Here is a 72,089-nt window from a genome sequence, read left to right on the forward strand (position 1 = left end):
TCATCCACCTTCTTCTTCCACTATTGGGCAGGCTCCAGTTCTTGGGTATCTGAAGTGAAAAAGGAACAAGGGTTAAGCTGTGGTGTGAAGACAGGGACTTACACCATCTGAAGCTTGTGAGACAGAGAGATTGTGGGATGACAGAGAAGTGGGAAGAGAGTCAGGGAATTTATTATGCACATACTCTTATTATCAAACCCACCAGTGTTGCCAGTGCCTACAGCCTCAACAATGCCCCTTTCCACGAAGGTTAACATGGCTCCTCCATGGGGGTTAATGTGTGCAAGTGTGCTTGTTCTCCTCCAGGCCATTGCTGATGCCTCTTGTTACACAGCACCTTTCCTTGCAAGAAAGAGGGAAGTGTGTCAGTGAATGCTCGGCAATGTATTTGGGTGATGTGCCTGTCATGGTTGAATAGCTGTCAGTGTGTGCAAGCAGTGCATTGTGGGTGTGAGGCTTGCAAAGACGTTAAATGTGTGATGGTGTGCTTTAGCACATGAATTGAAGGGTCATGTGCTGATTGACCAAGATTGTTGCGCTGTGGAAGATGGGGTAGTGAATTGAGCGGTTACTGAGGCTAGTCATGCAATGAGTAGAATGTGCCATTTGAAATGTACTCACCTTTACAACTCATGTTGAATCATTAACTTCTTCCTGCACTGCATCCACATTCTTAGCACAGCATGCATTTTTGTTGGTGCTCATTGAAGTCAACAAAATAAGAGTCAGGACAGATGATTTAACAGCCACATAAAACCATTGCGCAAAGTCCAGATCTACCCCAAAGAGTCTTAAAATAGCATATTTGGGTCATACTGTGTATAAAATGCATTTCCCATAAATGTAGATATAGCCCTGAATGCTGTTACAAATACAAATGCCAGTTACACTATTAATGGATTATTTAGTCACTGTAATTAAACATTGAAAGTCCAATTTAATTTGGTGCTGTCACTATTGTCTGGTCAAACTCTAAGTACCTCATTAATTGCTAAATGGTGGGTTTATGCTACAAGCTGTTACTTAACCATGAAATACAACATTGTCCTTGGACACCTATGGGACACAGCATTACGTTTTGTCATAACTATGGGAAAACGATTACAGACTTATTGCATCCCCTGTATAAAAGACAAACATAGCTACATTGCTGATGAGTGGAAAGAACCACTTGCTGGATATTGATGGACACTGGAACTCTGTGCGTGTTGTTACCAGTTGATGTGTAATACAGTTTAAAAGTCATAGGCAGCTCTCCTTTGTTCCTCCAAGTGATTCATAGTTCACATTCCTACCTCGTTCAATAATGTCAAATGAACTACTTCATAATTGTAGACCTCCATTTTCATTTCAGTGTGACATTGACAGATTAATTGCAAATGGTTGCCCCATTCTTATTATTCTTTCTAACTGCAGTCTATATTTGTTATCAGGTGCTCCATCAAGACTGTTAAATATATATTTTAGGCTCCATCCATGTAACCACCTACACTGTCTAATTCTAGACTTTGTGTGCTTTTTTACTGGGGAGGTTTGGAACCTCCCAGGTAGAAACTGTGCAGAACTTGCATGTTATTTTAAAGCTACTAATAAACCATTATTGGAGATCTTTGTTCAACACCCAATGTTTATTCCATAAACATAGTCTGCATGATAAAGTACGTCAACTGCGGGAAATAAAATGCAAAATAAGTTGCAGCATTGTAATTAGGCAATTTATTGCATCCAGTGAAATACATACTGTGAATAAATTGGAGGCACCAAAATCCTGCATAGAGTTGCCACCCAAATTAATTTTTAAAAATGAATTTAATTTTCTGCAAGTTTCAGTGTAGCTTTTTACTAAAATGGAGGATCCTAGTTGGAGGGTCAAGGCCACACAGCAGGACATTTCCATGGCTGCAAAATAGGAGAAATATGGTAAATCAGGAAGTAGACTTCGGAAGCTAAAAATTACTATCGATAAGAACAGTGTACGACATATTTGATGTGTTCCTATCTCAATCCTCTCCCTGCTGTTTTAAGAGAGACCTTAACCCAGGGGTTGTAGCGATTCAAGAAGGCAGCTCACCACCACCTTCTCAAGGGCAATTAGGGACAGGCAATAAATGCTGGCCCAGCCAGCAAAGCACATGAATAAATATTTGGAGGCTGAAATGATGCCAAGTGGGCAATCCACTCCACCAGTCCACCACCCAAGTGGTGATAGGGAGAATGGCCCTCTAGGTTCCACTGCTTTGAGATTCTAGGAAGGAAAGAAATAAGGTAGGATATGGTAGAATGAGTTTTGGTTTTAGCATGGAGAGAAGAGGTAGAGTAAGCTGGATTATATGTTTTCAGCATAAACAAGAGGGGAAAGTTCAGAAGAAATCTGAGCATAGTAGTATTGACAAAATAGAGGAGGAAAAGCTGTGATGAAGTGAGAATTTGAAGGTATGAAAGGAGTCATTTATCACCCTACAACCAGCAGTATTGAATAGGTGTTAGAAGAGCCACCCTAAATATAGGAAGCAAGATTCAAGTCTTTGGCAGATTGAGCTTTGCAGATAGTTCAGAATTGTTGAGAGGCAAGAAAATGTTTGTCATGAAAGAGAAAAGCAAGCTTCTTAACTATAGAGTTATGACTAGAAGGGATGTAGGAGTTTAATTTGGAATCAGAGAAGATAATAAAGCAAAGCGAAACAAGAGATGAAAAGGAACTGAGGATGAAGCCATCAAAGGTAGCAGGTGCTGGCTATGTGACACAAGAGTCTTTGAAGAATTGAAAGAGGTAATTTCATTATAAGTATTAATTTAACATGTTTTTCAGGCTTTAATCCATTGACAGGAAAAAATAAACATAGCAGTCAAGTGTTACTTTTAAAAGGAGAAAACTCTTAATGGGTGGTCGAGGGAGCACAAAATTCTGCTCAACCTGAAATTCCGTTTTCAAACACAATCAAATAATGCAACAACTTGCACCTATGTTCTGTCTTTAACATAGGAAAATGCCCTAAAGCGCTACTGCAATAAATCCATTTCAGCCTCAAGAGCAGCTTTATTGCTACCATCATTCGATGTCACCGCCATATTATTATTTTATTTAGCTGCCTTAAACCCAGTACTGTTGTAAATTCTATATGACTGATATCTGCCCTATAATTGCTCCCATCAACCCTACACTACTGCCCTAAATCTTATATTACTTCTGTAATCCCTATGTTGCTATCATATGCCTTACATTAGTGCTCGATATGGTGGTGTAGTGATTATTAAATTGGACTAACAACCCAGAGTATTCCCGCCATGGCAAATAGTGAAATTAATTTTAATGAATTTGTAAGTTGATGGGCAGGGGGGTAAAAAAGAACAATGTTGGGAGGGGTGTGACCAGTGTTGCACAACATTGTATGGATTTCTTGCTTGGTAAGTTTGGTTAAAATTACACTTAATTATGTTGTAAGATTATTGTAAAAACCCCAAATGGATCACCGATGTCTTTCACCCAAGAGAGCTGCCACTCTACACAATCTTTCCTGAAGTGATCTAACAAAGTGGGATGGGTGGCTGGGGGGGGTCAGTTGTCTAGTTACCCAGGAGTTAGAATAGGATTTTTCTGTCTAACATTTCCTGGGTAACTATTCAGGTAAGTAAGCCGGAAATGTCCAAAGTCTCCAATTGTAACTCAGTGGCAATTCCCACGGAGTCACTGTCCCAGGATCTCTGTGGATCTTTTAACCAGCCTGCTTTGCCACCCGCATGCCTCCGTCACTGCCTTGGGCCTGCCCAGGGAGACCACAGACCCAAACCATGCCCACTTATGTCAGATGTGGAAGGATATGACAGGGCTGGGATCGCGAAGCTGGGAAATGGCACAACTCACAGTTTCTGATGCTGACAGGAAGATCTAGCCCCATATTTGTCTGTTTAGGCTGAAGATACAGATCCCATGACACCATTTGAAGAGGAGCAAGGAGTTCCTTGGTGTGCGGATTACCATTCTTCCAGCAACCAATACCACAAAAACAGATTAACAGATTGTGAATCTTACATAAAGCTTGTGGGATCTGGGTGTACAATTTGGTTGCTATACTTGTCTACAAAACAACAATGTTTACATTTCAAAATTAATTCATTGCCTGCAAAGCTGTTTGTGACATCTTGAGGAAAATATGTAAAGTATGCTGCATTAAAAATGTTCTTTCTTTCACATGCTCTTTATTGCAATTAAATGGAATTAGAATTGGTGGAGCTAGTTGTTTACCAATCATACATTTGCTTTTAAAATTTCTATGAACAAATGTTTTCCTTTTCCAATGCGTTTTAATAGAATAGTATTTTTCAAGTCTTCGTACATCTCTTGGAGCAATTAACAGACTAAATTAGATAGACATAACATAGCTGGCTCTCCTAAGGCATGTTTTTATTGCTTGCAGGCATTCTCGAAGGCCAGTCCTAAATATACTTGTCAAACCAAAATTCTGGTTGTAGTTTCCCGATACCCTCATCAAGTTACTTTAATCTTCATGTATCTGTTGAAATGTAACAATGACAGTTCAGATGCCCAGTCTGAAAGATAAAAGGCAATAGATTACATAAAGACCAGGAGCAGTAATGTGACAATGATGAATAACCAGCATGATGTAAAGTGTTGCAATGCATTCAGTGTCATTTCTTCATGTTAGAATTAATTAAAAGTAGCTCGCTTCACTGAAAGAAGAGTCACATATTTTGTGTTCAAAGGCTTCAACTTTCTTCATGTTCAGGTTTGAGACTCTGTAGGCCAAGGTTCAATTTAATCACTGACACAAAATGATCAATTAATTTTACAAACTCAATTAAGAAATTGTAAAACTCTTCATAGTGAGCCACTTAAGAGTTTATGAAGACTTGGTTTAATTCTCTCATTGTGAAAATATTTCAATTCTCCAGCAAACATATTTAATACATGCAAAATCTTTTATTGGAATGTAACAGTTTGGAAGCTGTGGATGAATTATCACTTATCTATAATTTACTTGATAATGAAATAAAATTGGATGGAGAGTTTTCTTTTAGGAGCTCCAAAATATACTGATTGTCATTTAATTGTTGATCAACTCTTTGCAAACTAAACATGCAGGGGGCATAATTGGTTTACGCCAGCAGAGCGGAATAGATTTGTAGGGAATTAGCAGCCGATTTTTCAGTTTTTATTTTCCATTGGCTTGGAAAATACTGTGTTATGGCCATATGAGGAGGGGTAAAATTGACTCCCATATTGTACCACCCCAAGTCTGACCGTAAAATGTTTTGTTGTGAATTTAGAAGGATGAAGGAATTTTTCAAAAGTCTATGTTTAAACATTTATGTACTGATTGCAAGGAAACAAGTTTGGTGGGTTTCCTTGAGTTTTAAAACAAAAGGAGGTTAGTTGTTATTGAGTTAAAAACCCAACCAGGTAAAGATATAAAAGATATTCAGAAAGATAATCCCACACAACTTGATGTTTCTTGATGTTTTGAGAACCACGTTCACACACACACACAAGCATGCTTAGTTTTACAGGTTATACTGGAGGTGGCTACTTCTTAGCCAAATTAAAGTTCAATGCCAAAAGTTAAAAAAAATTGAGGGTTCACTGTTTATAAACCCTTGGCTATAGCAGACAGTTTTGCAGGTTCCTTTAGATTCCAGGAGTTGAGTTGAACCTCATCTAAAACTGCAATTGCTGGAGACAATTTATTTTTAAAACATAATCTGCCTTTTCCAAAAAGTCGAATATTTTCACACCTGAGGTTCCTTTCGATGAAAAATTCTCTATCTCTGTGCTGGATTTTTAAACTAAGAGAGATAGGGCCTTGACCTGAGGGAGAAAAGAAGGGAACTCTTTACTGTTGTATCAGCAGCCTTTCCAGACTACACTACTGCTGTCTTTAGCAGCTTGTGTGCAGCTTCAGTCACATGAGATCTCTGTCCTCATAATGATATCAGAAGGGGTTTGTTTAGCTTTTGTTTCATGGCCAGTGGAGGTGGGGGTGTGGGGAGGTGGGGGGGTTATTAGATTCTGATATGTCCCAGCCATTAACCTTCTTGATGAGATAGGAAAACATCTTTCATATAACTACTGTTCTAGCAGACTTTCTGTCTCTGCTGGAAAGGTAGTCTCATAGAAATGTGAATGTAATGTCTAGTAGATTTCAGTAAATCCTTTCAAAGTCATTAATGGCATCTTCAGGTTGAAATTCCATGGAAGGACATGCTGTGGCATGTCTGAATTGTATGTCACATAGGAATTTTCCAGAAGCTGGTCAAATTGCAATACCAGACATCAGATGAATTGTGGCGGCCATCTTAAGTCAGTGTGTTTTCTTGATTTTAAAAAGAAGACCTTTTTAAACAGTTCAATAGATGTTTGGTCAGCCGATGAAACTATAGATTAGTATCACTCATGCACAAGTCACATCATCATGCCAAAGGACTGGAGAATTGCAAATGTTACACCCTTATTTAAAAAAAGGGTGTAAAGATAAGCCCAGCAACTACAGGCCAGTAAATTTAACTCCAGTCACAGAATCACACAGAATCACAGTACAGAAGAGGCCCTTCGGCCCATCGAGTCTGCACTGACACGTGACAAACACCTGACCTACCTACCTAATCCCATTTACCAGCACTTGGTCCATAGCCTTGAATGTTATGACCTGCCAAGTGCTCATCCAGGTACTTTTTAAAGAATGTGAGGCAACCCGCCCCCACCACCCTCCCAGGCAGTGCATTCCAGACTGTCACCACCCTCTGGGTAAAAAAGTTTTTCCTCACATCCCCCCTAAACCTCCTGCCCCTCACCTTGAACTTATGCCCCCTTGTGACTGACCCTTCAACTAAGGGGAACAGCTGCTCCTTATCCACCCTGTCCATGCCCCTCATAATCTTGTACACCGCGATCAGGTCGCCCCTCAGTCTTCTCTGCTCCAACAAAAACAACCCAAGTCTATCCAACCTCTCTTCATAACTTAAATGTTTCATCCCAGGCAACATCCTGGTGAATCTCCTCTGCACCCACTCCACTGCAATCACATCCTTCCTATAATGTGGTGACCAGAACTGCACACAGTATTCCAGCTGTGGCCAAGGTTCTATACAACTCCAACATGACCTCCCTACTTTTGTAATCTATGCCTCGATTGATAAAGGCAAGTGTCCCATATGCCTTTTTCACCACCCCACTAACTCTGCCTTCAGAGATCTATGGACACACACGCCAAATTCCCTTTGTTCCTCAGAACTTCCTAGTGTCATGCCCTTCATTGAGTACTTCCTTGTCAAATTACTCCTTCCAAAGTGTATCACCTCACACTTTTCAAGGTTAAATTCCATCTGCTACTTATCTGCCTATTTGACCATCCCGTCTATATCTTCCTGTAGCCCAAGACACTCAACCTCACTGTTAACCACCCAGCCAATCGTTGTGTCATCCGCAAACTTACTAATCCTACCACCCACATGGTCATCTATGTCCTTTATATAAATGACAAGTAATAGGGGACCGAGCACAGATCCCTGTGGTACGCCACTGGACATTGGCTTATCTCTACAACCCTTCTTAAATAGCGGAAGCACATTAGCTGTTCTCCAGTCCAGTCGGTGGTGGGGAAACTTGTAGAAACAATAATTCAGGACAAAATTAATAGTTACATGGACAAATGCAGGTTAATTAAGGAAACCAGCATGGGTTTCTTAAGGGAAAACCATGTTTAACTAACTTGCTGGAGTTTTTTGAGGAGGTAACAGAGAGGATTGATGAGTACAATGTTGTTGATGTAGTGTATATGGATTTCCAAAAGGCATTTGATACAGTGCCACATAATAGACTTGTGAGAAAAGTTATAGCTCGTGGAATACAAGGGACAGCAGCATTTGGGCTGAAATTTTCCGGCCCCTCCAGCTGGCGGGATCTTCTGTTCTCCTGAAGCCAATGGGCTTCTAAATGTCTCCTCGCCTTTTCTGTCCCCGTCCCTGCCGTGACTGGGCTGGAAAATTCCGCCTACGGAGACGGAATTGACTGAGTGACAGGAAACAGAGGGTAGTAGTTACTGTATCTTTTGCGTGCTGGAGGAAGGTTTGTAGTGGAGTTCCCCAGTGGTCAATGTTGGAACCCTTGCTTTTCTTGATACATGTTAGTGACCTAGACCATGGCGTACAGGACACAATTTCAAAGTTTTCAGATGATACCAATAGCAAAGAGTTACAGACCTTCAGTTGTCTCTTTGGAACTTCTGGCCTCTTGTAAGTTGTTCTTGCTTTAAATCTGCTTTCTGCAACTTTTGTCTCTTTAAATCTGAAGCTTGGAGCCTTTCTCTCTGCCCCTCACTCTTAACTTCACTTAACAAGACCTTTTCCCAGGTTCCTGTCCTTCCTTTTGACTATAAGGTTTTCCTGGGGCTTCCTCCTGTTCCACTCCCCTGGATTTTGGGGGATTTTCTTTAACTTGGGACTGGCTATCTGTCCCTTTTGCTCCAGTCTCTCCTGGCAGCTGTCTTCAAAACCAACTGAACTCAAACAGCTTCCAAATCAAGCTGCAGTTTCTAGTTTCTTCTATTTGTGTCTGTGGGAGGGACCTGCCTCACTGGGCCCCTGTTGCTAGGCTACAGCCCAGTTTCTCTACTGTTGTTTGCTTAACTTAGCTGCAACAGTCATAAAACTCTCATTAGAAATGCAAGCACCTTTTAAAGTGAAACTAAAACTCAATTTGACCTTTTCTTAACACACAGACACAGAAATACAAATCAAACTAAACATTAAAGCTAAAACTCATTCCTAACACCCACAAATACAAATATAACTTACTTAAGCTATCTCTATTTCCTAACATTAGAGTTTGCCTGAGAGTGAGGTGGGGAGGCAAGTTCAACTGAAGCATTCAAAAGGGAATGAGATTGTTATCTGAAAGGGAAGAATATGCAGGGTAATGGGGATAAGGTGGGGGAAAGGTACTAGGTGAGTTGCTCATTCGGAGAGCTGGTGCAGACAAGATGGGCCAAGTGGCTTCCTTCTGCATCGTAAGAATTCTGTGATTCTGTGAAAAGAACCAAAAATAGTTTTTATATATCAGTACATCACTATCTCATGACATCCTAAAACATCATATCAGTATTTCAGGACATTTTAAAGCAGTCCACAATACATTAATTAGTTTTGAACTGCAGTCCCTCTTATAAAGTTGGTGCGTGCTGCAACAAGCAATGTTCAAAAATGCAAATAATCAGTTCCTGATAGTGTTGGTTGAGGGAAGAATGTTGGCCAGGATCTTGAGAGAACTCTCTACTCATTTTCAAAGAGTACCGTGGGATATGTTTGGCCTAGCTGAAGAGATTTCCTCAGTCCAACATCTCCTTCAAAAGATGCCCCTCCAGCAATGCGGCAGTCCTACAGGACTGGGCTCATAGATTAAGCCCAGATTATGTGGTTACGTCCTAAAATTGAGCTTTAACCCACAACTCTCTGATTGAAAAATGGAAGTGTTACAGACTGAGTTGAGCTGAGACAAGGGTCAAGCTTCACCTGATAGCAGACTGGGGAAATGTGCTTCTGTAATATTCCTCCTTGTTCTAATGTAACACTACGGAAAAAATAAACAGGTTACTGACAATATTGAAACATTACACCAAGCAATGTTAAGCAGATTCATTCCCAGAGAAAATTAAACTCCCCTGCTGTAGTCATCACTGCCATCTGGCCTGGGAGTTGCCGCTAGTCTTCTAATAAGTTAGAAAGCAAAATTTCTGCAACTGATTCCAGCAGCAAATGACATTTGGAATAATTCTGCTTGTTGATGTCATAAAATTCTTTGATGCTACCATTTTGAAGGTTGAGGTTGAGTTTTGCATACAATCTGCTATCATGAACACCCTCATCCTATCCATGGCACCACTCACCGCCCACACATGCCAGGCATACTTATCATCTGGCCTGGCAGGTGTCCTGCTTACAGTCTCTCCATCTCTATTCATGCAGGACAAGTTGGCACACAGCAAGAGGGAGAGGTTGCAGACTGGTGGAGGAATGCCTGAAATTAGGGTCCTGACAGACTTTGAAAATAGAGTCATACAACTGGTCGGCAAAGATCTGGACTGTTCCTGTGCTGACGGTGAGGTCGGCGCTGCTCTACCAAGTGAGATCTAGCAGTGCAACATCCATCAGGCAACCATGCTGTGAGTGATGTGTCCTCTTTCACAGGCCACTGCCACACACTAGTTATCTCTCCTTGCTTTCGCAGGCACACCTGGGAAACAGCCGAGGGAGTCCATGACCCAGGGCCTCCAATCAATCCCTGAAGACACCAGAAGAAGAATCTGAAGGCACCCTCGTTGAAGACCTGTCACAGCGCTCACCCACACCCTCCACCAGTGCAGAGACACACACCTCAGTGGGGCCTAGTTCTAGAGTAGCCTTGGGATCACAATCTGGTGAGCACAATTGCACTGCCTGATCCACAGCAGGTGGCGGCAGGGACTACCCAGGTGTCTGGCACTCGGAGGACTGCTGGAGGCCAGAAATTTGCTGAGTCCGAGTCAGATGAGGAGCCTCTGGACTCGGTCATACCTCAGTTGCTGGAGCTGCAAAGGCAAGCTCAGGAACATCAGGGAGGGATGTCCGCTGCACAATGGAGGAGTCTGTCCACCTTCAGTCTGAGGTGATAGCGCTGGCATGCCAACGCACTAAGGTCAACACTGGCAGGATGGTGGGTGCCACAGAGACTTTGGTCCAGGACATCGGTCCTGCACTGCTGCGCAGGCTGAGCTCCATCGCTGATGCCATAGTTGGCCCCCAATGGTGTCAACGCGAGAGGGGTGTGGGGCAGCTCTATCTCACTCCAGCTACCTCTTCTGCTCAAGGAGTCAGCCAGGGGCCCTGGGGCACCCATAGGGAGGAGGATCACCAAGTGCACACTCTGGTGCCATCCATCCAGGTGACTCCGGGAGTAGTCAGCCCATCCAAATCCCCTCTTCCCTGTGACCCCAGCAGCTCAGCTTCACAGGCCAAGGAGGGAGCCACTGTCTCACAGCAGGGCCCTGAAAGCAGGCTGGGGTTCTCCAGGTCTTGGCCCTCCAGAGGATGCCTGCCAAGGTCATCACACAGAGGGCGTCACAGTCAGCAGGCTGCCTCCACCTCCGCTGTGGATGTCCAGGGAGCACCAAAAGTAGCGGCAGGGTAACGAAGGTAAAGAAGATGTAGTTGCACAACATGGGTAGAGGTGTTAATCACTTGTGCATAATATTTACTATTGCAAATAAGCTCCCAAGAATGTCTCCCTGCCCATGGCCCCTTGTTCTGATGAGCAGCGCTTGTGTCACTCAGATGTGAAACCTTTCTGCACAAAATAAAGGCAGGTGATTCAGTCCAGGGCCTCTTCCCTGTGCTTTGCCCAGCCTTCAGACTACGGTGATGGTCTGGCCTCACACTTACTGGACACATTACTGATGCTTGCACCTCGATGATGCTGGTCATTGCTGCCAGAATGTCATGGGCAGGTGTCACAGAGATCCATCATTCTCTCTGTGTGCTCTCAGCACCTTTGAGATGGGGCTGGGCCCCCATCTCTTCAGCATCTGTGACCAGTGACATTGTGCTCCTGAAGGGCCCAGGTGCTGATGCCTGACAAAGGATCAGGTGTATTTAAACTTTCACGGTTGTGTCTCTATGATATGACCCTGACCACAGAACCCAAGCAAGCTGCCTTTGGCCAGACAGGAGTCAGACATTCTCAGAGGCTATGTGAAGATCTATGGTGTGTCCTCACTGCATATCGTCATCATCCTCCTGTGATCAAGTGACTATTAGGACCTCCACTGCATCTCCATGACAGGAGCTTTATCACAGACAGTGTGTGTGCTGCCGTCAGCAAGACTGGAGTCAAACATTTACAGATGCGATGTGAGGATCTATGGCGTCTCCTCACTGCATGTCACCATCATCCTCCACAAATCTAGCAACTATAAGGGCCTTCTGAGCGCGCCTGTCTAGTCTGGCCAGTGCGATGGCCTCATTGCCATCACCCTTGCCTTTGAGGACCTCCTCTGTTGCTTGAGTGGGCGTTGCTTGAGGCCCGATTCCACGCATGTCAATGTGGCTGCACCTGAACTGTCTCAGCTGTGGAGGAATGGTCACTTTACACAAGGTTTCTCTAATGCTTGGCCGTTTCCTTCCCCCCACCCAGCATGTGCTTGTGCACAACCATCAACCGCAGGGCAGCCCTTGCCCCAGCAATGCACTGTCAGCCAGCTGGAAAAAGCAACTTGACTGTGCCCTCTCCTGAATGCATGGCATCTGAAACTTGAAGTCCAATGGGCGACCCTGGCAAGCGCTGCGCAACGTTACTGTGCATTCACCTCCAAGTTCCCCTCGAAGCGCAGCCCGCCAAGTGCACACCTGATATACGCTGTTGTGAGACACGTCAGCGTGATTGCACGCCGACATGCTTGGAGGAATTAGCCTGGGGAATGATCCTGGTGAGCTGGGCTTATAATGATATGCAGATGTATTACAAAGAAGTTCCCAATGTCCAACAGCAGGAAATGTGGCCCGCCATCGACGGGCATAGTGGATGATTGCAAACTGGTTTCACAACGCCGTGAAACCGATTTTTGGCCTTCTCGCCATTTTGTCCACTCACGCCGCCAAACACGCCTGCCGCCAATGGGCATGAAAAATTCCACCCGTATTCAGTGTTTTAATAAAGGAAATAACTCCCACAAACACTAATCAAATAAATGACCAGATTAACTGTTTTGTGTGGTGGTTGAAGGATAATTATTGGCCAGGACACTTGTAAACTCCATTGCTGTACTAGAATAATGCTGTGGGATCTTTTATGTCCATCTGAGAGGGCAGACAAGACGTCAGTTTAAGATCTCATCCTTAGGAAGGCATCTCTGACAGTGCAGCACTCCCTTTGTACTTCACTAAAATGCCAACGTAGGTTATGTGTTCATGTCTCTGGCATGGTTGAACTCACAACCTTCTGACTTGGAGGTGTGATTGTTAACATTGAGACAAGTATATTTTGTATGGTGACAACTATCAAAAAAAATCAAAGCAACTGTTGCTGAGGGTGTACAAACACCTACAGATAGAATTGAAATGATGAGTCCTTTTCTGAAGCTGAACAGTCCCCGTCATCTAATGTAAACAATATTTAATTTTTAAAAACCATTTCAAATACCTGTTTCCATATCATTATTAGAGGTTAAGATGTTTTTATTATACTTCAGAAGCAGCCCATCAATATTAGGATTATAAAAAGATTTGAATTGGCAATATTAGCGTTGAATGCAAGGATGTTTAAAGTGTTACTAAGAGCTTTAATTACACAGAAGTAACAGCACAGAAACAGGTCATTCGGCCCAACTTGTTCTACTAGTGGTTAAGCACCCACACAACCCTCCTCCCACCCTTCTCATTACTTTATCTCACCTTTCTGTTTTAAAAGTTTTACGCTTTTTTTAGAGCATTGGAGTTGGCTTCTGCTCATTCTCGATATTGCTGTAGCTTGAAGTCATTTGTAGTGGTGAGGCATTCAGTTCTTTTGTTTTGTTTACACAGATTCTTTGAGTAATGGTCTAAATTTAAGATAAGTTAGAGATCATTTTTTGAGGCCGAAAGAGTCCTGTGATGTCTTGTGAGATTGAAGTATGGGTTGATTGTAGGGATTTGATACCATAATACAACCTGTATTCCCATCCAGGAGGCCCCACCATTCAAATCAAGCCTCACAAAATTATTCTTATTAACTATGTAATGATGTAAGATAAGAACCTTTAGTAATGATATATTCATTTCTGCAATAAATAGAAACTGTATTAAAAATATACATTTTATACATTAATATATATTAACATATAAAATATACGTTAACATAGCTTGAGAATTTATTTCTTTTTTGCTTTTACTTCATCTTACTGTGAAAAAGTGCTCACACTTAGAAATAAATTTTAAAAGCTTAATATCTATTCAGTGAAGCGCAAGGTTTTAAAACCATAAAAAAGTCACAGTGCAGAAAGGCCATTCAGCCCATCGTGCCTGCGCCAGCCAAGAAGAGAAAAAATAAGCTAGCCACTGATTTTAATCCCATTCTCCAGCACCTGGTCCGTAGCCTTGCAGGTTACAGCGCTTCAGATGCAGTTCCCGGTACCTTTTAAATGAGTTGAGCATTTCAGCCTCAACCACCAATTGAGGCAGTGAATTCCAGACGCCCACCACCCTCTGGGTGAAAAGTTTTTCCTCATGTCCCCTCTAACCCTTCTACCCATCACCTTAAATCTATGCCCCCTGGTAATTGACCCCTCAGCCAGGAGAAATGGTCTTTCCTGTCTACACTATCTAGGCCCCTCACAATTTTGTGCACCTGTGCTGCCTTTTTTATATTTGGACTGTCAGTATTGTTTATTGTTCTATGAGAACTGATTGAACTTTCTAGTGGTGGGCAGGAGAACTGCCTGCCTGAGGAAATGTGTTAGCCACCACTGTAACTATTTGTGCAGCTGGAGGCAAGATCCTGATAATTTTACAGCGGTGATGTCAATCCTGTCTCCTATCTTACCATCATATAGTGTGTGGGGCACTAGGGGATGGGCAGGAAGCCAACGGCTATGGACAGTTCCTTCAAGATCCTGGTGGCAAATGGTTCTGCATTGTATTGCTCTTGACGCCTTGCCCCTGGGTCCCTCAATAGGCCAGACGTCCATGCCTGCAATATACCTATATATTCTGACTAACAGGAAGAACCCCAAGTACAATGTTCTGGCATTACAAACATGAAACAGGAGCAGAAGTAGGCCATTCGGCCCCTCGAGCCTGCTCCGCCATTCAATAAGGTCATGGCTGATCTTCTTGTGTTTTGATTTCTACATTCCTGTCTAACCCCAATAACCTTCGATTCCCTTGTCTAACGAGAATCTATCTACCTCTGCCTTAAAAATATTCAGTGACCCCACCTCCACTGTCTTCTGAGGCAGAGAGTTCCAAAGTCTCACAACCCTCTGACAGAAAAGACAGTGCTCCCTAGTTCTGGACTCACCTACAAGAGGAAACATCTTTTCCACACCCACCTTGTCAAGACCATTTAGGGCTTTATATACTTCAATCAGGTCACCCCTCACTCTTTCAAACTCCAGTGGAAACAAGCCCAGCCTTCCACCCGATCCTCATAAGACAACGTGCTCATTCCAGGGCAAAACGCTCATTAAGACCGGGATAATGAGGAAAATGTGGAGTGACTTCTCAAAAACTACACTTGCTGGTGTAGTATCTCGCCCATTGGAAGGCAGATTGGAGCACTGTGTGTGTGTAACAGGTCCATTTTGTGACACTGCTCATTTTTCAATCATTAAAATGAACCAATGAAAAATTTTGAGCTTTGTGAATCAAGCGCACTTGTGATTTTCCAATTTGTACTCCTGTCTAGTGAGAACTCTTGGCTGAGGGAGAGGAGACTCTGGAAATTTACTTTTTGTTGTGATATTTAAAATGATGCTTTATAATGAAAGTCATGGGGTTTGAATTCAATTAATAAAACAAAGGAATTGATAGAATATTTGTTGCCTTATTAATAAAGCTGCCAGTAGCAACTTTAATAGGAAAGATTTAAAATATTTACACCTTTAAAAGGCAAAGAAAGAAATCTTAGGAAGATGGTCATCAGGCAAAGAAACATATGGACACATGAAAGTGACAGACAGAAAAAGGCTAGCTGGCCCATCAAGCCTAGCCCACACTAATGAAGCCTGGAGCATCATGATTAGACACATTCTAACCCTCAGCAACCCCGTGATCTCCTGGGAGAAGAAATACTCTGGAAAATTCCTCTCCAGCTCCCTCAGGTAATCAAAACCAGTCCAGGAGGCCACAATGACCATGCTTATGTCAACTTTTAGTAATAATTGGAAAAACAAATCGCACAAAGCAACAGACTGCAGCAATGCTACCTGCAGAATCTGGTAGATGGAGGAAATCAGTGTTCATTCCTTTAAATGCTATCTTAGGGCCAATGTTCTGTAAGATGGAACAAAGGAATATCCCCAGTGTAACACTTAGTAAATAAATTTCAGTATTATATTTAGGACCATTCATATTTCCTATCACTTGAGGGTGTGAAAATTAAACAGACTCTTTTTGTGAAAGCTTAGTGAACTCCTCTTTATCTAAACCCATATTCACAATTTATGGGTCCTGGGGCAGATCTTCTGCAATGCTTGTAACTTGTATTCCTAATGCAGCTTCACTATTTTATTACTGATGGGCCATCATGAACATTATAACATATGGTCCTAAACCTATCCAGTGTTTCAGGGATATAAAATTCCCTTTCATATATGAAGATAATTTCGAGAGTGTTTTCCAACTAGTTCATTTTTACCGTGAGACCTACCTCATGCTCCCTCAAATCCATTCTCACTAAACTGCTGACTAACCACCTTCTCTTCCTGAGACCATTCTATTTGTCATTGTGTTAAGAAACGCAATATTTAACTTAATTTTAAGTCGGCAGTCGGAAGCTGGGGCCTTGGGCCTAGTGCACATGCGCTGGCCTGGAAATGGCCGCATATGCGCTGTTGACGTCTTTTACTGTCTTTAGGTAGAGAGCTGACCCTGCACATCTGTACAGGAGAAAGGAAGAAAACAAGTGAAACAGCGTGAAGCTGCAGGTCAGGTGACCTGAACCGGCGCACCAGTGTGCTGAGTGTGTCCAAGTGAGCAGGACATGGGAAGGGGATGGAGAAAAGGTCTCAAACTAGACAGTGGGACAGAAAGAAATCCCAGGAAAAAGTCCCAGGCAGGGACAAAGGCAGGGATCAGAAAGAGGTCCCAGAAGTGAAGTTAAAAGGACAGAGCAGAGCAATAGGCTCTGAATTAAAGGGTGAGTTGAGAGGAGCAGATTTGAAGCAGTGTCGGCTTGAGAGAAGAGAGAGGAGATTGAAAACAGAGCGAGAGGAGAGACAGCTGGGAGATTGAAAACAGCACGAGTGGAGAAACAGTCGGGAGATTGAAAACAGCGTGGGAGGAGAGGCAGTCGGGAGATTGAAAACAGCGCGTGAGGAGAGGCAGTCGGGAGATTGAAAACAGCGTGAGAGGAGAGACGGTCAGTAGATTGAAAACAGCGCAAGACGAGAGGCAGTCGTGAGATTGAAAACAGCACAAGAGGAGAGACAGTCGGGAGATTGAAAACAGCGCAAGAGGAGAGATGGTCAGGAGATTGAAAACTGCGTGAGAGGAAAGACGGTTGGGAGATTGAAAACTGCGCCCGAGAAGAGAGAGTCAGGAGATTGAAAACAGCGTGGGTGGAGAGACAGTCAGGAGATTGAATACGTTGTGAGTGGAGAGGCAGTCGGGAGATTGAAAACAGCATGAGTGGAGAGACAGTCGGGAGATGAAAAACAACGTGAGAGGAGAAGCAGTCAGGAGATTGAAAACAGTGTGAGAGGAGAGACGGTTGGAAGATTGAAAAAAGTGCAAGAGGAGAGACAGTCGGGAGATTGAAAACAGAGCGAGAGGAGTGACAGTTGGGAGATTTAAAACTGCACCCTAGAAGAGACAGTCGGGAGATTGAAAGCAACGCGAGAGGAGAGACAGCCAGGAGTGGGAAAATAGTGTGAGTCCTAAAACACATACATGTGTAATTCTTTTTTTATTCATTCACAGGATATGGGCTTCACTGGCTGGGCCAGCATTTATTGCCCATCCCTAGTTGCCCTCAAGAAGGTGGTGGTGAGCTGCCTTCTTGAACCGCTGCAGTCCATGTGGTGTAGGTACACCCACAGTGCTGTTAGGGAGGAGTTCCAGAATTTTGACCCAGCGATAGTGAAGGTGATATATTTCCAATTCAGGATGGTGAGTGACTAGGAGAGGAACTTCCAGTTGGTGGTGTTCCCATCTATCTGCTGCCCTTGTCCTTCTAGATGGTAATGATCGTGGGTTTGGAAGGTGCTAAGGAGCCTTGGTGAATTCCTGCAGTCCCTCTTGTAGATGGTACACACTGCTGCCACTGTGCATCAGTGGTGGAGGGAGTGAATGTTTGTGGATGTAGTGCCAATCAAGCGGGCTGCTTTGTCCTGGATGGTGTCAAGCTTCTTGAGTGTTTTGGGAGCTGCACTCATCCAAGCAAGTGGACAGTATTCCATCACACTCCTGACTTGTGCCCTGTAGATGGTGGACAGACTTTGGGGAGTCAGGAAGTGAGTTACTCGTCGCAGGATTCCTAGCCTCTGATCTGTTCTTGTAGCCACAGTATTTATATGGCTAGTCCAGTTCAGTTTCTGGTCAATGGTAACCCTCAGGATGTTGATAGTGAGGGATTCAGTGATGGTAATGCCATTGAATGTCAAGGGGTGATTGTTAGATTCTCTCTTGTTGGAGGTGGGCATTGCCGACACTTGTGTGGCGCGAATGTTACTTGCCACTTGTCAGCCAAGCCTGGATATTGTCCAGGTCATGCTGCATTTGGACATGGACTGCTTCAGTATCTGAGGAGTCATGAATGGTGCTGAACACTGTGCAATCATCAGCCAACATCCCCACTTCTGAGCTTATGATGGAAGGAAGGTCATTGATGAAGCAGCTGAAGATGGTTGAGCCGAGGACACTACCCTGAGGAACTCCTGCAGTGATGTCCTGAAGCTGAGGTGACTGACCTCCAACCACCACAACCATTTTCCTTTGTGCTAGGTATGACACCAACCAGTGGAGCATTTTCCCCCGATTCCAAATTAGCTCCAGTTTTGCTAGGGCTCCTTGAGGCCACACTTGGTCAAATATGGCCTTGATGTCAAGGGCAGTCACTCTCACCTCACCTCAGGAGTTCAGCTTTTCTGTCCATGTTTGAACTAAGAATTAAAAATTAAGAAACGGATAACTTTTAATTCATTTGTGGTTGATGCTAGCATTTAATAAACACAGTAAATTATAGTATACATAGGAATTATTCTAAATTAATTAACAACATATTTAAAATTAATTAGCAAATAAATACTGTAGTAAACACTATATACAGTTTAAGGTATGTCAGCGCAGCTTGGCCATGTGGGATGTGCATCCTGCCAGATGTGGGAATTTGTGCAGGCACAAAGTGTCCTTGATGACTACACCTGCAGGAAGTGTCATCAGTGCAGAAATTGGAGCTCTGAGTTGTGGAGCTTGAACAGCAGCTAGAGTCACTGTGGTGCATCTGCATGGCTAAGGATTACGTAGATAGCACATTTAGAGAGCTAAGAAGTACACAGGCAGAGAGGGAATGGGTGATTGCCAGAGTGCCTAAACGAAAAAAGCATGCACTGCAGGAGTCCCCTGGGGCTATTTCGCTCTCTAACCGCTTTTCCATTTTGGATACTTGTGAGCAAGATGGTTCCTCAGAGAACTGTAGCAAGAGCCAAGTTTGTGGCACCACAGGTAGCTCAACTGCACAGGAAGGGAGGAGGAAGAGTGGAAGTACTATAGTGGTAGGGGATTCCATAGTTAGGGGTGCGGACAGACTCGATGGCCATAGTCCAGACTTCAGGATGGTATGTTGCCTCCCTGGCGCCAGGGTTAAGGATATCACAAAGTGGCTGCAGGACATTCTTTTGGGGGAGGGTGAGCAGCTAGAGCTCTTGGTCCACATTTGGGCCAATGACATTGGTAAGAAAAGGGATGAGGTCCTGATAGCAGACTTTAGGGAGTTAGGAAGGGAATTTTAAAAATGGGCCTCAGGAGCAGTAATCTCAGGATTAATCCCAGTGCCACATGCTAGTGAGCTTAAGAATAGGAAGATTGAATAGTTCAACAAGTGAATGGAGAAATATAGTAGGAGGGAGGGCTTTAGATTCCTGAGGCATTGGGACCAGTTCTGGAGCAGGTGGGACCTGTACAAGAAGGACGAGTTTCACCTTAACAGGACTGGGGCTAATGTCCTCACGGGGAGGTTTGGTAGTGCTGTTGGGGAGGGTTTAAACTAGATTGGCAGGGGGATGGGAACCTGAGGGGAAATTCAGCGTGGAGAGGAGAAAAACTGGCAGTGGGAAGTAGAGAAGTATCAATTGATAAGAAGGATATATTAGAGAGTGGTATCAAGGTAAATAGAATACTTGCAGTGTTTGATAGAATTAGAGTAGGCAATAGTAAGTCATTAGATGGGGTCAGAATAAGGGGGAAAATAAAAAAGCCTAAATCAGGGTTAATGTGCATGTATGTGAATGCACAAAGTGTGGTTAATAAGATTGGTGAACTACAGGCACAGGATGACAAATGGAATTATGATATTATTGCTATAACAGAGACCTGGCTCAAAGAAGAGCAGGACTGGGTGTTAAATATTCCTGGGTACAAGGTATTTAGGAGACACAGGAAAGGAAGAAAAAGGGGGATGTGGGTGAGTGGCAATAATCATTAAATATTGCATTACAGTACTGGAGAGAGAGGATGTTCCAGAGGGGTCAAGGTCAGAATCTCTCTGGCTAGGGGTAAGAAATGAAAAAAGTGCAATAACATTGATCAGTGTAGTATATAGACCACCAACTAGTGGAAGGGATGTGGAAAAACAAATATGCAAAGAAGTTACAGAGAGGTGCAAGAATTATAGGGTAATCATAATGGGGGGCTTCAATTATCCAAATATAGGCTGGGATAGGAATAGTCCAAAGAGACAAGAGGGGCGAGAGTTCCTGGAGTGTGTTCAAGATAATTTTCTGCAGCAGTATGTTTCCTGTCCAACGAGAGGACATACACTTTTGGATGTGTTTCTGGGGAACGAGTTGGATCAAATATCAGTGGGAGACCCTCTAGGGGACAGTGATCATTGTATCATAAGGTTTAGGTTGGTCATGGAAAGGGACAGGGCACAATCCAGAGCAGGGATAATTAATTGGGGGAAAGAAAACTTCGATGGGATGGGAATGCATCTGAGCCAAGTGAGTTGGAATCAAATGTTGACAGAAAAGGCAGTGGGGTGAACAATGGGCCACCTTCAAAGAAAAGATATGCAGGCAATGTCATGATATATTCCTTTGAAGGGGAAAGGTAAGACAAATAAATCCAGAGTGCCTGGATGACGAGAGAGATAGAGATGAAAATGAAAAGGCAGAAGTGCGTGTACGACAGACGTCAGGGAGAAAATACAATGGAGAATCAGGCTGAATATAGAAGGACAAGAGGGGAAGTGAAGAAATTAATAAGAAAAGCAAGGAGAGAGCATGAAAAGAGGCTGGCAGCTAACATAAAAAGGAATCCCAAGGTCTTCTATAAGCATATAAATAATAAAAGGATGGTAAAAGGAAGATTAGGGCTGGTTAGGGACAAAAAAGGGGACTTGCATGTGGAGGCTGGAGAAATAGTGGCGGTATAAAACGAGTACTTTGCAGTTGTTACAAAGGAAGAATATGCTACCCAGGATGAGATGAGAGAGTGGTATTGGGTACATTGGAAGAATTTACAATTGAGAAGGAGGAGGTATTAGAGAGGCTATCTTTACTTAAATTAGGAATACAGTTAACGTTTCGAGTCCGAATGACTCTTCTGATGAAACGTTAACTGTATCCCTCTCTGCAGATGCTGTCAGACCTGCTGAGTTTTTCCAGCTATTTTTATTTTTGTTTCAGATTTCCAACATTTGCAGTATTTTGCTTTTACTTAAATTAGATAAGGTACCAGGACAGAATGATATGCATCCAAGAGTACTGAAGAAAGTGATTGTGGAAATTACAGAGGCACTAGTGATTATCTTCCAGTTTTCCTTAGATACAGGGGAGGTGCCAGAGGACTGGAGAATTGCGAATGTTACACCCTTGTTCAAAAAGGGGTGCAAAGGATAAAGCCGGCAACTACAGACCAGTCAGTTTGGCCTCAGTGGCAGGGAAACTTCTGGAAACTATAGTTTGGGATAAAATCAATAGTCACTTAGACAACTGCAGGATAAATAATGAAAGCCAGCATGGATTCATTAAGGAAAAACTATGTGTAACTAACAAGCTGGAGTCTTTTGAGGAGGTAACAGAGAAGGTTGATAAGGGAAAGGCTGTTGATATGGTGTATATGGATTTTCAAAAGGCATTTGATACAGTGCCACACCACAGGCTTTTGAGCAAAATTCTAGCTCATGGAATAAAAGGGAAAGCAGGCACTCAGATAAGAAATTGGCCGAGTGATAGGAAACAGAGAGTAGTGATAAACGGTTGTTTTTCAGATTGGAGGAAGGTTTGTAGTGGAGTTCCCCAGGGGTCAGTGTTGGGACCCTTGCTCTTCCTGCTATATATAAATGACCTAGACATGTGGTATGCAGGGCACGATTTCAACATTTGCAGATGATACGAAGATTGGAAACGTTGTCAACTGTAATGAGGATAGTCTTGAACTTCAAAAAAACATAGACATGTTGGTGAATTGGGTAGACAGTTGGCAGATGGAGCTCAATACAGAGAAGTGTGAGGTGATTCATTTTGGCAGGAAGAATATGGCGAGACAATATAAAATAAAGGGAGAGCCTCTAAAGGAGGTGCAGGAACAAAGGGACCTCAATGTTTATGTACATAGGTCATTGAAGATGACAGGGCATGTTGAGACAGCAGTTAATAAAGTGTGTAGTATCTTAGGCTTTATTAATAGGGGCATTGAGTACAAGAGTAAGGAGGTCATTTTGAACTTGTATAAGACACTAGTTAGGCCTCATCTGGAGTACTGCGTCCAGTTCTGGGCACCATACTTGAGGAAGGATGTGAAGGCATTGGAGAGAGTACAGAGGAGATTCACAAGAATAATTCCAGAGATAAAGAACTGTAGCCATAAGCAGAGATTGGAGAGGCTGGGACTCTTTTCCTTGGAGAAAAGAAAGCTGAGGGGAGACTTGATAAAGTTATTCAAGATCCTGAGTGGTATGGACAAGGTAAGTAGTGAGAAACTGTTCCCTGTCAAGACAGCATCAAGAACTACAGGACACAGATTCAAAATAATTGGCAAAAGGAGTAAATGTGATGAGAGGGAAAAATGTTTTCACCCAGAGTGTAGTTGGAGTCTGGAATGAGCTTCCTGAAAGGGCGGTAGAGGTAGGTTCGATCGAAATGTTCAAATGGGAATTGGACTGCTACCTGAAAAGTGACCTTCTTTGTGACCTTGAAGTATGACTGTCACAGAATACTCATGACCCATCAACTAATTTACTACACGAGGCTGACAAAACTACTAGTTCTGAAATATTCACTCTGTTTTTTCTTCACTGAAGAAGAATGAATGGGCGCTTGGTTTTGCAGCTTTGCCTGTCATCCAACAGGTGCCGGACATTATTGACTGCATACATGTGGCAAATAAGGCGCCCATAGTTCAGCTAGGAATATTCATCAGCTGTCATGATGCTTTTGGCAAATTTAGCAACCACTCCTTCGCTTCATTCATCCAAGTCATTTATATAAATTGCAAAAAGTTGAGGTCCCAGCATTAGTCCCTGTGGCACACCACTCTTCATATCCTGCCAACCAGAAAAAGACCCATTTATGCCTACTCTCTGTTTCCTGTTAGCTAGCCAATCTTCTATCCATGCCAATATGTTACCCCCTACACCATGAACTTTTATTTTCCCCACTAACCTTTAATGTGGCACTTTATCATATGCCTTCTGGAAATCTAAGTGCAGTACATCCACCGGTTCCCCTTTATTCACAGCACATGTGTTGTCCTTTAGCAGACCCATATACACATGTATGTGCAACTACAAATCTTTACTCCTTTCCCTAGCTCTTCTATGGTGCAACTCCTGTAGCTTCAGCAGAGGTAGAGACAGACTTCTCAGATCCCTGTTCTGACTGCCGAGATGCTATTAGCCGATGCCATCTGGGTTTTTCAGCCTGTGAGGGTCCAGCTATACACTCCTCCACCTGCATTTGCAACCCCGGCCACATCGGGACATGAAGCAGCTTGTAGGACACTGACTAGGGTGAGGGTTGGGCAATAGGTGAGAAGTGGAAGCACTTTGTGCCACGCCCCCACTTCCATGTTCTCAATCACCATCATCCCTCTCATGACCCACCCCCAATTTCCTGCTAGCAATGATCTAGAGAGGACCTTGTGCAGATCAATGGAGTGATGAATGGCCAAGGCCATGGTTTCAATAATTATACTTAAAGTGGTATTGATAGTGTGCAAACCATTGGTGAATGCCTGCATATGCTCATTTGATTGCTGCATTAATGCTTCATGCCCTTGGCCACTCCTTCCCTGGATGAAGACATCAACGCAAAGGCCTGCAACATTATGGCACTCATGCTTGAAATGGTCCCTTCCAATCTCTCTGCACAGCATGGCTGGAAAGCCTGCCAGTACATTGCACATTCCTTCCTACTGCTCCAGAAATATTCTTCTTCTGGCACTGGCTAAGCATAAAAATTGCTGGTTATGAAATCTGAGCCTGAGACTTCTATTTTTACAATCTCACTAGATCTTAAACATCCTTCCGTGACTAGCAATGTAGAAAATGAACCACACTGCCAAAGAACATCTAAAACACCAAAAATAAGAAAGTAATCCATTTTAAGCCTTCATTCCATTTCCGAAGGTGCTCAAAGCCCGTAACAGAACAAAGAAGAAGCAACACATCTGACAGGAACAAAACAGTTAGTGGCCTGTCATTTCACCACTTGTGAGGGTTGAATGCTGCAGATGGCTTTCAGTGACACTTCCAGTCTCCACAAGAAGGTTAAAATTATGCATTCTTTCTTGTGAACTCATCATCCATTTCTCTAATGGACACGCCTGAATTTGCCTGGGCCACATGAATCACCCAATATATAGATAATTGCAGTTGAGATCAAAAGAGTATTTTGAAAAAGAATACAAGTGATCTTTCTTTAAAGTTGTGCACTCTAATTTGTGTGTAAACACACAATGGCTAGTGGTGATTTAGCAAAACATAAATTAAAGAACAGGGATGAACAAACAAATTGCTTTTGCTTTCAGCTTCAGCTCTTTGGCACTCAGTTTTGGCAGGGTTTGAAACTAAGGATTCAGCCTTCACCCTGTGAAATTGTGCTTGCATTTTCCAATACCGTGTGAAATATGAATTGCTTCACCCCAGCTAACCAGCAAGGAAATAAGAGTGAATAATGAACAGATAGTGAAGCAGAGAGATGGGATATAATAACAGACAATGGTGTAAAGAAGGGAGGGATGGGTTTAGTTAATAGAGAGAAGTATAAATCAAAGTCAAAGCTAACTATGGATGAGGAAGGACATTCAGCCCATCTTAACTCATCATCCACAATAAACTTACACTCTGGCAATCACCTATTTAATTGGTTCTCAAAATGATTCCAGGGTGGGATAAAATAACAGACAATGGTGTAAAGAAGGGAGGGATGGGTTTAATTGATAGAGAGAAGTATAAATCAAAGCTAACTATGGATGAGGAAGGACATTCAGCCCATCTTAACTTATCATCTACAATAAACTTACACTCTGGCGATCACCTATTTAATTGGTTCTCAAAATGATTCCAGGGTTTTTGCCTCCAACACTCTGCACTGATGTTTTGATCATTCTGACTGAAGAAGAACATTCTGATACAAAAGCAAAATACTGCAGATGCTGGAGATGAGAGACAAAAGAGAGAGGGACACACATATGCACAGAAAGAGACAGAGAGGCACAAAGATAGAGGGAAACAGAGAGAGTGAGAGGCAGAGGAAGAACGAGACAGAGAGAGAGAGAGAGACAGAGAGAGAGTTAGAGAAAGAGTGAGACAGAAACTGAGAGGCACAGAAAAAGAGAGACAGCAAGAGAGAGAGAGAGGAAGATGACAGAGACAGAGAGAGAGAGAATCTTAAAATTACCTTTTACAAGTTTGAACCTGTGTCATCTTGCCAACTTCACAGAGATCATGGCAAAGCAGGATTAACTTTTCTTTTACTGTTTACTGTTTTATAAGATTACATCTCAGATAGCTACATTCCAGGCTGCAAAGCCCACTCTCTTCCAGTTACTTGAACCACTGGCACTAAAGATCAGACTCATGTCTCTTTGCATTGCCTCCAATGCTTAAATGTTTCCCTTACTTCTTGGTGATCAACACAAAATACGGTTCTCCAGGTTCAGTCTGCAGTTCCTTTGAATTAATGTATGTTGCATTCAACACTCAATTGCCTTCATTGATTGGTGCTTAGCATTAATTCTACACGTCGAGTACTAAGACTCCTTAGTCTACCTCAACTTCATGCTTAGCTAACCGTTCATGGAGCGTGTGTGTTTCTATTTTTCCTTCCTATTGCAGTACTGAGCACAAAGTAGATAATTGCCCTGGTATTTTCTGTACATAAAAAGCAGGACAAATTGTACCGAGCCAATTGCTGGCTTCTCAGCTTATTCTCAATCATCAAGAATGTGATGGAAGTTATCCATGGCTGTGTTATGATGCAGCACTTACTCACCAATAACCTGTTCACTAACACTCATTTTGGGTTCTGATAGAACCACTCTGTTCCAGGCCTCAATAGTACCTTGGTCTAAACATAGACAAAGGAGCTGAATTCTGGAGGTGAAGTAAGAGTAATTGCTATTGGCATCAAGGCAACATTTGACTGAGTGTGGCATCAAGGAGTCCTAGAAAGATTAAAGTCAAGGGAATCAAGGAGAACATTTTCCACTGGAAGGAGTCGTAACTACACAAAGAAGATGGTTGTGTTGGTTGGAGGCCAACCATCTCAGTCTTAGGGTATCTCCATAGAAGTTCCTCAGTGCAGTGATCCAGGCCCAACCATCTTCAATTGTTTTATCAATGGTCTTCCATCCATCATAAGATCAAAAATGAGGATGTTTGCTGGTAATTTCACAGTGTTCAATTTCATTTGGAATTTCTCAAGTATTGAAGCAGTCCATGCACACATGCAGCAAGACATCTACAATATTTAGGCTTGGCCTGATAATTGGCAAGTGGCACTTGCACCAAACAAATGCCAGGCAATAATCATTTCCAACAGGAGAGTTTATCTCCTCTTGGCATTCAATGACACTACCATCACTCGATCCCTCTCCATCAACATCTTGGGGATTACCATTGACCAGAAAACTAACTGGATCAGCAATATAAATGCTGGCTCTACAAGAACAGGTTATATGCTGAGAATTTTGCAGTGAATAACTCACTTTCTGACTTCCCAAGGCTCTTTACCAATAAAACTCATAAGTCAGGAGTGTGATGGAATACTCTCCAGTTGTCTGTATAAGCACAGCTGCAATAAAAATCAAGAAGTTCCAGGACAAAGCAGCCTGCTTGATTGGAACCCCATCCACTACCTTAAACATTCAGTCCATCCACCACCGGTGCACAGAGACAACAATGTGTACCATGGACTGCAGTGGTTCAAGAAGGTGACTCACCATCACCTTCTGAAGGGCATTAATGCATGGCCAGTGATACCCATGTCCTTTAAACGAATAACAAAAATACAGAAGATGCACCATAGCAATTTGCTGAAGCTTTGCAACAACATCTCCCAAAATTGCAACCTCTACCATCTAGAAGGACAAGGGCACCAGGCGCATGGGAACACCACCACCTTCAAGTCACACAATATCCAGGCTTGGAAATATATCACCATTTCTTCATCACCACTGTGTCAAAATCATGGAACTCCCTACCTAACATCACTGCGAGAGTGCCTTCACACATGGACTGAGCGTTTTAAGAAAGAGGCCCAAAACCATCTCCTCAAGGGCAACTAAGGTGAGCACTGAATGCTAGTCTTGTTAGTGATGCCCACATCCCATGAATGAATTTTTGAAAACATGTTTGCATTGAATTCTATTTGCTATTGTACAGCCCATTCACATGCATTATTCCAATTGCATTGTAAGAGCAAAATACTGCAGATTTCGGAAATGTGAAATAAAGCCAGAAGATGCCGGAAACACGCAACAGATCAAGCAGCATCTGTGGAGGGAGAAAGAGTTAACATTTTAGGTCAATGACCTCTAGTCAGTACTGGAAAAGTTAGAAATTTAACAGGTTTTAAGCAAATACAGGGGCAGGGAAAAGGCAGGGGCTGTGGGGGAGGAGTGGTGGGGGGGGGGGGTGGCGCGGGATGGGGGTGGTGGTAAATGAACAAAAGGCAATGTCTGTGATAGGCACAAAAGGTTAAATGGCAAAAGGGATGATGCTAAAAGGCAAAAGGAGATGGTAATGGAACACATAAAATTTTTAAAATGGATCTAGAGGAGGTGCAAATAAGAATTGCAAAAATCATTAACAACAGCTGCTGTCCAAAAAAACACCTTTATGTTGAGTTATTTCTTTGACTTCCAGGTTACCTGTGTTGATTTCTCCCTGCCTGTCCTGAACTGATGTTGGCTGAACAATTTGCTCTGAGTATCTGAATCAAGGCCCGGGTTTTCGCCCCTGAGGTCCCAGAAAGGAAAAAAACAGTTCGGGCCAGTACTCTTACTTCCCAGTTTTACTGGTGTTCCATTTTAAGGTATACAAGACCAGTTTGGACCAGTATTCTTATTTCCCAGTTTTTACTGTTTTTTCATTCCGGGGTAGATGCAGGAAGCAGAGAAATCTCCCGGCTTGCTCCACCTGCCTTTGGAAAAAGTGCCCCAAATGGCGGGCTCTTCCTTCTGGGGGGTGCAAGTGCAGGTAGAGTTGGGCACGTTATCCCTGGATGCAGTTCAGAGGTGGCCACAGGGGCTGCTGAGTGCCAAGGTGGACTAGTTAAAAGGGCTGCCGTGGTTCTCTGGGATTTTGTCCCAATTGTTTTCTTAAACATTAGGTTCTCTCAACTTCACCTTTCACACACTCCTCACACCTCCGCCCACTCCCCATGCTCATACTTGCCAACTAATGGCAACATATGTGCCCAACCACCTCCATGACACCTTATAGCCCCATGTCAATTGAGTGCCAACTCATGCCAACCCATACCCTAACCCACACCCATGGCCCCTTATAGCCCCTATGCCAACTCATGCCAATTTATGCCCTCCACTCACCACCCTTTGTCCTTACACCCTCTAGGCCAACTCACCCAATATCCACCATCATGGGCAGATTTCAGAAGCTACGCTGAGATGAAATTAAATGAAAGCCTAAATATCTATTACAGACTTCACGATATAAAAAACTCCCATTCATAAAAGCCCATTCAAGACATTTGAACTCCCTCAAATACTTAATCCCTATTAGAAACAAATATTTGTATTCATAACTCTACACAAAGATAGTTAATCCCTTAATAACATCAAACTGTGAATTTATAAACCCCAACGCCCACCCACCACACTGCAATAGTGATAGGTTGTGGAAGCAGTCAAGTAGTAATAATGCTATAATGACAGCACTTAGGGTTATGTCAACAGCTATTCAAACTGCAAGTACAGATATTTTTTTCAACCCACAGACACAGGCAGGCAGTTTATTTTTCAATTTTTAAAGGCCAAGTTATTTAAGCAACTTTGACGGCCTGACAGTTCCATAGACCTTTTCTGCTCTCCACGAGCATTTACATCCACTCTAAAAAGTCATGACTCACACTGCAGGATAAGGCAGTTGCTCCAGAAAATATGGGGTCTGTTTGAGCTCAGCACTGAGTTCAAACGGCCTTGCTGAGTTTAGGTTGCCCTCATGTGTGAGTCACATCCTGCCTCTGTTCCCATTCCCCCTCCCTCTGCCGCCACCTCCCCCCACCGCCCCACCCAACCCCCAGACGAAAATAGGATCTGTCGGAAAAGGGGTCAGGACTTCCGGATTCGGGTCCCGCCTATCATTTTTAAAGTTTCCCCACATCTCCACAACTCCACAAAAATCTAGACTAAGCCATTGATGGGATGGGCAGTACTGGCTCCATGATGGGATCACTATTATCCCTTTCCCCCACCCTAACATTACTGCTGTACCCAGCACTCATTGTTTCCCACCCAATTCTTCAGCCAATTTCTTATCTGCCCCAAAGTTCTGCCTGGAATCCCCACAGCTTTGAGCTTAACTAGTAACCTGTTTTTAGTGGGGCCTTATGAAATGCTTTTTGGAAGCTGAATGTTCACAAGGTTTATGTACAGCAATGTTTAAATCAAAATGATAGAGAAAAACTCTTTCCTGCCCCAAGAGGTGGAATCACCAAATATCAAGAAACCAAATATCCTGCAACTAAAAGAATTCCAATGTTAACTTTCTCTATCGAGAGAGTGAAATTAAAAGAGGATTACTTCAAATCCAAATCTTCAGATCCAATGTCAATTTCCCTCAAATCCCTCTGTTAATGGGCTGCAAGTCTGAAAGTACAGGAATGTAATTTGAAATCTCTTCTGTCACAATGGTGTGATGTCTGGAAAAGTATGATAAGAGCTGGGTGAAGTCACTTTCTCAATGACCTGGTTTTAGGCCACAGATAGAGCACAAAAAGACTGAAAGATTCTGTGTAGCAGTCTGCTCCATTGCTTGTAACAGAATAACTCAAGGACAGGAAGTATTACCTATAATAGAGACATCACATCACCAGACTAAAGGCCTTTAACAAAAACATCAACATTTTCCATGCAACTCGTCCTTGGTCTTGCGCAGTTTATTGGTTTTGATTTTGTTGCAGTTTCTCTTTCTTTGATTAAATTCATTCACTCTCCTGCTTTCTTTGAGGTTATTCAATTTACCCAGTTTGTCTCTACTTTGATAAAATCAAAATACTGCGGATGCTGGAAATCTGAAATAAAAACAGAAAATGCTGTAAAAACTCAGCAGGTCTGGCAGCATCTGTGGAGAGAGAAACAGAGTTAACGTTTCGAGTTTGTATGACTTTTCCTTCTGCTTTGCTCTGCAGAAGAGTCATACGGACTCGAAACGCTAACTCTCTCCACAGATGTTGCCAGACCTGCTGAGTTTTTACAGCATTTTCTTTTATTTGTCTCTACTTTCCTGTTTTAATATCTGATTTAACCCCATGAGAGGATAATTATGTCAGGCTCTGTTAACCATCGATATTTTAGATTGGAGGTCGCTACAACACCCTGATCCTCTGACCTGTGCTCACCATAGCTGAGGAATTGGAGTGTGGCTTCAGAAAGTACTCCACTTCAGTTGTCATTATAATTACAGACATTATAGCAGTTGTATAACATGACCTCTTGGTGGATAAATAGAAAGGTCATTTTAACATTATCCACTGACCTGACCCAGAAGTGAGACAAGGAAAGGGAACCATGATCCAGAGCTTGAGAAAGCTGGAGTGTTGGTCATGGTCTGTCTGACATTCAAAAGCAGCAGTCAGAAGGCACCCAGCTGCAAAAACAACTTTTGCTCCACCTTCAAAGCAGAAGAAACTCACCTATTTTGAACGGTAGGGTCTTGTTGATAGCCCTTCGCAACTCTTCCATTTTCCAAGTCAGCAGTTTTGTTGAAATATCTATTGAACAGGAAAACAAGGTGGAGGTTGCTGTGATTATCATTACTGACTCATTATCATGGGATCAGCTTGAAGGTGTCTAGTCCAAATGCAAGCATTTCATTCTCTCTACAGAACCTAAAGGGGTTCCTGGGCTAAAGGTCAGAGACTTCACTTTTCTAGAAAAGGGAAGACTAGGGGGTGACCCAGTGGATTATAGAAAGCGATCAATAGGGTAGACGTAGAGAAGATGGTTTACACTTAAGAAAGAGAGGCCGAAACTGTGGTCATAAATAAATCCAGCAAAAAATTCAGGAAAAGCCTTTGCCTAAAGAGTGTTACCCATGATAATCTGTTAACCCTATGGCATTTTTGAGAAGAATGCCATAGATACTTTTGAGGGGAAGCTGGATAAACACATGAGGGAGAAATGATTTGAAAGTTATCCTGATGTAGCTTTATGAAGGCGGGGTGGGACATCAACGTAAGTACCAATATGGACCAGTTGTTTCTCTTTATTGTACATTCTATATAATTCTATATATTTGCCTAGGTTAGGTCCCTAACTCTTTTCCATCTGCTTTGCATCCAGAAAATAAATGTTGCTAACGTGCAAAGCAAAGGAAAGTTATCCCTTTCTGTTTGGAAAGCTGTTTAGATATGAGGACAATCTATTTCAACTTAATTAGGGGAGACAGTAGTGTAGTCATAATGTTACTGGAGGCCCAGGCTAATTCTATTGGGGAAACAGGTTCAAATCACACCATGACAACTGGTGGAATTTAAATTAAACTAATAAACTAAATTAATTAACAAATTTGGAATTGAAAGCTAGCCTCAGTAACAGTGACTGTCAAACTATCATTGATTGTCGTGAAAATTTATCTGGTACACTAGTTAGGAAAGGAAATCTGTCATCCCTACTCGATAAGTGTGACTCCAGACCCACAGCAATGTGGTTGATTCTTAACTGCCCTCTGAAATGGCCGAGCAAGCCACTCAGTTGTACCAAACTGCTACAGAAAAGTCAAAAAGGACAGACCACCTGGTATTGCCCTAGGCACCAGAAATGACAACAGCACACCCAGCCCTGTCCACCCTGCAAAGTCCCCCTTAATAACACCTGGAGACTTGTGCTAAAATTGGGAGAGCTGTCCTACAGACTAGTCAAGCAACAGCCTGATATAGTCATATTTACCAAATAATATCTTTTAGGCAATGTCCCAGACACCACCATCGCCAATCTGGGGTATATCCTGTCCCATCGGCAGGACAGACCCAACAGAGGTGACGGCACAGTGTATACAGTTGGGAGAGAGTTGCGCTGGGAGTTGATACCATTGACTCCCGACTCCATGAAATCTCATTGCATCAAGTCAAACCTGGGAAAGGAAACCTCCTGCTGATTACCACTTACCACACCAGCACAACAACCATCCCCCACCACCATCTCAGCTGATGAATCAGTACTCCTCCATGTTGAACACCACTTTGAGCACTGAGGGGTGGCAAGGGCACAGAATATACACTGGGTAGAGGACTTTCAATGTCCATCATTGGTCACTTCTACTGACCAAGCTGACTGAGTCCTGAAGGACATAGCTGCAAGACCAAGCCTGTGGCAGGTGTTGAGGGTACCAGCAAAAGGGAAAAATGAACTAGACCTTGCCTCACCAATCTACCTGTCACAGATGCATCTGTCCATGCAAGTATTGGTAAGAGTGGACACCACATAGTCCTTGCGGAGGCGAAATCCCAGCTTCACACTGAAGATGCCTTCCATCATGTTGTGTGGCACTGCCACCGTGCTAAATGGGATAAACTCAGAACAGGTCTAGCAACTCAAAACTGAGCATTTATGAGGTACATCAGCAGCAGCAGAATTGTATTCAAACACAATCATGTGGCTATCTCATGGCCTGGCATACATATCCCTCTCTACCATTAGCATCAAGCCAAGGGTTCAACATTTACTCAATAAAGAGTGCTGGAGTACATGTCAGCACCAGGCATACCTAAAACTGAGGTGTCAACCTGGTAAAGCTGCAACATAGCAAAAGTTGCACGACAAACAGCAGAAGCAGAAGCAGAGCTAAGTGATCCCACAGCCAACAGATCAGATCAAAGCTCTGCATTCCTGCCATGAATGGTGGTAGGCAATTAAACAACTAACTGGAGGAGAAGGATCTACAAATATCCCCATCCTCAATGATGGGGGAGACCAGAATGCAAAAGACAAGGCTAAAGCATTTGGATTTTCAGCCAGAACTGCTGAGTGGAAGATTGATCTTGGCCTCCTCCTGAGGTCCCCAAAATCACAGGTACTAGTATTCAGCTAATTTAATTAATTCCCAGTGATATCAAGAAATGGCTAAAGGCACTGGACACTGCAAAGACTAGATTCTGACAACATCTCGGCAATAGTGCTGAAGACTTGTGCTCTAGAACTAGCCATGCCCATAGCTAAGCCATTGCAGTACAGCTACAAAACTGACATCTACCCAGCAATTTGGAAAATTCCACAGGTATGCCCAGTCCACAAAAATGAGGACAAATCCAATCCGGCCAATTACCACCCCATCAGTCTACTCTCAATTATCAGCAAAGTGATGAAGGGTTCGTCAACAGTGCTATCAAGTGGTACATGCACAGCAATAACTTGCTCATTGATGCTCACTTTGGGTTCTGCCAGGGCCACTTGGCTCCTGATCTCATTACAATCTTGGTCCAGGACAAAAGAGCTGAACTCAAGGTTTGAAAGTAACTGCGCTTGACATCAAGGCAGGATTTGGCCAAGTGTGGCATCAAGGAGCCCTAAAAAAATTGAATCAAAGGGGATCGGATGAAAACTCTCCATTGGTTGGAGTCATCGTAGGTTTTTGGAGGCCAATTATCTCAGTCTCAAGACATCACAGCAGGAATTTGCATGGTAGTGTCCTGGGCCAACTACCTTCATCAATGGCTTTCCCTCCATCATAAGGTCAGAAGTGGGGATATTTGATGATGATTGCACAACATTCAGTACCATTTGCAACTCCTCAGATAATGAAGCAGTCTGACTATGCAGCAAACCTGGACACCATTTAGACTTGGGCTGATATCTGGCAAGTAACATTCGCACCACACAAATGCCAGGCAATGGCCATCTCCAACAAGAGAGAATCTATCCATCGCCCCCTTGACATTCAATGGCATTACTATCACTGAATCCCGCACTATCAATGCCCTGGTGGTTACCATCAACAAGAAACTGAACTGGACTAGCCATATAAATACTGTGGCTACAAGAGAAGGTCAGAGGTTGGGAATTCTGTAGCGAGTAATTCAACTCCTGACTCCCCAAAGACTGTTCATTATCTAGAAGACACAAGTCAGGAGTTTGGTGGAATACTCTCCACTTGCCTGGACGAGTGCAGCTCCAACAACAGTCAAGAAGCTTGACACCAACTAGGACAAAGCAGCCCACTTGACTGGCACACCATCCACCACCTTCAACATTCACACCCTGCACCAAAGATGCACAGTGGCAGCAGTTTGTACCAGCTACAAGATATACTGCAGCAACTCACCAAGGTTCGTTCGGCAGCACCTTTCAAATCCATGACCTCTACCACCTAGAAGGGCAAAGGTAGCAGATAGCTGGGAACACCACCACCTGCACGTTCCCCTCCAAGCCATACGCCATCCTGACTTGAAAATATATCGCTGTTCCTTCACTGTCACCGGGTCAAAATCCTAGAACTCCCTTCCTAACAATACTGTGGGTGTACACACACTAGGTGGACTCCAGCAGTTCAATGGCAATTGGGGATAGGTAACAATGCTCATACCCTATGAAAGAATTTAAGAAATTGCATTTATAACAAGAAAATTACACATTCAAGTTCTGGCAAGTAATTACTGCATTATCCATACTCCACAACAGGATTACTTGGTAAATATGTGACAGGAACATATGAGTAAGGATATCCCTGTAGACCATAGCGTGATTGTGATTATTATAAAAGTACATTGCATTGACTACTACAATTGATAGTAACATTCTCTGTTCCAAACAAGAAGCAGAAATTAAGTCCGCTGCAATTTATTTTCGGGAGAGTTGCTTATAGTTCTCTGTACAAAGATTCATGCTGCAAAGACTATTCAGGAATAGAGGCTTACTTACCCCATGTGGTGCTTGTGCAGATTTGGCCTGACATCACCTACTTTTCAACAAACTTGTTATTAATGAATACAGAATATATCTCAGATAAATGTATATGTTTGGTTTAATCTGCTTTAGAAGAGGCTTTGCTAACAGGGATTTGAGTAGATGGTCAAGGTTTGTAAATCTGCATTATCTAATGCAGAGGATGCCTTTTATTTGTATCCGATTAATGATGACATTAAAATATACCACTTGGAATATCTAGGCCAATTGCTTCAGGCAAAGAACTAACACTTATGCAGGCCTGAGGAAACAATGATTTTTTCTATGCTGTAGTCTCCACAATTCTATAACTATTTTTTGTTCTCTCTGTGTAACAGGTACCTGTTTTCTGTAATGCTGCAATTTAATTTCAGTGTAATAAAAGATGGAAATTACATTTATAATGTCATTCACATACTCAGGAGATTCCAATGTGTTTCATAGCTTTTTAGTTACATTTGAAGTGTATTCACTGTTGTTACGTAAGCAAACATGCCAGCTAATTTTGCATTGCAAAGTCCCACAAATAGTAAATGAGATAAATGACCAGATAGTCTATTGCACTAATGTTGAGAAAGGAAGGAGTATTGACCAGTTCCATTTTGAATGGCTCCTTGGGGTCTTTCACACCTGAACAGGCAAAGGGGCCCCAGTTTAATGTTGTGGTGTTGCATGATGCTGCTAAATAACAGCAGACCGTCTAAATGTGATCATGTGTTTTATTTCTACTTCTCTGCACAGGCACCTGCATATTTATTTGCAACATGCATTCTTTCTGTAGTGATGCATCTACTATACACACAAAGAAAAGTGATTGATAGATTTATGAATACATGCCAGGAGTACAAAACCTTTCCTTGGTTCATTCAGGTTCCATTTTTCAGTAAGAAATCCAATATTTCCCAGGTTTGTGTAATCTGCAAATTTTGAAATTGTGCCCTGCACACCCAAATCTAGGTCATGATTATGGATCGAGAAAAGCAGTGGTCCTAATACCAACCCTTAGGGAACACCAATGTATACCTTCCACCAATCCAAAATGCAACCTCTACTTTCTATTTCCTGTCACTTAGCCAATTTCATAACCATGCTGCCGGTTGTGCTTTTATTCCATGGGCTTCAACTTTTCTGGTAAGTCTATACTTTATCAAATGCCTATTGGAAGTCCATATACAGCACATCAACCACATTATCATCATCAACCATCTCTGTTACCTCATCAAAAAACTCAATTAAATTAGTTAAATACAATTAATATAATACAATACAATTGTGAGAAAATTTTTTTTCACACAATGCATGGTTCGGGTCTGGAATGCACTGCCTGGAAGTGTGGTGGAGGCAGGTTCAATCAAGGCATTCAAGAGGGCATTGGATGATTATTCGAATAGAAACAATGTGCAAGGGTACGGGGAAAAGGCAGGGCAATGGCACTAGGTCATAATGCTCATTTGGAGTGCTGGTGCAGACATGGTGGGCCGAATGGCCTCCTTCTGTGCCGTTACGATTCTGTGATTCTGTGAATTTGCCTTTAAAAAAATCCATGCTGGCTTTCCCTAATTAACCTGCATTTGTCCGTGTGACTGTTAATTTTGTCCTGGATTATCATCTCTGAAAGCTTTCCTACCACTGAGGTTAACTGACTGGCTTGTAGTTGCTGAATTTATCCTTGCACACTTTTTTGGACAAGGGTGCAACATGAGCAATTCTCCAGTCCTCGGGCACCACCCCTGTATCTAAGGAGGATTGGAAGATTATAGCCAGCACCTCAGCAATTTCCATCCTGACTTGACTAAGTATCCTCAGATACATCCCATCCAGTCCTGGTGACTTATCAACTTTAAGTATACCAATCGTTTTTAATACCTCCCCTTTATCAATTTTTAGCCCATCAGTATCTCAACTACCTCTTCTTTTACTATGACTTTGGCAAAATCTTGTTCCTTGACCAAGATGGATGTGAAGTAATCATTTAATACATCAGCTATGCACCCTGCCTCCATATATAGATCCCTTTTTGGTTCATAATTGGCCCCACTCCCCCTCTTACTAAGCATTTACTATCTATATGGAATCATTGATTGAAAGAAAGGTTACAGGACAGAAGGAGGCTATTTGGCCCATTGGCTCTATGCCTGTTCTCTGCAATAGCAATCCAGCTAATCCTGCTCCCCTGCCCTTTCCCCATAACCCTGCAATTTTTTTTTATCTCCAGGTGCTTACCAAATTCTCTTTTGAAAGCCACAACCGAATCTGCCTCCAACACACTCTCAGACAGCATTCCAGATCCTAACCACTTACTGTGTAAACAAAGTTTTATTCATGTTGCTTTAAGTTCTTCTGCCAACCACCTTAAATAAACACTTTCCAGTTCTCCACAGTTTCTCTCAATCTACTCTGTCCATCATGATTTTGTCCATACCCATCATGATTTTGAACACCTCTACCAAATCTCCCCTTGACCTGCTCTCCTCTAAGAAGAACATCCCAGCTTCACCAATCTAACCACGTAACTGAAGTCCTTCATTCCTGGAACTATTCTCATAAATCTTTTCTGCAGCCTCTCCAATACCTTCACGTTCTTTTGTTTTTATTCATTCATAGGATGTGGGCCTCACTGGCAATGCCAACATTTATTGTTGATCCCTAATGGCCCTCGAAAGTTGGAGGGAGTGAATGTTTGTGGATGGGGTGCCAATCAAGTGGGCTGTATTGTCCTGGATGGTGTTTAGCTTCTTGAGTGTTGTTGGAGCAGCACTCATCCAGGCAAGTGGAGAGTGTGTCCCCTAGAATTGGACACAATACTCCAGCTGAGGCTGAAATAGTGTTTTATAAAGGCTCATCATAACCTCCTAGCTTGCGTACTCTATGCCCCTATTTATAAAGCCCAGGATCCCAGTGTCTTTTTAACCACTTTCTCGACCTGCCCAACCAGCTTCAATGATTTGTGTTCATATACCCCTAGGTTTCTCTGTTCCTGCGTCCACTTTAGAATTGCAACCTTTCGTTTATATTGTCTTTCCTCATTCTTCCTGTCAAAATGTATTACTTCACATTTCTCTGCATTAGATTTTATCTGCCACATGTCTACTCATTACACCAGCCTATGTCCTCCTAAGGTCTATCATTAGACCCTCACAACTCAAAATACTTCTAAGTTTTGTGTCACCTGCAAATTTTGAAATTGTGTCCTTTACACCAAGTAATTAATATATATCAATACAAGAATAAATGTCAATAAAAGGTAATCTATCTATCCATCAAAAAATGTGCTTATAGAAGGCTCTTTGTTTCTCTTTTACATTAACTGCCAGCATCTTCTCATATTCTATCTTTGTTTCTCTGATTTCCTTTTACACTTTCCCTCTGCACTTTCTATATTCAGCCTGGTTTCCACTAGTATTATTAACCTGGCCAATGTTATAGGCTCCCTTTTTCTGCTTCATCTGACTCTCTATCTCTCTCATCATCCAGGGACCTGTGTCTTTTGTTGCCCTACTTTTGCCCCTCGTGGGAATGTACCTCAACTGTACCCAAAGCATCTCTTCTTTAAAGACAGCCAATTATTCTGTTGTAGTTTTGCCTGCCAATCTTTAATTTTAATTTAACTGGGGCAGATCTGTTCTCATCCCAATGAAATTGACCCTCTCCAGTTTAGTATTTTTCCTTTAGGTTATCCTTAGGGCGGAATTTTCCGTGCCCGCTGGCATCGGGCATCATGCGGGCATGAGCAGACAATATGACGGGAAGGCCAAAAATCGGTTTCACGCCGTAGTGAAAGCAGTTTGCAATCGTCAGCTTTGCCTGTCAATGGCGGGCCCCATTTCCCACCACCAGGAGCATCATTGTAATACATCAGCATACCATTATAAGCGCAGCTCACCGGAATCATCCACCTATGTCAAATTTACTGTCCACATCGGCAGGAAAACACACTGGTGCACAACATGTCTTGACAAGCTTGATGTGCAGAAGTCGGGACTTACCATCAGAGCCTTGATCACGCCGCAGACATCTGAGGAGCAGAAGATGCTGGAGCCTGATAGCAATTAGACCCTGGAGGAACATGCATCTCATGCTAGGTGGATTATGATGGACATGGCTCCACTGCGAAGCAGCTCACGGGAGGTGGAAAATCACAGTTGAAGGTCTGCTTTGGAATTTCAGTGTCTTGGCCATGGTCTGTCATGGATGATCGTTGAGGGGGTGGAGAGGAAGATCCATCTGTGAGAGGGAGGAATGATGTACTGGCGGGGTGGGAGAGTAAGATCTAGGTTTGACTGGGAGAGGAAGGTGTTTTGGGGGAGGCATGAGGTTGGGAGGGGGGAATGAAGATGTCAGCGATGTGAGGTTGGGAGGAGGTGAATGAATGTGTTGGGGGGTGAGGTTGGGGGTGGAGGGAGTATGGGAGAGAATACAGCAACTGTGGAGGTAGGTGTAAAGGGGCAGGAAGTTGCAAGGGAATGAGTTCGGAGGGGGGAAGAAGCCCGGGGAGGGAATGAAGTCCAGGGGGAGCAAGGAGTCCTAAGAGGAGAAGGAGTAAGGGTGAAGGAGGAAGTAAGGCTGGAGGAAGGAATCTGAAGAGGGGAAGAAGTAATGGTGGAGGAAGAGGTAAGGCTGGAGGAAGAAGTAAGGGTGGAGGAAGGAGTCAGGGAGGGGGAAGGAGTAAGGGTGGAGGGAGGGGGAAGGAGTAAGGATGGAGGAAGGAGTCCAGAGAGGGGAAAGAGTAAGGATGGAGAAAGAAGTAAGAGAAGGCTTGAGGAAGGAGTCAGGAAGAGGGAAAGACTAAGGCTCGTCATCTGACTCGGACATCACAGATGCCTCTTCCCCAGCAGTCCCCCGAGTGCCAGGGAGCTTGGCTGAACCTGCCTCTGCCTGCTGCGGGCACGTGTCGGTGCGGTGTCCACCAGATTATGAACCTGAGCCTGCTCTAGATCTGGGTCCCACCGAGGTGAGTGTCCCTGCGTTTGTGGAGGGTGTGGGTAAGACTGTGATGGGTCTTTCAGGCTGCTTAGTTCCCGTTCTCCAATGGAGGGGGGGTCTTCTTAGCTGGAGGTGAGGACATGGCTGGAGCTGAGGGACTGGCTGGCTGAAGGTGTTGGTCGCTTGGCAGAGCTCCCTGTGAACCAAAGTAGAGATATTTAGTGCATGGCAGCAGAGTCAAAAGCAGGAGAAAGAGTACTCACAGTTGCATTGAAAGAGGGATGATGTGGTGCAGGATCCTCATGTGGGTGTTCGCTGCTGACCTCACCATCACCGCAGGCACGGTCCACACCCTCACCAGTCAACGATGGAACACTCCTCAAAGTGAGTGAGGGGCCTAATGTGGGCCACTCCACCCCCGGTCTGGGATCTCTCCCTGCTGCATTGAGCCAGCTTCTCCTGCATGAAAACAGATGGAGAGAGTGTGAGCAGGACGCATGGCACTGCGTGGAACGTTTGTGTGGTGAGCTGGGCCATGGACAGGATGAGGATGCAAGCGCCAGTGGATATGAGCCTGATGGAGATGTGAGGGGGAAGGAGTAAGGGTGGAGGAAGGAGTCCAGAGAGGGGAAAAAGTAAGGATGGAGGAAGAAGTAAGAGAAGGCTTGTGGAAGGAGTCAGGAAGAGGGAAAGACTAAGGCTCGTCATCTGAGCCTTAGAGAGTTAGTGGTGTTGCCCCTGTGGATGTGTGATGGGTTTGTGATTGTGTGACTTGAAAGTGATGAGAAGAGCGACTTACCCTGGCAGAATGGATGAGACCATTTATCCTTTTGCGGCACTGGGTGTCTGTCCTCTTTTGCAGGGCATTGGCACTGCCCACCACTGCCACTGCCTCCCATGATGAATTGGTGACGTTGCTTGCCTAGGGCGGGGCAGAGGACATCATGGCTAGCCTCCATAGCATCCAAACGATGTTCCAGGGGCTCGTCACTAAATAGGGGGCTGCAATCTTCTTGCCTTTCGGGGCCATGTCTTCTGTGCAGCAGTCTTGGGCTGGGAGCGCTGAGAGGTGTGCACGCGGTGGCACTTTAATATGGAGCTCGGCGCGAGGAAGCAGCAAGGTGACGTCATGGTGGACGAATCGGAGGGCACCTGTCATAAAAATGACGTGTTTCCCGGGAATGCATGGTTAATAAGGTGGGATTGGGACAATGCGGTGTGAAAAGCTGTCATTGCAGCCGGCAGGTAAAACGTTCTTTTTCCTGCACGCTACTGCACTTAGTGCAAATCTGGGATGATTCTGCCCTTAGTCTTTTTTCTATTGCTAACGTAAAACTTATGATACTATGATCACTGTTCTCTAAAAGATCCCCACATGACACTGGATCTACTTGACTCACCTCTTTCCTGAAAACTGGATCCAGCAAATACCTTCTTCCTCATTGGGCCGGAAACATGGTGATGAATTTAGGGGTAAGGACAAAGATCCCAGTAGTGGGTCCGCAAGTGGGTGCTGTCTCCACTTGGTCATTCAGTGACTGGCTGTATGCAAACTTGTGGTCAGCCAATTAATTCACACAAAGCGCAGGAGCTTACCAATCCAGGGCCTGAGGTGGGGAGTCAGCTGGTGAAGTCGGTGTTGGTTGACACTATATATATAAAGAGCTGCCAGCCCTGCATTCTCTGCTGTCTGAACAGTGGAGTCATTCCCTTCTTTGCTGCCTCCTTTCATCCTGCTGCTGCTGCTCCCTGACTACAGCCATCAACTAACCAAGGAGCTCACCAGAAGCCTACCACGAGAATGGTTCCCTCCAATGCAGATTCTCCTCCAGACTGCAAAGGCAAGGCAAAAGGTCTTTTACCCCAAGGATAGGATGAGGAGGAGCTTGCTCTACCTGACCAAACAAGTCTGGACAGAAATTCCAGGGGATGTCAGCAGCTGTGGAGTGACCCCCGCAAACCTGGATCCACTGCTGCAAGGGCATCAATGACCTAATTCAGTCTGCCAAGGTAAGGATTCCATGCCTCCTTTCCCTTTGAGGCTTGGCATGTGGTAACATGAGAGGGTGTACTTGGTGCAGAGGGAGTGACCGCCCAGTTGATGGCAACCGGGTCAGGGAAAAGCTTATCCTGTCAGAGGCATAGCTGCAGCTCAGTGAGAAGCACGTGTTTGTCTTTTCTGACCCCCACAAGGTCCTTCTAGAGTGCCCATATGCAGTTGTCATTCATGTGCCCCTATTATCGGCTGTTAGGCCCCCACCGGTATAGTGTTGTGCTTGTCTTCTTGGGGAAACTGAACATCTTCTAGCTAACAATCTTCCTTCATGTGGCCACAGGAGAAAATGGCGCACAATGCCAAAGAGAGGGCCAAGATTGGCGGTGGGTCTTTACCCCCATAAAGGAAGAGGAGGCCTTAGAGATGGCAGTGCACCAGGGCAGCCGTATGATCACTGATGGCAGGACACAAGTTCTAATCCAAGATGGCTAGAGTAGGAGCGCAGGTGCACACTAGTGCATCTGGCACACATAAGGCATCGTGCTCATGTGACCATCCCTGGACACATTACATGTTTCTGCTCTCTCATGCAGGTCAGGGTCAAGCCAAAGTCCACAGACTTGAAAGACCGGGATCAGCCGGCCACTTCTGAGGAGGAGAAGGGATCCTCAGAGAGTGCAGCGTCACATCATTGCCCCACAGTCTCCACCAGTGCACATACTCCCTTGTAAGTGGGTATGCAACCATCTATTTTCTTATGCCAAAATACAGTGAAACAGTCTATCAATCTAGTCAAAACAGCCATCTAAATATAGTTGTAGCAGTTTGCTTTTAAAATTGACGATGTATTGTACTGCCAAAGTACAGGTGATACAGGTGAACAATCAGCTTTGCAAAATCATGATGGCATCTGGTAAAAAATGAGTCCTCTTGAAACAGTGGCATCAGACTGAGCTGCAATGTTAAGAATTTAATCCAGCGATCCTTCATTTTATGGTTCAATCTGAGGGTGTAGGATTGTGGTCAGACCAACAGTGGAACTTAAATGATGAATAATGACTCGGTTGATGAAAATATCTTGGGCGTTGAGGGTTTATCAGCTTCAAGAGAACTGAGATGGCCTCACTGACCCACTTTCATCTCTCATTTTTAAGACTGCTATTCCCTCTAATGTCAAGTCAATCTTTTAAGGCTGAAAACAGTTACTGTCTGACAGGAAGATGAAAAAGAAAAGATGGCTGGATTTCTCTGTAAAGTAGCACACAGCATTAGTGTGAGGAATTAAAAGAATGTCGGAACTCACAAAAGACAACAACAGAAATAAGAAGTTTCCACAAAACTCCAAATTGGGATGAAACTAAATCATTTCCTCTGAAAGACTTGTCAGATAATCAAAATATAATGGATAATATCACAGAGAAAAACCAAGTGGAATATAAATAGTAATTTTGTTATTAAAATTCTTTTCATTCTGAGCCCAAAACATTGGATCACATATTATTAGCAGCAAAGTATTTAAAGAAAGTATATCTCCGAGGATTTAGCTAATGATTCTGCACTCACAGCAGAGAGCCTCACTTGATGAGCATGCGGGTGGGAGACTCGGCACCAAGTATTGTAGCTCAGTCCTGTCAAGATATATTCCCTCCTGAGAACGTAGGATGGATGAATTTACCCTTTATAGAATATACTCATTTATTCTTTTTTGTAGTTCAGTGTTAAGGAAGAATTTTAAAGCTCATCCAACAAATGATTGAAAAACTAGGCTGAGAGTAAATTATGGATGCACGTAATTAAAGGTGAACAAGGTGATAGAGACTATAATGAAGTTCATATCGAAAATATTTAATAAGGCAAGGAGTGATGGTATATTTAACACAGCTTCACATACCAAGTATAATGACGCAGCCAATGGCAAAGGCTGAGTTGTTCAAATCCCAGGGGGAAACTTGAAACAACTGTCATAGCCCATTTTTGCAATTTGTTTGTTTTGAGATGCAGGCTTTGAATTCAATAGTAATAAGACCACTGAGTCTCAAGAGGTTTTTTTTTATAAAACTAAATTAAATACAAGAAAGATTGTAAATACATACATATGTCTACAAAATTACTAATATAATAACTACAAAAATCCCCAAATTAATCTGACCCTCAATTATACCCCGATAAGGCAACAATAAAACTCATGGATTTAACAGACCTCTGGCCAAGCACACCCTGGAGAGTCACATTCAAAATGAGTTTCTTTCAGCTCTAGGTCATTGCAGACAGACTTGAGGCTTACAGGCTGGAGGCTTCTCACACTTGTTAGATCTTAAAATGCCTCTACCTTGCACACAATCTCCTTTCTCCTTTATGCATATCTTTCTCTTTGAATGTAAATTTTCCATCATAGCACTAGGCTTTTAACTTTATTTCTTCTAACAATAACATCCTTTCATCCCACCAATTTTATTAGTAAGCTGAAAAAAAACACATTGCTTGGCATCTTCTAGCTAGGTGTAAGATTTCACCTGCATTCTTGAATGGTTTCTTTTAACAAATGCAAATTTACACTTTACCTTCTACCCTCCTTATGTTTACCTAATTAACGTATCAAAACTACTATATATCAAAGCACCCAGACTAGCTAGCTTTAATCCAATTAAGACACACACAGCCATACGCATAGACACAGACCCCACTAGAATTCTATTTTAAAATACTTTCCAATAACATTATTATATCTTCTTGATACCAGGCATTAAACCAAAGCCTTGTCTACCCCCTCAGGTGGATATGAACAATCCCGAGCCATTATTTCGTAAAAGGGTGGTGAGTTCTCCCCAGTGTCCTGGGTTCTATTTAACCCGCAAATGTTAAAACTAAATCAGATCACCCAGTTATTACCTTAACACTGTTGGTGGGATCTTACTGTGCTGCTATGCTTCTTACATTGCAACAGTGACTGCATTTCCAAAGTAGTTCATGGGCTGCAAGAACACTTTGGGACATCCTGAGATCATGAAAGTTGTGATATGAAGGTAAACAGAAAGAGGAATACCTAACTACCACCTTTAATTCATCTTAGGTAGAAACAGGCTTGAACTTTTTAACAGATGGTGGATTTGTGTGGATTCACCTTGTAACAGCTATCATGAAGCCAAAATAAATACAAGAACTTATAATTAATTCCTAATGCTCCATGTCTGCTGTCAGTGGTCAAGGGCTCTTGCTTGCTGTAGAAACATGAAAAAAGTCCAAATAGTTTGTGACATGCTCGGCCCCAGGTGACTGAGGACAACTATCAGTGGAAGTTCCACCTAATTGCAGTAAGTAACTTGTTGTAGCCTACACCAGAGAACCAGGAATGGATGGTGAGCACTCCACTTATATGGTGCTTCGTACAAGCGCCTGGAGGCTTGTGAGATGGGCTGGGTGTAGCGGCACTGCGAGTGTTCAATTTAAACAAGGTAGAACTTCATTTTTAATATCCATTGAGACTGGATACATCCTCCATCCTAAGGCATCCAGCAGAGACATCTCAATGAAAAAATAACATCCAGTTTTGCCATGGAGTCAGCTGTCATGGGCATTGATTTAAAAATGCAGGAAAATTACTCTACATTCAATTTGTTGACCAGTTTTCATGACTCTTTATTGTTGTCTGTTATCACTAAGGTTTTCGTGAGTTTTGTGCCAATTGTATCAATTTACTTCTCCTTCCCCTAATGCTATTACTGGAAGCATTGAATTTCCCAATGGGAACTTCCTTCTTGAGGGATATGGAAGAAGAGGCAGGATGATGAAAGGACACCAGACAGACAGTCCATGAACTACACTAGGAATCCTTGGCAGCATCCTTATTACTGCATCTGCAGTCGGGAGGACACTCTGGGACATCCCAAGAGCATGAAAGGTACGCGGATGGGACTAATGTCCACAATCAGGATGAGGAACCAGGTTGTGGGAGGATAGGGGTGGGGGAATGGGTATAGGGTGGGGGTTGTGTGTGTTGCTGCAGCTTGCTGACAAAGAGAGGAGAAGAATGAAGAAAAGTTGAGTTGTTGCTGGTGTCACAGTGGCCTTCAGATAAGTGGATCCAGGTGGGGTGGGGGGAAACAGAGGATTGGGAACAATGACCATGGGGCGGAGGTTGATGGGCAGGAAAAGCAGGAGCAGCAATTGGTTCTTTCAACGTGGGACCGGGTGCATCAGTCCTGCTCCTCCCAACTCCACAGTCTGGTAAGTTAATTACCAAAGGTTAATAGATGTTTAGTCGGGTTGCTTTTCCTGTGTGCAGCCTGCGATGATACCAGTTAAATGACTATCGGAGCAGGGGTCTCAAGCTGGCTTTTGGCCCTTTAAAGGGCTGTACTCCTCTTCAAGCGGGGATAAAGGGTGCTCCTTAGAACATCAAAAACACAGAACATAGAAAAATTTACAGCACAAAAGGAAGCCATTTAGCTCATTCTATCTGCGCCAGCTGGAAAAGAGCTATCCAGCCTAATCCCACCATTTGTTTGTGTTTACTCAATATGAGGATTAGCAACTTCCGGTTAGGGACCCTGTTGGATCCTAGTCACCAGTTTATTGGGACTTATGGATCTGGGTTGCACGCTTGTTGTGGAATAGCTAAATTGATACAATAGACAGAGTTGATGAGCAGACACTTCTTAGGTGGAACACATTCTATTTATATACAAAAGGACTCAGCAGCTACACTTGTGAGCTTACAATTCAAACCCTATCTCCATACGTCTGACTAGTAACTACAGACTACTGACTACAGAGCTAGCCCATGCTACTCCTCTATTGGTTACATAAAATCATGTGATCTTCCTTTATAACATCCTTCTTAAAGGTGTACTATACATTACATAAAACCATAATTACCATATCCCTCTGCCTTTACTCTGGAACACATTTTACATTTACAAGTACAATTTTCTCAAAATAGCAAATTACTTGCGCAGATAAATAATTTCCAAAATCAGTCTTTCTAGGGGTTTCCTTATGTGTGTAGAACGTCTCAGTTCTACAACTTCAGATGCTTTGTCAGAAACCTCCTTTTCTGGAGCTGTCTGAACGTCAGGTTCTTCGGCGGCTACCTGCAAATCTGTTTCCTCAATTCTTGCAGGTACAACAGACATGTCTGACACATCGGTACTAGGCTGAGTTCTCTCAACAGGAAACGTTGACCCGGTCATGAACACTGGTGGAATTATTTCTTGGTGATTTGTTTCTCTCTTCCTTAGATGATCCACATGTATGACTCGGCCTTCCACCTTCATGTGGTAAGAGGTCCAGTCACTGCACTTATTTCACCCGGTAACTACTTTGGTCCTTCTCCAAAGTCTCTCCTACGGTGAACTTCCTGTCATGACTATGCCAGTCGTGTCTAGTTTTCTGACTTCCCTGACTCCTTTCCATCTTCCCCCCTAAATTCGGCATTATTAAGCTCAATCTTGTCCTGAGACAGCGTTTCATTAATAATTCCACCAGTATGACACCTGTTGTTTTGTGAGGGGTGGTCCAATAATGAAAAAGAAAGCGTGCTGGCTTGGTTGCTAAAGAATCTCCAGTTAACCTTTCCATGCCTGATTCGAATGTTTGAACCACTTTTTTGGCCAGTACATTTGAGGAAGGGTGGTACGGTGAAGTTTTTTCATCAGGGATACCGTTGAGGCTGATATACCGTTGAAACTCAGCACTCATAAATGCCGTGCCATTATCAGATACAACTACTTCTGGTAGTCCGTGAATGGCAAAACTTTGTCATAGCTTCTCAATTGTAGCAGAAGACGTTGGTGACTTTACCTCATATATGTCCGTCCATTTTGAGTGGGCATCAACAATAAGCAGAAATATTGTTCCCATGAAAGGTCCCAAATAGTCAATGTGTAACTGCACCCATGGCCTTCCTGGCCACCCCCAAGGCTGCAAGGGAGCTGTTGGAGATAACTTTTGCAATTGCTGACACTGCACACAATTCTCCACTAAGCCCTCTATTTCTCCATCCATCCCAGGCCACCATAGATAGCTGTGTGCTATGGTCTTCATTCGGGAAATTCCTGGACGTGCACTATGCAATTCAGTTAACAACAGCTTTCATCCTTTTGGAGAAACAATCACTCGTACTCCCCACAATAAGATACCATCCTGGCTGGTTATTTCATGTCTTCTGTTAAAATACAGTTTCATTTTGTCAGATACATTCCCTTGTGACCAACGATGAAGAACTTGTTCTCGTACTTTGGATAAGACTGAGTCTTGACTGGTCTAGTCTCTGATCTGTCTAGCACATACCAGCAAGGAATCTAAGAAATTTAAGAATAAAACTAGTTCTTGAGGAACTGGGACAGCCTCATCTTTTTCTTGTAAGGGCAAATGATTCAGTGCATCAGCGTTTGCAATTTGATTTCCAGGCCTATGGATGAAAGTATACTCGTATGCTGTCAGGATCAACGCCCATCGTTGGATTCTTGCTGAGGCTATGGGTGGTATAGCCTTGTCCTCACTGAACAATCCTAGCAATGGCTTGTGGTCTGAAATGATAGTAAAATGACGGCCGTGTAGATACTGGTAAAATTTCTTGACACCAAAGATGATTGACAGGCCTTCTTTTTCTATCTGTGAGTATCCCTTTTCCGTTGCGGTGAGCATTCTTAATATATATCCTTTAGTCCGTTCTGTGCCTTCATCATTTCGATGGGAGATCACATGTCAACACCAATTCTTTCCTCTGGTCATAATGTACTAATAGGTTGGGCGAGTGCAACAATTGTTTCAAATTATGAAAGTTTCTTTCTGTGGTGCCTGCCAAGACCAACATTGGTTCTTCTTGAGTAGATAATGCAGGGGGCCAGTTCTGTAGACAAATTAGGTAAGAACCGCCCATAATAATTGATCATTCCTAAGAATGATTTGAGTTCGGTGGTGTTCTTTGGTGCAGGTGCCTCCCTTATGGCTCTCACTTTTACCTCAACCGAGTGGACGCCCTGTGAATCTACCTGTGACCCAAAAAGATTACCTCCCTCACTTGGAACGTGCACTTTTCTTTTATTAAATGCACTCCAGCCTACAAGAAACATTTTAAGACTTCTTCTAAGTTCGCCAAATGCTGCTTTTCAGTGAGTCCTGTCACCAGAATATCATCTAAATAAACTACAACGTGGGACAGTCCCTGCAGTAAACTTTCCATTGTTCTCTGGAATATGGCACAAGCTGAGGAGATGCCGAAAAGCATACGAGTATGTTGGTACAACCCTTTGTGTGTATTAATTGTGACAAATTCCCGGAAGGCCTTCTCTAACTCTAATTATTGATAAGTATGACTCCTATCAAGCTTCGTGTAAGCGGTTCCACCTGCCAGCTTGGCATACAGGTCTTCAATTTTTGGTATGGGTGTCTGTCCAGCTTTGCTACTTTATTAACTGTCAATTTGTAGTCTCCACAAATTCGGGCGCTTTGGTTGGGTTTAAGGAGGAGCACTATTGGCGAAGACCGTTCTGAAAACTGCACAGGTTATATAATGCCCAGTTTCTCTAATCTGTCCAGTTTGGTGGCGACCTTTTCCTGCAGTGCATAAGGTACTGGACTTGTCTTCATGAATCGGGGGGCTTGCCCCTCGGTCCACATGAATTTTTGTTTACAGCCCCTGGGTCTTCCCAAGTTCGTCCTTGAGGACTGAGGCGTATTTTTGTAGTAGCTCTAGTAACCCACTTGCTCTCAGCTGGAAAATTTCAGCCCATTCTATCTTAATCTCCTTTAGCCAGTTTTGCCCAATGAGGCTTGGCTCCTCGCCTGCTACCAGCATCAAGGGTAGTTTTACCGATTGGCTTCCATAATGGACAGTAACTCTACTTATGCCTTTGACTTGGATGTCTTCACAGGTGTAAGTTTTTAATTTGGCATCAGTCTCTCCCAAAATTAATTTATGTTCCCCATAACTCAGATATTTGAAGGTGTGTTCACCAATTACTGTAGTGGAAGTTCCTGTGTCCACTTCCATTCTAATAGGTCCGCCATTTACCTTCACTGTTACATATATTAGTTCTGTCTTTCCAACCTTCAAATTAAATAATGAATTATTATATGCCAAATAAGAGGGCTGCTTTGTCCTGGATAGTGTCAAGCTTCTTGTTGGAGCTGCACTTATCCATTACACTCCTGACTTGTGCCTTGTGGATGGTGGACTGGTTGTGGGGAGTCAGGAGGTGAGCTACTCACCTTAGATTTCCCAGCCTTTGACCTTCTCTTGTAGCCCTAGTATTTATATGGCTGGTCTAGTTCAGTTCTAGGTCAATGATATCCCCAGGATGCTGGCCCTATGAACATTTTCATCCCCAATGATGGCAGAGCCCAGCACGTGAGTGAAAAACACAAAGCTAAAGCATTTGCACTGTCTTCAGTCTTCTGAAGTCCCCACTACCACAGATGCCAGTCTACAGCTAATTCAATTCACTTCATGTAATATCAAGAAACAGCTGAGCACACTGGTTTTGGCAAAGACCATGGGCCCTGACAACACCCCAGCTGTAGTGTGAAGACTTGTGCTCCAGAACTAGCTGCATCCCTAGCCAAGCTGTTCCAGTGCAGCTATAGCACTGGCATCTACCCTACAATGTAGAAATTTGCCCAAGTATGCCCTGTCCTTAAAAACCAGGACAAAATCCAAATGGACAATTACCGGCCCATTGGTGTGCTCTTCATCATCAGCAAAGGGATGGAAGATATCGTTGGCAGTGCTATCAAATGGCATTTACTCACCAATAGCCTGGTCACCAATGCTCAATTTGAACTTAGCTGCTAGGGCCACACAGCTCCAAACCTCATTACAGCCTTGATCCAAACAAAAAGGCACTGAATTCCAGAGATGAGGTGGGAGTGACTGCCCTGGACATCAAGGCAGCATTTGAGCAAATGTGACATCAAGGAGCCCCAGTAAAATTGAAATCAATGGAAATCAGGGGGAAAACTCTTCACTGGCTAGAGTCATACTTAACACAAAGGAAGATGTTTGTGATTGTTGGAAGGCCAATCATCTCAGCCCCAGTACATCACTGCAGGAGTTCAAGAAAGCAGCTCACCACCGCCTTCTGAATGGCAATTAGGAATGAGCAATAAATGCTGGCCTTGCCAGCGGCCTCCACATCCTATTAACAAATAAAAGAAAAACTCACCTTGGTGGTTGCTGCTTGGATTGTAGAAGAATCCAGCTACTGCCCTGCCCATTGCAGTCAGATTTTGGTAAGAGGACCTGAAACAGGGTGTAGGCCCTTCACTCACATGTGTAAGAGAAATAATAACTGCATTAGATGGCTTCCAGGGATTCTTGAAAAATGGACCAATTTTGGGCCAAACTTTCTTCCTGTTTTTGGGACAGAGGAAGTTAATCCCCAAAATCAGGCGCAAAACAGACACAACTCTTAACTGTGGTCTCGTTTGCTTGTGTGTGCATGGAGCTGAATTGTATCCAAGCTTTTGTCTCAGTGTTTTGAGACTCATCATTCACAGATAAAGTTTAATCCATGGGCTGAACACTCCCAGCCCTTTGGCCATTGAGAGGTGAGGCTGGCAATATGGAGGGAGAAGATGCCTGGAGGAAAGCCCAACATTGTCTCGTTGTCATGGTATGTTGCCAGCGGCAGGAACTTCTGCAAGTATAGCCACCCATTGGGCAGCCAAAGGAGCCACTTAATTGTCCAATGAAGGGTCACTTCCCAACTCTACAGGAATTTTTCCTTTGTCAGAAGGGCCTGTCGCCATGTGGGGAGACCACTAGGTCTCCCAGAGTGTTCCCTGGGTCAGGGGAGGTGGGGAGGTGGTGGTGTCCCTCTCTATGGCCACTCTATGGCCTACAGAGTGTCCCCCTCCAACAACGGCATTGGCTGCAGCTGTTGCTACGGCACCGCCAATATCCAACAATGACCAACAAGCCAGCCCCTCACCCCGATCTCTGGGGCCTGACTACAGCTGTTCAAAAATAACTGGCCTGCTGTTCAAGGGGACCTCAACATTGTGGCACCTTCTCCTTCATCTTACACTTTCAGCAGTAGTCACCAATAGCGGCAACCTGTTTAATGGCCCAGCGGCGACAAGCGCTGCCTGTTCATCAGACCAGGGTCATCTCCCACGCCATTTCAACATCCTCCTCTGAAAAATTCAGTCCCATGTCACCATTCATTTTCACATATCTCAAGTTGCCAACAACTAACAGATGTTGATGCTGTAACTTGTGATCTATCCACTAATATGGAGCAACAGCCATTCCCAAACTAACACAAAAAATTCTAACAAGGCAAGGCAACAAATGGGAAACATGAGTGCAAACAGGCCTCGGGTGCTTGTGTTTGGATGACTAAATTTCTAGGGCTGAGGTGCTACATGTGACCATGGAAAATCGTTTTAAAACCATTCAACCATATGTCCTGACATCTTGGTGTTAAATTCCAGCTGTAGCAATAGGAAAGGGGGAAGGACAGAAGAAAGAATATCTTGCGTCCACGGCCTCAGGACATCCCAAAGTGCTTTATTGTCAAAGCACTGTTTGTAATGTAGAACATGTGGCAGTAAATTTGAGCACAGGAAGATTCCACAGACAGCAATAAAATAATGGCCAGATAATCTGTGTTCATTTTAATGCGATGTTGTTCGGGGGTGATAAATGTCAGCCAGAAAATCAAAATATTGGCATGAGCAGGCTGTTGGAGCCTTGATTCAGTAATTCATCTGAAAAATGGCTCCTCTGAGAGTGCAGCATTTTCTCAATGTTGCACCAAAGTGGCAGCCTGGACTATGTGCTCAAATTTCTGGAGTAGGACTTGAACCCATAATCCTTGATCTCAGAGATAAAGGTACACCCACTGAGCCACAGCTGGCACTGAGGTGGTGGGGGGGTGGGGAGGGGGTGTTGGAGGGTTTGTGGGGGGGGGTGCAAATGCATTTGGAATTTTTACAAGCTATATTTGTTAGTTTTCTTCTACTGTGAAAAGTTGTGACAAATGGAAAGTTCATGTTGAGTGCCAACAGAAACATTTCACAATCTCGTCCCACTGAAAACAAAACTCTTTTTATCATTGGAAATTAGTTGTGATGAAAAAAACATGGAAGCAAATTTATGGTCCTAATAACTCCATTGGGTTGAAGCCAATGCTGTAATAACATTTCATAAATACAACACATATTGTAGCAATTGGCACACCATAAATCACCCCTTGTAAATGTCCTGATTCCCTTCCTCAAATTGTCAGTAGACATTGGTGCAGTTGCTAAGAACAAAAACATAGATTAAACCATTCTCTGATGGTGAAATTCTTGAGTAGAATACAGTCACTGTCAACATGCTTACTTCAAATTCAACTTTAAATCATGTCAGAATATTTAAAAAATATCCTTCTACAGATTCGCAACTTAAAACATGTTTACAGAGCAGACTAATTAAGTTGCTGAATGTTGGCAGAACTCACAGGTCTCTTATCAAGTCAAAGTGCCGATGTAGACACAGTAGATTACATCAGTAGTGGTGTAGTCAAACCCCACATTACTGGCAGGAATCACCTGCTTCTCCAAGTTCTGGCACGCTTCACTATTCATCTTTCCAAATTCAGAAGTTACCAGGCTTTACCTTGCTACAGGTGGATGCAGTTTATGGCATCCTTCTAAGGGCCATTTTGACAATCGATGTTTCATAACTCAGCTTCTATTGGCAGAAAAAGTCCATAATAAATCAGGTCCTTCTGGCAAGTGGCTCAATAGAAAGGTAACATAGATAGGAGTCTCAGTAACTTGGAGACAATAGACCAAATATTAATTTATATCATGAGGGCTAATGTTGATGTCATGCTTCAAGTGACAATCTCTGTCCACCAGGGATCAGAAATTCCAGCACATATCACACATGAATTTCCAACATACACCCCCAGCAGATGAGGCTCTCCACTGAGAGCAAGCAGTTGGAAATTACCCTTTGAAAATCTGTTTAAAAATTGCCTCTGCGTATATTAGCAAATAAATATTTAATGTAATCAAGAGACATCACTGACTTCTCCATTTTAATTCACGTGCTAACTCATTTACTTTAAATTGGTTACCAATGATACTAAGATAGTCAACAAAAGGGATGTTGGATGAAAATGTTGGGGTAAAGTTTCTTCTTTTATATTTGGGAATTCTAGGTCATCTTCTCCCGCAACAGGTTCTGTAGCATTGTCCTGTGGTGGAGGCTAACAGATGAGTTCCACACCACAATTTTCCTCCCCAGTCCCCTCAGGTTATGGAAGTGTATCAGTGTAACTCAATGGAACAAATATAAGTAAAATAGCCAGGAAGGATTGCACACAGCTATAAGCCTGATTTTCTATCCATCAATTAGAAAGTGACCCTGTCCTGTCATTATGCAAGATAGCAAAAAAAGATGAGACAGACCTTCCACTTACATATCACTTCTCATGGGCCAGGAATTTACATTAATTGGGCGGGCTCAGCAGGAACCCAACCACCACCCGCGATCAGCTCTGCACCGCCATTTTACGTGGGCGAGTCAATTAAGGCCTGCCCAGCGGGATACGCGACAGCGGCATCAGTGAGGAGGGATGGGTAGGGGCGGGAGCTCAATGTCCGCCAGGTTCAATGGCGAAGGCTGCCAGTGACTCGGAGGAACCTTGGCATGGAGCGCTTCAGTGCTGAACACGGCAGGTGGGAGGGCAGATTGGCGGGGTTTTTCCGACGAGTATCTCTATGCCCTCCTGGAGGAGGTGGCAGCATGTAGAGATATACTTGTCCCCAGGGACGGGAGGAGGAGGCCCCCCCGACCTCACCAAAAATGCCTGGGAAGAGGCGGCATCCAGGGTGAGCTCCCATGATGTGGGGTGAGGCGCACGTGGGTACAGTGCTGTAAGCGGTTCAATGATCTCCTGCGATCAGGAAGGATGAGTACCGTGTTGGCATGGGTTACTTAGCACAGCAGTTAGGAGCACTCCCCCACCCCCCAGACTTAAGAGTTCTTAGAGTGAGTGGCAAGTGTCAATGAGGCAGAATCTGGCCAAGCAGGTGGGCCTTGACTGCTTGGACTGAGTGTCTTGCGGCCCTAGGGTCATGAATCGGCTGAGCCCTGCGAGGTATTCCTCAGGTGGGGCTGGCCAGGCTGCAATGGCAATGCAGGTACCGGGTGGACTAATCAATGCTCCTCTCTCCTTTCAGGAGAAGACATTCCATAACAATGCTGAGAGGTTGCAGATTGGCGGAAGACAGCCTCACCTTCTAATCTTGAATAGACATGAGCAGGAGGCCCTGGAGCTGGAGAGGCGCCATGTGCCTAGGTCAACCGGCCGCGGTGAGGTTGGGGTGCCACAGGGAGGTAAGAGTGCAGTGCACTGAGGTCAGAATGTCTGTCAGAGCAGCCATTCCACTGTTGTCTCTATATTGATGTAAGCCTTGAACATTGGAATCCCCATTGATAATGGAAAGATGAGGGCACCATGATCTGGATGCCAGGCATGCACAGTAACAGGGTAATGACTAACTAATGACATGTCCTTATTCTTCCTTTCAGGCTCACCAGCAGCCCATCAGGGTGAGGAGCCTGAAGACCCACCCCTGACCCCAGAGGACAGCAACCATAGAAACGCACCAGCATCACACCCTCTCAGCCAGGCAGGCACCAGCACAGATACCAGCACCTCGGTGGGAATTAGATTGTCAGAAAGTATCTCAGTGCACAGTGGTGAGATGCAGGCAGAGGTAGAGAGTGCCTAGGATGTCGGCAGTTGGAGGAATGCTGCGGACCAGGCACATGCTCAGTCAGTGGTTGATGATGGGCCTCTGGAGTTGTCCCTGAGGCAGCAGCTGCTGGATGTCCAGCACGGTGTGTGGGAGGATCTGGCGGAGAAACATGAGGGAATGCATTCCGTGGTGTCCGTTGTGGAGGAGTCCTTGCGGAGCATGAGCAATGCAAAGACCCTCATGGCCGAGCGCACTGCCTCTCCCATGGAGAGGCTCCTCCAGGAGCTGAATCAGGGCCTCCTGGGGATACGCTCGGTCCTGCAAACCCTCACAGCAGCAAGGACCTCAGCTGGTCAGTGTCAGTGTGGGAGATGGATCGGGCACCCAGTATCCCAGCTAGGTGCCCATCCTTTAATGGTGAGCAGGGAGGTCCAAAGCAACCTGGCGTTAGCACATGAGCTGCTTGTTGTCTCTGCGGGCTCCTCTCAGGGCACTCCGGATGACGGCAGCAGCTCCTCTGCCCCTCTACCAGGGACTGTGGCATCCAATGAGGCTGCGGCAACTAGGGAGATGCCAGCCGTGGCACTGGGTGCTCCCTCCCAGGCGGTGCCAGCGCAGACCCCACAGGCTAGAGGACGCCCGCCAAGGTCATCAAGGCCAACAGGACAGCAGAGTGAACAGGCTGTCTCCAATACCAGTGCCAGCGAGGGGGGAGCACCGAGACGTAGCGCCCGCAAGTGAAAACTTAAAGCACCTTAAGCACAACACGGCCTGATCACTGGTGATATTTGTTTCCCCCACTTTTATGTTAAATGTTCATTGGTGTGATGGATAACACCTTTCCATTTAATTTGTTTTATGTATGCCAGGCACCACACCATTAAATGCATTTGTGTTCAACAAGCCTCTGCAGGTGCAGGGTAACCCATGATGTTATGAGTGGCTTGTTTATCATTGAGCTTTATTGGGAGGGCACATAGTGCATGTTGTTCACTAAGCAAATGTTTCGGTCAGGTATCGAGTAAGGAACCTGCAGCCCTGGAATGTGGTGCTGGTTCTTCTTTGGTAGGCTAGCTGAAGGAGCGTTAGATCAAAGTCTCCTGGGTGTCCCACCCTCCCTGGAGTTTACCCAGGTCAGCATCTATCCTCAGTGTTCCCCTGAGTGTGCTCGTCCTCAGGCTCACTGCTGGGCTCATTGTCAGCTGCTAGAGCAGCTGCGTCAACATCTTCTTCCTCCACTGCATCGCCCCTTTCAAGCGCCAGTTTGTGGAGAGTGCAGCATGCAACCACTATCAATGACACACGATCTGGGGGGCATTGCAGTGCGCCCCTGATTGGCCCAGGCATCTTGAGAAGACCGATGGCTCTCTCCACCAGTGCCCTTGTGGAGGCGTGGCTCCTATTGTAGCGCTGTTCTGCTTCTGTTCTTGGATGGTGGAGAGGCATCATGAGGAACCTTTTAAGGGGATACCCCTTGTCGCCCAGCAGCCATCCATCCAGTCGGGCTGGGGCACTGAAGGGCCTCGGCACCTGGGAGTGTCTCAGGATGTACGCGTCATGGGAGCTGCCTGGGTACCTTGCACAGACTTGCAGAATCTGCATCCTGTGATCACACACTATCTGCACGTTCATGGAGTGGAAGCCCTTCCTGTTGACGAAGGCACCGGGCTCACCTGCTGGCGCCTTGATGGCCACGTGTGTACAGTCTATTGCACCATGGATGCGGGGGAAGCCAGCAATCATGACAAAGCCTCTGGCTCGCTCTGCCTGGCTTGCCTTGTCCATGCAGTAGTGAATGAAAGTCTGTGCACGCCTGAACAGAGTGTCTGTCACTAGCTTGTCACAACTGTGGACAGCTGATTGGGAGACTCCACAAAGATCAGCCACCGACCCCTGGAAAATGCTGGAGGCCTAGAAGGTGAGGGCCACTGTGACCTTCAGAGCCACTGGCATGGGGTGTCCACCCACACTGTTGGAGCTGATCTCAGGCCCGATCATCTGACAAATGGAGGTCACTGTCTCCCTTGAGAGGCGGAGCCTCCTTTGGCATTGCACCTCAGACATATTGAGATAGCTGCACCGCCGCCTGTAAACCCTGGCAGCAGAAAAATGGCGTGTTCTACGGCCCCTTCTGGCTTGGCCTTCCTGCTGGCCCTGCGCCCCTTGTACCTGCACCTCTCCTCACACAGGCTGCTCCCCGGAAGCTGAAAAGGGACACCTGGCCTCCTCCCCCTTCTGGCCCTCTCTTCCTCCTGAGAGGAGTTGCCTCCAGCAGAGACCACAATCCCCATTCCCAGGGTTAGGGAAGCTGTCTGATACCTAGAAGGCCCCATACGGTATGACTCCTCTGGAGTCCTGAACTGATGCCTGTTATTTCTGTCAAAGCAGCTCTGAAGCGAAATGAAGTTGTCCTGTTCACACAAGCAAGCAGCAGCAAGTCATAAATTAAAGTACAAACTACTCGCCTTACCAAGCCTACTCACCCCTCTTATCCCACCCATGGATGAGGTTTTTGTGGCCTACTTGCCTGCCCGTTGCGCCCATGTGACGCGCTGCAAATCGCACGGGATGCGTAAAATCGCAGGCAATTGGTGCCTCAAGGGCCTTAACTGGCCCGTTAATTAATGGCGGGCATGCCTCCGTCCCCATAGTGCGCCTGGCTAGAGAAATATTGCGATGGTGGGCGGTGACATCAGGACGCCCGCCCAATGTCATCGCGCATCATTTTACATTCTGGCGTGTCGAGCGTGCACCTGCACGCCAGATGTAAAATTCTGCCCATGACCTTAGTATGTCCCAAAAGTGCTTTTCAGCCAATGAAGTACTTTTGAAGTATACTCACTGGTGTAATGTAGGAAATGTAGCAGCCAAATTTCACACAGCAAACTCTCACAAACAGTAATCAGATAATAACTAAATCACCTGTTTTAGTGTTGCCAGTTAAGGAATAATTATGGGAAGAATTTTTAAGCCTGCTTGCGGGCGCATGCCCAACCCCATCGGACACAAAATCGTATGAGATGACATCGGATGAGCACCCCAATGTCATCCTGCGCTCGCACGATATTTCAGTCAGTGGGCGTGCGCGAGTGCCGGAAGCGCGTCTCCGATGATTAAGAAGACAATTAAAGTTGTTAAAGTGCCAATTGTCCCCGATTTTTTGTGGCCACCCAACCTTACAGTTGGTGGATGGGCGAATCTGCCAGACGGACGTGCATTTGTGATGAAACCTCATCCAAGGTTGGGAAGAGGTTTCCGTTATTGAAATAAAATGTATGGACAGGATTTTCATCATGTATATGTTCAGGTGACTGATTCTGATGTGTGGACATTTTTTTTCCGTGTTTTAAAATCTTTATTTAATTGTTTTGAAAGCTCCCTGAGACAGCTCTCTGCCTTCATGGAGCTTTCATTCAGCGCTTGCCTGTGCCCACGCTTACATCAGTGCCTGGCTTCCTCCCGCCCCCACCCTGGCAGCACTGAGCATTTCAGCATGTGCTTCACGCTGGCTGGCTGTTAATTGGCCAGCCAGCGTGAAACTGCGGTCGGGGGCTGATTGTGGGTGGCAGTCCATTCCCGGCCGCTCCTGGGCCCGCCAATCGCGCCCACACGCCGACCTAAAAATCCTGCCCTATGTGTCAGAGCACTGATAGATCCCCACTGCTCTTCTTTGAAATAGTGCCATGGGGTCGGATACATTCACCCGACAGGACAGACAGGGATTTGGTTTAATGTCTCTTCCAAGGGTATACCTTTATCATGACTTCAACAAAAGTGCCTTCATTTACCTTAGCTTCACCTACAACTGAATGGCTAAAGATCCCAATTTTATGACCCACTGATACAATATCGAACTGAAGAGGAACATGCTCTGGATAAAGTACAATTGTGTCGATTTTATTTCACTACATAAATGTGATTTGGATGTATGAATATTGATTTGCCCCTCAGTGAATCCACTAACAGTGTGTGACTAAAAGCTCTGAAACCTGATCTAAGGCTTTTTTGAGATGCTCTCTAGTGATACGCAACTGTGTGGCCTGAGAGACTTTTGAGATCAAGGCACTCTCAACAATTGTGAGCAGGGGCTTGGTAAGTTCCAGCAATGAGTTATGTTACAGTTTCAGCTGTGAGGATGGCCTGACCCTCTCTACTTTCCAGTCCAATTGCAATTTCTGGAAAGGAATGGATGGAGAGTTCGAATGTGTTGCCATTTTGAGTTACAGCATTAGCATCTGTGCATATGCCATGCAACCCCTGCTATTCAGCACTGCCTTATCACGTCTGTTGATCCAAGTGACAGAAAAACTGAGAGCAACAATTGTTGAACCTCCTAACAACAGATCTCTCCATGCAATCAGCAAACCTTTCCAAGATGGAGGAGAGAGGCCCTTATACTTTGGAGCCCAAAGACTTTATGGCAACAGTCTGATCATTTATGAGATACAATGACTTATCTTAGGATCTCTGCCTTAAGAGTGCTTCATTGCAGCTATTTCTAGGGTTGCTATATACTCTATGTTGACCAGCACTGTTTTGGTTTCATACATTAGTGCAGCACAGATGCTGGTAGTGTAGTCCTTTGCACTGGCTGTCATCTGTTGAAAGTAGCTTGGCACAGCCTACAATAATTGTAATAAACTTTGATGCTCCCAAAATCATCCTTTTACAAGCAGGTCCCTGAGGTTCAGCTAATCTACCTCTCCAGACAGTAGTTCCCTATACCTCCACTACTATCGTCACTTGTTCTGCCTACCTGTGCTCTGCTTCACCCATGGCAGACTCCTTGATCTTATTCTCAAAATCCCTTTTGGTGGATGAACCTGAACCGTAGCTTTGGGAGGTTCGATGTTGTTACAAGATGCTGCCCTACTTAGTATCTCTAGGTCTTTCCAGTTCTTCCTCTGGCCACCCGAGAGACAAAGAGAGAAACATGTTACAATGGTGTCTGAATGCAAACCTCTCAGGTAGAGATATCAGTCGAATGCACGACATAGTACTGGGCTTCAGTGTATGTTTTGTCTATTGAGTGAGTGGGGTTGGTTAAGAAAGAATTAGTGGAGGCTCAAACTAAGGCTGAGCTCAAGCTAAGCCTTCTACATCCCCATCTCTTGTTTCCTCTCTGTTGTCTCTTCCTAATATCTACAATACTGCCTCCTCGAACTGAGCTGGGGAGCCCTCCTCCCTCTTTCTCATCATTATGTGCTCTATTCTCCTGCAACTTGTCAATAGGACATACAACACCACAATGCAGCACATAGCTGGATGTGATAACATTTACATTCACCCGACAAGAAAGGATTTAAAGGTTACAGGGAAGGAGAACTTTGACTGAAAGGTTGCTGCTACTAAGTATGCCCCGCTGCATAATTAGCATTCGTGCATTCAAAACACTGTAAGATTGTGCGAAAGAGAAGTAACTCAAGATGTCATGCATATCCAATGCATAGCATTAGTATAAAGTTACAGTGAGATCTCCTTCCCTACTTGACCTGGTGAATTAATTAAATTTGTCCTGGCATTGTAGCAGATATGTCGAGCAGTGTGCTTGACCATCTTTGTCACTATTGAGCACACTGAAAATGTGGCTCCTTTTGCTGCACACTTGCTCTACCCAGATTTCTGGAGGCCCATCAGAAAATTGTTTAAGTCACTCTTAATACAAGGGGTTGAATTTTGTTGGCCCCCCTGGAGGCAGTGGCAGGGGGTGCAGGGAGGTGGTGGTGCAATAAAGTCACGGGGAGCCAATCGGGGCATTTTACTGGTGGAGAGACCACAAGTGGACAGATTGTCAGCCCGAATGGAGCAGGGCAGCCAATAATCAAAGGGCCAATTAAGGGTCATTTTACCATGCCGGTGGCATTTTGCCACACATGGAGAGGCTGCCAGCTAAATGGAGGCAGCCACTCAGGGCAGCCCAGGGACAGGCTTCACGGACCAAAGAAGGGTTTACATTCAGGGAACGCAGCAACAACAGACCCAGTAACCTCTTGATTGCCACCGCTTGACTGGCACCACATCCACAAACATTCGCTCCCTCCACCACCGATGCACAATAGCAGCAATGTGGACCATCTACAAAATGCACTGCAGGAATTCACAAAGGCTTCTTCAACAACACCTTCCAAATCCATGACCACTACTATCTAGAAGGACAAGGGCAGCAGATAGATGGGAACACCACTGCCTGCAAGTTCCCCTCCAAGTCACTCACCATCCTAATTTGGAAATACATCCCTGTTCCTTCACTGTCACTGGGTCAAAATTGGAAACTCCCTTCCTAACAGCACTGTGGGTGTACCTACACCACATGGGCTGCAGCGGTTCAAGAAGGCAGCTCACCACCACCTTCTCAAGGGCAACCAGAGATGGGCAATAAATTCTGGCCCAGCCAGCGAAGCCCACATCCCGTGAATGAATAATAAAAAAAAAAGGCTTCCCCTCTGACCCTCAGCCCTGTGAATTCTTCACATTTTTTTAAACTTACCTGTCTGTGACTCCAAAGTTTCCTGCATTCCTCAGCAGCAACCATCTCTCTCATGGTTCTGCTGAGATTTGAGAGCTGCTGGCCCTACGTTTGGATTGGCAGCTCGCAGAGTGTACCTGTTGTACTTAACTTGGCCAGGGCCCACAAGTGTCCAATTAGAAGGTTGCCTGTGGTGAAATTGCCAAGTGGGTTCCGGTACCAGCAAGTGCGGGTCGGGGTCTACTTTTTACCCCAACGTTGGGGACCCTACTCATTGGATAAAATTCAGCTGAAGGTGTCTCAGACATTCTTACACTTTAGGATAGCTTGATGATAACAATATGCTACCGAGATAAGCAACAGTCCTTTAAACTGCTACAGGTCTTTAATGGAAATAGAGTTGAGATCAGCATGCTAATTGTTGAGTGTATGTGATAATCATACATTGTCCAAACAAAGGCCCCAACTGAAATTCAGGCACTGAGGTATGTGGTAAAGATAGTGTGCATCATTGTAAAGACAAAGTATGATGGTTGCATTTAAATTTATTCCAAAGCAAAACATTTTGATGTGAACTAATCTGAATAACTTTAAATCCAAAGCAGTTATTTTGAACAAAAAACTTTATTAATAAATAACAATAATGAAAACTGTTGCATTAGAATATTGCCAGTAGTTACCTAAAATGTCCGTTTTATTGCTAAATACAGGAGGCTATGTTTATGTTTACAATATCAATCTGCACTAAGTCAATATGAAAAATTCCACTCTCATAAAACAAGGAGGAATTTATACAGAGCTTTCAGGCTTTTCAGACTTACAACTGCATAGCCTCCAAGATTAGGCCTTCTGAGATGAGAAAGCTTTGAATGCTTGCAAGGTATAAGGTGTCCTAAAAGGAAGCATAAAGATATGCTTCACTCTCTTTAACACTCCTCTCGCCCACCTCCTGACTCCCTAAGTAATCCTCTAGTCCAATACAGTGCGGTAGTCGGTGAGCAATAAAGTGAGAAACTTGGAATGCTCAATCCCACCTGATTTGCATCTAAATAATAGGCAGCACAAGCCCTGATCCCCTGGATAACCCAAAGCAATGTAAAAGGACATGGAGTCATAATCAAGCAGGATTCCATTCCTTTTTCATGCCCTTTGTGCTGGGGAAATGACATTGTTCAGGATGGCAAGAATCTGGAAAATTGGTCCCCCTAGATCTTTTTTGTGACACCATAATGATTTAAAGTAGTCTTTGGAATAAGAGTGCTGTCCATCACTTCCTTTCATGCCCAGTCTCCCCTCTCCTTCACAGTTACAGTGCTGTATTTCAAATTCATGTAAGTAGAGTGTAAACATTGCAGTGTAATCTAAAGCATACCTTTTTAAATTAGCGGTCACATGGTGGCCCTGTTTACTTTGGGTCTTGTCCAACATAGCTAGCAGTGTGAATTGTATCATTTCACAAATATTATTCATCATATCCAAAAATTTCCACATGTGCATTTTTCAAAAGATGGTCATTCACAGTAATGAACTGATATAATTGCATTGACAAGATTTATGTTACTAAATGTTAACACAGAGCTATGTACAAAAGATAGATTGCTTTAACATTATAAATATTTATAAAGGGAAAACAAGACTGTAGAAGGTATGATATTACAAATCTAACCTTGAACTTCAAAGAATATTTTCATTGTGACTTGCAGACTATGCGGTTTCTAATCAAACCTCTGTCCCAAAATTGATTCCAAAACAGAGAGCAATCGCATTTTAATGAACATAAAAAAATTTGGGATTGTATTCTTTAAATCAAACCCATTCCTTCCTGTGCCCAATCATGCCACCCAATCAGATGTGAATCCGCAATCCAACTCTCCCAGTGGAGAGTAGTACTCACAGAGTGGAAAACTTGGGAAACATTGGGCATTCAGGTTTGGGGATGTCTTTCTATAAATTTTAGTGGATGGGAAGATTCCTTCTTTTGGAGCCTGCACAGTAATTCTCAGCAAAACCTGGAGTTAAGGCACTATGCAGATCATTATTCAACTCTCTGCTTCCACTGGTGATTCTTGCCTATTGCCAACACAAACTAGAAATTCATCCTTGATTAACGTCAAAATATCATGAAAAACAAACACCTGAATTTTCTCTGCGATAATTATGAGTGAGATTCCTGTCAGCACACAACATAGCACATTTCACATAGAATTCAATTTTTAAGTCTGTCACATGCTTTTAGACAATAGTCCAATGATTGCCTTTTCTCGTGTACATTGCTAATACATACGAACATATGAATTAGGAGCAGGAGTGGGCCATTTGGCCCCTCAAACCTGCTCTGCCATTCAATAAGATCATGGCTAATCTGATTGTAACCTCTACTCCACATTCCCGCCTACCTCCAATACCCTTTGATTCCCTTGTTAGTCAAGAATCTATCTACCTCTGCCTTAAAAATATTCAATGGGCAGAATTTTCAGATCAGTGTGCTGGCATACGCCCGACCCGCTTGAATGTAAAATAACGTGTGATGACATCAGGCAAACATCGTTTTACCTGCCCGCTGTCACACTTAGTGCAAACATGGGATGATTCCACCCTGTGTCCTCTAGTTTTGGTCTTTCCCACAAAGATAAACATCCTATTAGCATCCACCCTGTCAATTCCCCTCAGGATCAGATATGTTTCAATCAGATCGTCTTCCATTCTTCTCAACTCCAAACAATACAAGCCCAGCCTATCGAACATTTCTTGCTCGACTGCACCTTTCCTCAGAAGCTGCATTATTACCACAATGGCAGTGATAAATCTAGAGTCAGTCTCGCCATTCTGGCCTTGAGCAAAGACATCTGATGACATGACAGCCTGGAATTCAAGATGATCAGTAGCTATAAAATGACAAATGCTAATGGATGGAACAGTTTTCTCATCCTGAAACTGGACATATCACATGAAAACCTAAAACAAAAATTATAACATGAGCAAGGTTGGGTGAATCTACCCGACCTGCATCACCAACAAGGAACCTGCTGGGAAAGGTACACAAGTCGGGGACTGGCATTGTTGACAATCTCATCTCTGAATTGTGCTCCCTTCAAGTGTGATTCGCCACTGTGAGTACAGGCACTTATTCTTGTGATACAGCCATTACAAAAAGCATGAATAAACACTGCTCGTTAGCAAGCAATTTGTGAAGCTTAAGGAACGGCAGGAATCATTATCTAGACTAATGAAGAAGTTACAACCACATCCCTGAGAAGTGGAGCTCAGAAATCTCTTTTATTTCCAGAGCAAGACAGCAGTGTGACTATTTTCCCCGAATTGCTAATTTCAGTGAAAAAGAGTAAAACAGGAACCACCATTTACACTCAAATTTATTCATTAACCTCCGAATTAAAACCGTCCTGTGTTATATTTGTTGCAATGATGCGAAACAATGATGCATTGTCAGGTGACTGCCACCATTACATGAGGTAAACAAATGATAAAAAATGATTTCCATGAAGACAGTGCCTCTTCAAGAACCCTGGTGTAATTACAATAAAACAATCCAAGCTTATTGCATTGGAACAGATGCCAAATCCACAACATGCAAAGGGTTGTCACAGTGTAGTAATAAAAAGAGTTGCAGAGTGCATAAAGCATAATTGTAGAACAACATACAAAACAATTCACTACCTTGAAGGGCAAATATTCACAGTTACTAAGACCAATGGTTCTGGGAAAAAGAGATGAACCATAAGTGTCAGCTTGTTGGACACAGACAGCAATTAGGTATAGGGCAGAGGCTGAGAGAGACTCCACTGTGGCAGCAGTGTTCCATCCGAGGCACAAGTGCATATCACATATATACATCCCTAATGTTGCAGTCTTTGCCTTGAACCTTCTTACAGAAACCAGCTTGAGAATGTGAGCTGGCAGGAGAAATTTCAGGGTGGAATTTGGTTACACCACGATTCACCCTTTGTTCCACTCATCAAAATATCCCTTGGATTTGGGAGCAGATGCCATATTTTGCCATCAATATCCCCATTATTCCATCTCGCAAGGCTGGGCATCCCTAGTGTTCAACATTGATAAGCGGCTGTGGGAAGGGGTTATAGTTGAAACGGCTTGTTTTGATCTATTGCGGTAGGGTAACTTCAAAATTCAAAACCAGGCCATTAAAAAAAAACTTTTAAAAGGTGTTTCGCTGGTCCAGCCAGCCCACTCACACTGCGATGTGGGGCTACAGTGATTCTCTACCCACCAACGGAGCCAGCCCGGGCGGGGGGAAGAGGGTGGTGCTGATGGAGGTGGGGAGGGGTCAAATATCTCATCATGTTAAGAAGTCTTTATCATTGCATTAGAGGTGAGATTTGGAGCTGATTCTCTAATACCTGATTGTCTCTTATCTCATTTACTGTTGCTAATTGGAATGTCACTAATGAACAGCATGAATATTTAAGACAGCAGAAGCCTATTATTATGTGATAAATATAATACATATATATAATGTTACTTTTGCTTTACCATATGTGCCACTACTACGTAATTCAAAACCATTCACATGTGAGACAGCCAGAATGACTGATGATTATGCAAATCCAATTAAAACTCATTCACAGCGCTGGCACTGTCATACTTCCCTACTTCCTTTGATTCTCATATTAATGGTAATCAGTTGGCTAGAGAACTATCCACAATTTATCTAGCTTCAATAGAACTGATGCAGGAGATCAAGTCAAATTTACACGGCAACCTGTGATTTCCGGACAGGGAATTCTTATCAGATTTGGCTAGTTATGAGTCTTTTAATAGCATATATTTCAATGGCTATTCCAAAAGATTTTAATTGTTTATTCATTCATGGGATGTGGGCTTCGCTGGCTGAGCCAGCATTTATTGCCCATCCCTAACTGACTTTGAGAAGGTGGTGGTGAGCTGCCTTCTTGAACTGCTGCAGGTCATGTGGTGTAGGGTGCTGTTAGGAAGGGAGTTCCAGGATTTTGACCCAGTATCAATGAAGGATATAGTCCCAACTTGGGATGGTGTGTGGCTTGGAGGGGAACTTGGTGGTGGTAGTGTTCCCATGTGTCTGCTGCCCTTGTCTTTGTAGGTGGTTGAGGCCACAAGTTGCAATGTGCTGCCAGAGGAGCTTTGGTGAGTTGTTGCAGTGCACAAGAATTTGTAAGGAATGCAATTTTCCCATGATGCAGGGTGGCAGTGACTGCATACACATTGCCTTGCATGTGCCTCATGTGAGCTCAGCCATTTTCATGAACCGAAAGAAGTTTCACTTCCACAAGGTGCAGCTGGTGTGCAAGCACATGCAACTCTTTATGTAAATGAATGCCCCTTACCTGTTATCCTGGCTGTAGTCACAATTCCTCCATTCTGCAGCAGTCCTCTGTGCCACCTGATCCTTATCCACCATGGGAAGTCAAAGGCTAGCTACTGGGAGACAAGAGTTAGCCACTCATGACTCAGAATCCACGCACGCATGCACAGCAGACCTACAATAAGATTGTAAGAAATAGGAGCAGAAGTAGGCCACTCAGCCCACCGAGCCTGCCCCCTCCACTCAATTAGATCATGGCTGATCTGATTGGGGCCTTAACACCACTTATCTGCCTATCCCCTATAACCCTTGACACCCTTGTAGATCAAAAATCTAACTAGCTCTGCCTTGAATATATTCAATGACCCATCTCCACTGCTCTCTGTTCAAGAGGATTCCAAAGACTCTGAAGGAAGAAATTCCTCCCCATCTCCACCTTAAGAGAGGTCCCATATTTTTCAGCTGTGCCCTCAGTTCTAGATTTCCCCACATGGGGAAGCAACCTCTCAGCCTCTACCCTGTCAAGCCTCCTCAGAATCAAATATGTTTTAATAAGATCATCTCTCAGGCTTCCAAACTCCAATGAGTATAGGACCAACCTGCTCAACCTTTCCTCATAAGACAAACGCCTCATCCCAGGAATCAAGTCAGTGAAAGTTCTCTGAACTGCATCCAATGCAAGTATATCTCTCCTTAAGTAAGGAGACCAAAACTCCATTTAGTGCTTCAGGTGTGGTCACACCAATCTTGATACAGTTGTATCAAGACTTTCCTACTTTCAAAATCCAACCCCCTTGCAAAGAGGCCAACATTCCATTTGCATTCTAATTACTTACTGTACCTGCATGCTAACTTAGTGTGATTCGGGCATGAGGACACCGAGACCCATCTGTACTGCAGCATTCTGCAGTCACTTTCCATTTAAAAAATATTCTGTTTTTCTATTCTTCCTGCCAAAGTGGACAACTTCAAATTTTCCCATATTATATTCCATCTGCTAATTTTTTCCCTACTCACTTAGCCTATCTATATAACTTTGCACCCTCCTCACAACTTGCTTTCCTACCAATCTTTGCATCGTCAGCAAATTTGGTTTAAATACAGTCAGTATCTTCATCTTGGGAGCCTGCCTCCTGACCCCACCCATGGTATAAAATCATGACTTTGCCATGGTTTGGTAAATAATCACCAAGAACTTGCCTTCAGGTAGAGAACTGAAGAAGAAGGAGCCATCCTCAATCCATGCTGATATATCACCCCTAACACCATGAGCTCTTCTTATCTTGTGCCTTTTATGTGGCGCCTTATCAAGTGCCTTTTGGAAATCCAAAACACTAGATCTATTGGCTCCCATTTATCCACCCTGCTTGTTACATCCTCAAAGAACCCTAGTAAGTTTGTCAAACAGGGTTTCCCTTTCACAAAACCATGTTGACTCTGCCTGATTGTATTACGGTTTTCTAAATGTACTGCTACTACCTCTTTAAAAATGATTTACAGCATTTTCCCAATGGTAGATGTTAGGCTACCTGGCCTATAGTTTCTTGTTGTCTGTCTCTCTCTTTTCTTGAATAGGAGGCAATCTGTTGGGGCCTTTCCAGAATCTTGGGAAAGTTGGAAGATTACAACCAATGCATTCACTATCTCTTCAGCCACTTCTTTTAAGATCTGAAGATGCAGGCATTCAGGTCCAGATTTGTAAGCCTTTAGTCCCATTAGTTTTCCAAGTACTTTTCCTCCATTGAACGTGACTGTTATAAGTTCCTTCCTCCCTTTGGTCCCCTGCTTTTCACTATTCTTGGAATACTTTTTATGTCTTCTACACTGAAGACAGATATAAAATACTTGCTCAAATTCTCTGCCATTTCCTCGTTCCCCATTATTAATCCCCCAATCTAATCATTTTAAGGGACCAATGCTCACCTTAGCTACTTTTTATCCTTTTCATATACTTGCAGAAGCTTTAACTGTCTGTTTTTATATTTCTTTCTAGTTTTCACTCATTCTCTAACTTCTTTCTCTTTTTTTTTAGTCATTATTTGCTGGTTTCTAAAATCTTTCCAATCTTCTGGTTTACACTAATCTTTGCAGATTTGTACACTTTTACTTTCAATTTGATACCATCTTTAACTTCCTTAGCTAGCCACAGCTGGTGCATCCTTCTTTTAGAGTTTTTCTTTCTCAATGGAATATATCTTAGGAGTTGTGAAATATCTCATTTATGTCTGCCACTGCTTCTCTACTATCTTACCTTTTAACCTATTTTCCCATTCCATTTAGCTAACTGTCTTCATATCTTCATATTTGCCTGCATTTAAATTTAAGACTCTAGCTTCAGATCCACATTTCTCACCCTCATACTGAATGTGAAGTTCTATCATATCATGATCACTCTTACCAAGAGGGCCCTTTTCTATAAGGTCATTAATTAATCCTGCCTCATTGCACATTACCAGGTTTAAAATAGCCTATTTGTTATGACACGGCAGATGATGTGTGTCAGGCAGACCAAATCCACAAGGGAAACTTGGTTGCGCTATCACAACAGTTTCACAATTTATACTTATTTCAAGATGAGTGCACTGAATTGAGAAGTAAAAAGTCCACCAAGACTTTTAAAGATTTTTAAAAAATTAAATTAAAATATTTATTAGCAGAAGAAAAGATTTCGAGCACATACATGAGACTACGAATTTGTATTATAATAACTCCTACAATTCCTAATTAACCTGACTCCCAGTTACAACCCTTTAAGGCAACGGTCCAAAAATAGGTTTTAGATTTTAAACAGATCCAGAAAATGAACACAGTACCCTGGACTGTGGAATTCCAACTAGCTTTTCTCCAGCTTCAGTTTCCAGCAGGCTTATGCACAAATGCTGGAGGCTTCATTAAGGCTATTTCATATGGTTAGATCTCACAGGGCCTTCTCCTGACACATAGCCTCATTCTTCTTTATATATGTTTCTCTCTTCTTGATATGCAAATTCTATTGTTTCATATGTCTTTGAAACTGAATCTTCTTCACAATAGTAAAAACTTTCATGTTGCTACTATTTATTGTCAGTAGCCTTTGGGAAAAACAAATACACTCCTTAGCCTTGTTTATCTGGCCAGTTGTAAACAGACTAAAATCCCTTTGAAATCCAAATCTCCCTTCATCTATCTAAAAATGCACATTCCCTTCACACCTTACATGCTAAGCTAGCATCCATGTTTACTCATTAGCATGTCAAGCACCTAGCCTTTTTTTAATGAGTTAAAGCTTGCAGCCTACATGACTCCAAATGTAATTAAATCACACACAGACAATCCCAACTATACTTACCCCAATAAACCTGCTTTACAATGAAGCAGAAAAATATTATGAAAATTATTCTACTTTCATGAAACTGCTTCCTGTTTGGTTCCAGAGAGTATTATCCTAAGGAATGTCCCAAATGCACTCTATGAACTTAACCTCCAGGCTATATTTATCAATTTGATTCTTCCAATATATATGAAGATTAAAATCTCCCTTGATTATTGCAATACCTTTCTCACAAGCCCCTGTTATTCTTTGATTTATATTCTGCCAAAATGCTGCTACTGTTTGCAGGCCTACAAACTAACCCCACCAGTGACTTCTTCCCTTTGCTATTTCTTATCCTAACCCAAACTGATTCTACATCTTTAACCTTTGGACCAATATCATTTCTCACTACTGTACTGATCTCAGCCTTTATTAATAAAGCTACCCCACCTTTTTCCTTTCTTCCTGCCCTTCTGAAATGTCAAATACCCTTGAATATTCAGGTCCCAGCCATGGTCACTTTGCAACCATATCTCTGTAATGGCTATCATATCAAACTAATTTATTTTTATTTATAGTATCAATCCATCCATCTTGTTTTGAATGCTGTGTGCATTCAAATAAAGAGCCTCTAATTCTGTCTTTTTACCATTTTCCCTGCTCTGACCTTATTTACTAGTGCAGTCTTATGTTTGTACTTTCTGTCCCTTCCTGTCACACTCTGTTTATCATTACCTCTATCGCTACCTTGCATTATTGCATTGGCCCTCCTCTCCAACTTTTCAAATCTCCTTTCATGCGATCCCTCCTCCCCACTATTTAGTTTAAAGCCTTCTCTACAGCCCTAGTTATACGATTCACCAACACT

The 72,089-nt window shown here is 43.7% G+C and overlaps 1 long non-coding RNA gene across 1 annotated transcript; it reads right to left on the minus strand.

Annotated features, from left to right (window-relative positions):
* Nucleotides 1–8,881: 8,881 nt before the first annotated feature.
* Nucleotides 8,882–35,524, minus strand: LOC144687158 (uncharacterized). The gene is made up of 4 exons (XR_013578085.1): nucleotides 35,500–35,524; nucleotides 31,278–31,355; nucleotides 9,523–9,580; nucleotides 8,882–9,037 (listed from the first exon to the last, which is right to left on the minus strand). It is a non-coding gene; the product is annotated as an uncharacterized LOC144687158 (long non-coding RNA).
* Between the last annotated feature and the right edge of the window lie 36,565 nt (nucleotides 35,525–72,089).

Source organism: Cetorhinus maximus, chromosome 12 (genome assembly GCF_964194155.1).
Source record: "Cetorhinus maximus chromosome 12, sCetMax3.hap1.1, whole genome shotgun sequence".
In the NCBI taxonomy this organism is placed as follows: Eukaryota; Metazoa; Chordata; class Chondrichthyes; order Lamniformes; family Cetorhinidae; genus Cetorhinus; species Cetorhinus maximus.